Below are 51142 nucleotides of genomic sequence, written 5' to 3'. Positions count from 1 at the left end.
TCACTGATTCAATCATTCATCCATTCATTTAAATAACAGTTGTTTTCAATGAGGAGCACCTGGCTATAGGTCCAGATGATGCTCTTTCTTACAGATTTTTAATTATGTGCTGGTGTCACTTTATCTCTACGCTATTATTTCCCTCCTGTTTTCATTACTAATTCCAAAGGCTGATAAATCATTGAATAAAATGTATCATGTCCCTCGACATGACACGCAATTACAAAAGCATGCGCAAAAGTACATGCTCCACACATATATTTGCTGATAGACACATACATGCGTTCACATGACAGTGCATGCAAAGGCTCAGTCATGCAACCCTGCTGTGACATGCACACACACACACACACACACACACACATACACACATACTTGCCCGAGGCTATGTTGGTGGCTGCCATCAGCACAATCCATTCATAGGGATGCACAGAAAGGGCAGAGATAAAAATGTAACAATGAAAGTGTAAAAACCCTAAAATTGTATCAAAGTATTTTCTGTCAATAGAAATATAAACGTCCCATTTTTCATTTGAATCTACATATAAAGGTACATGCTGTGAGAGAAGCTTTTGAACGCTGTCTTTCCCCAACTCCCTATCCTGTTTTTACTTATTCATACCTACTGTAAACAAGTCTTACTCAGCTTACTGTGACTTCTGGGAATGTAGGGAATCTGAGGACCTTGCACTGGTCAGGTATTATGTACAGTACCACTAAACAGTAGCTGAATATTATTATTCAGGAAGATTTTGAATTATTACTATTTTTAATCTCCCTGTCTGTTATCTCTCTCATCCAATTGCGTCATCTCAACCGTAACTACTTGCACCAGGTGCCAATAATTACCCATCTGACCTCAGTGTGTTCTCGTGAGAGAGGGAGAAGGAGAGAAAGAGAGGGGAGAGAAATGTACCGTTAGTTGAATCTTTGAACTCTATGGATGCACGTCAGTGATTTGACTCACCGTTGGACCATCATGCTAAAAATATGTCTCATATTACTGCTCATGTTACTAGAAGAAGTCTTGGATAAATGGCATATGTTATGTTAAGCTGGCATTCTCAAACATTCTAAAGAAAATGGAAATAAAGATTTGCAAACAGCGTTGGTGAAGCTACTCAAAAACTGCTCTTTCACATAATATGAACACCATGAAAGAACTTTAATTACATTTTAACTAAAACAAAGTACATTGAAATTAAAATACCTTTTCATTAAATAAAGTGGAGATAAAAATAGAAAAATAAAGATGAGTGGACATAACACTGGAATTTTCCTTCAATGACCTTGATTGTAAGGAGAAAAACCTAAATATTTACTAAGTATTGATTGATTATATCTTAAGACACTGTTCTTGAACAGTAGTGATGGGCTTTAATGTTTAGCTCCAACGGATGTGCCCCTTGCACACACACACACACACACACACACAGGCAGACACACACACAAACACACGCACAGGCTTGAAAGAGTGACGTGAGTGGGTAATGAGATCAATAAGCAATTCCTGGTCAGGTCTGGTTTCACAGTGCATTGACAGGCCTCCTGATACACTGATTGGGAACAATTAGCATCAATGAGTACCGCTAACATGGTTTTGAGTGATGACGATGATGAGTGCGTGTCTGCGTACACGTGTGTGAGTGTGTGGGAGGGTGAGTCATCGTCCAACCCAGGAGTCCCATTTCTCCCTCCCTCTCTGTCTCTGTCTCTCTGTCTCTCTGTCTCTCTCTCTCTCTCTCTCTCTCTCTCTCTCTCTCTCACACACACACACACACACACACACACACACACAGAGGCAACCCATGCATACACAGGCAGCTTTGCCAAATCCATTAGCAAGCTAGCTGTGTTGTGTGGGGAAAGAAGGTGATTCTTCTGGTCACTACATTAACAAATTTATAGAGAAGAAGGTCTGTGCTGTCAGGAACTGTACAGGGAGCCCAATGGGCTGTAAGATGAGGTGAGGTGAGAAAAGGTGAGATAAAATTGGATAAGATGAGATGAGGTGAAGTGAGATGAGATGAGATGAGATGAGATGAGGCGAGGTGGTAAGATAAGATAAGATACGGTAAGATGCTGTATAAATTAGAACAGAGGAATGCGGCGCTTACATAAACATATTCAATATATTAAGTAGAAATGAATGAAAGTAGGAAAACAGTATGGATTACAGCATTAATGATACATCTTCTCACTTACTCTCACTTATCTCTTTCAATTCATTTTTAAACATATTTGCAGATATATACTTTTTCTAAGCTGTCCATCTTCCTGTTGTTCTCTCCATCTCAATTTGTTTATCATTTTGTTCATTTGGTTTATCACTCTCAGGCTGTCTGTCTCTCTCTCTCTCTCTCTCTCTCTCACTCTCTCTCTCTCTCTCTCTCTCTCTCTCTCTCTCTCTCCCTCCCCCCCTCTCTCTCTCTCTCTCAGCTGGGGGCTAGTAGGAACAGTTGCTGGCCAGTAGGGGTTTTGGTCTGGCTTGCTGGGATCTTCAGGACAGAATGAGTCGTGATGAATAGAGAGTGGTGTGTTTGTGTGTGTGTGTGTGTGTGTGTGTGTGTGCGTGTGTGTGTGTGTGCGCATGTGTGTGTGTCAGTCTCTGTAAGACAGACTTACAGACATTCATTCAGGCAGGTCCATTCCACACACTTGAACTCCTCTCTCCCTTTAGCCCTTACATGGCTCTGTCACTGTGCGTCATAACACACTTCACTTACACACACACGCCTATTATTTTGAATAATATGACTGCGTTAAAGACAGTCACACAATGTGTTTTGTGTGTGTAATGTCTGTATTGTAACTTGGGTGGAGTGCATGTACTTAAAGAGAAAGTATTCCTGCCATGAACTAGTTCATATCCTTATTTTAAGAACAAAAAGCACCGTGGCATAATAGATCTGATGTCAAATTATACACAGGTACTGTATGTTTCCAGGTTATACCCATGGTGGACTGAAGCAGTAAATTTCATATCTCAAAGCAAGAGTGTTACCTTTAAGCCTGAGGGGCTGCTATAGAAATCTCTATTTTTTTTTTTAAGTTTTAAGGCAGTTGGTTATTTACAGGAACTAAACATGTCACAATCTCTGAAATATGACAAGTCACATGGGTTTGAGGGTAATTATGGTCCTGAATGGTATTTGTCTTGTTATGACACTGAGATTAATGTATGAAATTCAGCACTACACTGCACTTGTGAGTAGCTATGATTACCGTGATACATGTATAATATGTATAAGAGACTGCTGTGTTTAATTTATCATTTGTCAAACATGACCCCCTACAACTTTTAAGTTTGAATGTTGTGTGCATTCAGAGAGAGAGTTTGTGTACTTTCAGGTGATGTATAACATTAATGCAAAAAAAAAATTATGATATGACTATATAACTGTAAAGCATGTTGGCTGTTCGAAACAATTCCAAGTGCACTCTTGAGGTGCCTATGATCAACAGCAAAACAGCTTTTTCCTGTTTTGGTTTTCCTATGGCAGGTTTTCCTATGGCCAAAGCAGTGGTGCCCACCTTGGCAGCAGCGCTACCCTTGGCAATACACAACACTCAAGTTTGCCACCCAACTGCTGCGCTCAAAGTTCAAATTATTTAAACTGCGCAGCGTTGGCTGCGTTTGCAGGTGACCTTTCAAAGCACCACCAATGAGACTGTAGCTATATGTGACATAAGCAGCAGGCGATGTGAAGACAGGAGGAGAAACTCATCCTGGGTGTTTCTGAGTACCCTGAACCTCACTGTTTATAACACTGAAAACATATCATGGTGAAAAGTATTGCATGGTGAAATGTCAGACTGGGTTTGTTTACCCGTGCTGTACTTTGCAGTGAGTGAAAGGCAGAACACTGATCATTCTCCATTTGAAAGTTTCATGTATGGAACTGTGTTTGTTTTGTTAAATGGATCAAATCAACACATACTTGTCCCTATGAAGAGATACAAGCCATATGTATATGTACCACAAAAACATCTCCAAGGCCACCAGTATCCACGTCAAGAAGAGAGCTCCACCTGCAGGTTGCAATGTGTTCTGCATGTGGTGGTTTTTCTGGCAGTATTAGTACTCTGGTGATGAAGAAAAAGTTGAATATGCAGTCAGAAAATCATCAAACAGAAAGGCATCTAATGCTCTAGGTTGAGACTGCTCCATATCGGCAGAGAGACAAGAGACAAAGAGAGAGAGAAAGAGTCTGTGTGTGTCAGAGAAGGTGAATCATCCCTATTGGCACTCGGCTGTGACATTTCAGATGGAAATGTCTAACACAATTTTTTTTTGGCAGCGCAAAGACCTAAATTGATATGAAGCTATGATTATATTAGCATGGCTGAGGGCATCATAAAATTAGCATTAGGCTACTTAAGACTGAATGATGGAGCTGTCAAAGATTATCTGGCTCAGAAGTACATTAGGCCCCAGTGATTTCCCAGCCTCTTATAGACTTGACATGAGAAGTGTATTTGAGCCATAATGGAGGTCGTCAAGGGACGGCAGAGCAGAGTGGAGGATCTAAGGGATTGGGTGAATGATGGAAGCTGAAAAGTGTGTGAGAAAGAGAAAAAGGGCTCATTCTGTATTCTCAGGACGTCTCATCCAAGCCTCATTTGTGTCATGGTGCAATAGCACCTTGTTTATCTCAACCTCAGACTTCCCAGCAAGCCTGGCTATTGAGCAAGTATCATCAACAAAAGGAATGGTAACACAGAGACACATGGCATTTCAGAGCGATCATGCATGTTTCACATTTTGAAAAAGTTCAGTGTGATTCAGCATTTCGGACTTTTCGTTCTTCCAAACAACCCCCTCCCCCATCCCGAGGGGCTCAGATAAAATGTGGATCCACTGTATTAGGCAGATTATCTCATCTGCCATTCAAGATGCCAAGTCATCTCCAGTGGGTGACAGTTGCTCTATCATGTCAACTCATTGTATGACATCAGCCTACTGAACTATGACAGAGCTAGGGCAGTCCACAGACTCAACACACACATACACACACAAAATTGCACACACAATTGCACACACATGCACAGCTTTCCTCTCTTGCAGTCGTCCTCCCTTGCTTACCGCTTGGTCTCTCTCACTGGTTCATCAGTGGTTCATTCTTTCCTGTCCTCTCACTAAAAACTACGACACTTTCATTGGCTTTCTTGTTCAATTGCAGTGATTAATCCAATTCTTTAACATCACAAAGTCAAAGAAGCTGAAGTCACATGTCAGTGATTATTGCACCAACCTTGTTTATTAGTGGAAGTGAAAGTCCCTGTAAGCCAAGGAACAGAAATAAGTACATGCAGTGAAATTTAAAGCTGCACTAGGCAATATTTTTTATGTGAAAAATACACCTGTCTTATCAGCCTAAATCACAAAATGAGGCTGCATTGAGAAGAGCATCCCATCTGATCTAATTGAGATGCCATAGATTCACCCTATTTACCCAAATCAAATTTTAGTGTCAGGTATGATCAGTGGCAGGAAATCTTCTCTGTGCACACAAAGTGACAAATCAAAACTTAAGAGCAAAATGTAAAACTTGCTCCTATAGCAACAAGCGAGTTCTCCATCCAGAGAAAGCTGGACTGGAATGGCTGAACCTCTTCTCCATCTCCACCCCACCAACCACTTAGAAGAAGAAATGAAGGTCCAAGAAGTATGCAGTTTCTGTTTTGAAGTCTTCAAAACTCAAACAACTACCTCTTGCTGCCATTTGGGGCCACCAATGCCAAAGTTGCCTAGTGCAGCTTTAAACGCATAGGCTACCATGCAGGATTTCCCTCATGCTAAATGTTGGTTTGCCTCTGTGTTCATTCAAATTGTCGCTGTCTCCCCGCGCCCTCCCACCACCAGTGTGAAGGACACGCCTCTGCAGGGATCAGTTGCAGTGGCATAATTGTGCCTAAAACATTGGGGGGGACCAACTGAAGGTCAGGGGGCTGGGAAAATTTTACTAATATTAAATGCATTTCCTGCAATTCTACATACTTTGGCATCACTGTTGAGCTTTCTTGAATACAGGAAAAGATAGACTAAATCACCTTCACCAAAAAAGGAAATTGCTAAGTGACAAACTATTGATATATGTAGGCCTAAGTTTTAATACCATCCTTTTCTCTATTGGTTATATATTTTTTTCTTTTACAGTGTAATGTGTCTACTTGGAAAAAAGGGTAACTACATAAATCTTAACAATGGAGTAAAGATCAACACAACCAACTATTCTACATTAAACGTGCATGACTGCACACATATTACATTCTTTTGTTTAAAGACCACTAACATTGTATTGTGGATCTGTAATGTTGGCAGTAACTTACATTTTCACATCTACCAAGTCACATGAGACCAACCTAATGTAAAAGCACATTACAATATAATCCAGAAGATAATTAATGAGAACTTGAGACTGATACAATTCAAATGTGTGTGTGTGTACATGTTAATGAAGTTATTAGACAGCTACTAGACAGCAGAGCTGTTTTTATGTATTTTGGTGCAAGTCCAAGTCAAGTGTGAATCAAGGCGTGTGGCGTGTTTATGCTTCAAGGCTGTTAGACAACATTTAGGCCTCTATCACTCACACACACCCACACACACCCACACACACACACGCACACACACACACATACCTAAGAAGCACATGACATCCAACTATATATCATTTCAAATAATCCAAACTCATTTTTGGCATTCAATCAGCAGCTTGGCCCGCTGTTTCTCCTCCACCAATCAGAACACGGCTTCGCTTCGCCATTCTAACCGATTATGACATCATTGGATGGAGCTGGACTCTGCTCTACCAATCAGAGCCTGTCTGAGCTGCACTGATGACATCACAATCAGAATTCTGACTGTTTGGTCACAGCTGCTCAGGGGATAAAAAGCCCCGCTTGAGGTCTTCAGCTTCACACCTTACCACACGGTAAGGTATACTCCCCCTGGGTGCTGGTACAGCTGTTGCTTGGACCGCAGCAAGAGGCTTTCTTTGGGAACCTTTTTACATGGTGCTCATTTCAGACCAGCAGAGAGAAATTAGGACCCTGTGAAAACACACCTTCAAATGATCCCAACCCTGTCAAACCGGCACCAGAGAGATGGAGCAGGGACAACAGATTGGTGGAGTCTCTCACGTCTCTCATACCGGCCTTTTTTTTTTAGTTTTTAGGGTTTTTTTCTAGCGAATTTGGATAGTTTGGACCAGGTAGCACGGCGGCTAGTGAGCATGGTTCATTGAAGAGCTGGTGGTTGGTACCAAGACGCGTGGTTTGCGTCCCGCTGAAACCAACCTGCCAGCCACTCCAAGGTATGGTCTGACGGTTAGCGATGGCGGTTCGTTGAAGAGCTGGTGGTTGGTACGAAGAGACGCGGTTCGCCTTAAGCCTGCCAGCCAGTCCAAATGGTGGTCTGGCGGTCGCGGTTGAGGCAAAATGCTAATTTAAGATATCTTTTATTACATTATGACTTGTCAAAATGTATCAAACATAAGGCAGAGTCCAGTTTGGGATGAGGTTGGGATATGATTGGTGTGCTTGGTGATTGATGACATATGTGGTTTCGATAGTGAATGTCCCGTGTCACAAACACACTGAATGAATGACGACATGGCGTATGGATACTGTGCGTCGGCCGTATAGGATTTAGCAAAAATACAAGAGTACGGAGAATATCACCGATCCTGGACCTGCGTTTGGATGGTGAGCGATTCAAGGCTTATTTCAGGCTGTCAGGCTATGTGACATGCGGATTTTCATCAAGCGCACACAAGTCTTTTTCTTGCCTGTACCGGTTTTGTATTTTGGTGACTCGCCGTGAACTTGACTGCGCCAAAGGGGGAGAAGGTTCACACTAGGGGGTGTGTTATAATGATCAAGCAGCGCAGTGCAATTTTGGTGTCTAGGATTACCTGGATTTGCACTTGTGCTGCCTGCCTGCTCAGTGCTCCGTGGCGCAGAGTGCACTACATTTAAAGATTGGTGATTGATGATAATGATTGGTCATGATCAGGGTTCCGCGTCCTGGAAAACCTGGAAAACCTGAAAATTTAGAGACTATAGTTTTCCAGTCATGGAAACACCTGGAAATTGATTAAAATGACCAAATATCCTGGAAATAATCTATGTTGTCCTGGAAAAGTTTAATTGTATTTTAGCCCCTCACTCAGATCGCCTACAAACTCGACTGTTGGTAGGATAAGCTGTGCGGTATGACCTAGTTTAATACATCCATGGGTATGACAGGTATGCCCTCTCCTGGCACGCAATGTCTCCACCTAGTGGTGGCTGTATTTTTAAACCCATTGGGTAGTTTTGACCCTTTGAGGTTGCTGTAGCTGGTCAGTGTGGAGTGTTGAAGCCGCAGCAGATTGTGTTAGCAATGTGAAGTCAGCAGCTATTAGTTTGTTTCCACAGAGCAAAAGAAATATATGCCTGTAAGTATGAGCACATGTCGTTTTATATTAAGCATGTGAAGTAAAATGGATAGTTTGTTAAGATAATAGTATCGCGATCGCGATGCTAATTTCCGTTAGCGCATAACGAACTGACTTAAAATTACTTGAGGACATTATTCTAATGTCAGCTAGCTGGTAGCACAAGTTTGAGTTTCAGCCTTCTCAACTCCAGTCTAGGCTCCCAGAGCTGTCAAAGGCGTAATCGAGTCCTGCACGCGATATAAGATTGCTGCCTTGAGACACTTTCTAATCAACTGAATGACGATAAAAAAGTATGACACTTGAATATTACAATCTTTTTTATAAATTTAAATTGTAGACCTATGAAAAGGTCTGCTGTATGAAACACTTTAATTTCAGTAAAGCTTACCAGTCAAATTTTAACTCTTGAGTTGTGCTGTTTTTTTGTTGTTGTGTGTCAGTGGTTATCTGTTTGACAAAAGTAAATTTAACTTCAACTGAAATTAAGATTTTATTCATCTACATCAATACAGCTATAGGCTACTAGGGGTGCATGTAACAACCCATTACAATACCACCTGTTAAATAATGCTTTGACAATAACACACACCTTACAGTGTACATTGTGGTGTGATTTACTACTTTATTACATTTTGAAATTGTTACAGAGGTAGAACATAGTCAATTTCTGTCCAAGTTTGAAGCTCATATGAGGGACCTGGAATACAGTATATGCCAGTGTTTGGAGTGAGTATTGTAACTGCCACAATTCAAGTAAGTGTAACACAGAACATGTTGGTGTTTGTTTGTTGAGGAGAGCTTTGTAAGTAAAAAAAAACAAAACAAACAGTGCTGATCACGTCTAACAAAAAGAGGACCTTATTGTACAGTTAGCAGTGATGGGTGTAGCCGTCACCTTTAATGAACCTGAGACTCTTCATCATGAACCCTACATCATTAAAAAAGGAGGAATAAAACTGGGGTTAAATGTGTCAATACTAGGCCTACCGGTAAATTATATGACCGTTTGGGAGCAAGTGCTGTCCTGTATTGTCAAGAAAAACTCCTGGAAAATGTCCTGGAAAGGTCCTGGAAAATGATTTCTTAAAAAGAGTGGGAACCCTGATGATGATGCCAGCTCCTACCACACATTCCTCCTAATCCCACCCTGTTTCCAACTGCGCCATCTCTGGCCACGAAAATACCAAACATCAGTCCTGTGCGCCAGTGACTGCGCCATGTGTCATTGATTCACGAAAACAGTCCCATGTATGGAAACATTGGAACTGTAGTGCATGATGCTTAGTCTGGAAGTCCACAGTAGTAGTGTCCAGTCACTTCACTTAGGCACGGACTACAGTTACAGTGAGTGACTCCAACCTTTCCACTAATGTAGCATATCCATTCAACCATTAATGGAGTGAGAGAGAGAGGGAGAGAGGATAGGAGACAGAGAGAGAGGGAGAAATAGAGAGAGAAAGAAGAGAGAGAGAAAGAGAGACAAAGTTACCCTCTCAGAAATTGATGAGTTGAATAAATAAATGAAGAATCTTCCAGTGACGACCTCCTTCCCCCTGTTTCTTCTCCCCATTGAAAAGCTGAAGCGTTGAAATAATCCTATCCCACTTTGCAACTCAATCGGAAACAATCAGGGGAGCCAGCCAAGAGTTTTACGTAATGTTGCGTAATGTGTCAGAGACAGAGTCACTCAATGTAGCGCTTGGTCTCAAAAAGTGATTTTGCATGCATAATAGCTCATATCCTGGTTACAGTTTTATGGATGATTAGCTGTTAATGTGCATCTTCATATCCCAAGCACAGATATTTTTTTGTATATATGAAATAAAAAGATTATTGCAACTGCAACTGAGACAACATAGACTGCAAGAACCCAACAGTAAACAGGACCAGGTGTATACACGCCTCAATATCCCAAGTACTGATGGTAGACCCCAGCTATCTTATTAAGGTTTTGTCATAATTGGCATTAGAGCTTATACAGTTTATTGAAAATGGTGCAATGAGTAATATTTTTACTGTCCCATAGCACAAACTGATCATAATATACCTGCAGGGTTTGATAGGGTTGTTGATAAGTACCAATGCATCAACTATTACATTGCCAGGGATTTTTGCCTTACAAAACTCACTTTTCCGCCTATACTCTGGTTTGGAACGAAAGCTTCATGTCCACTGGAATCTCAACACAGTCCTTGCGGTGTCAACAAAGCTTGGTGCTGCCAGCTTCCTCTCTTACTTTTTTCCTGCTCGCTTTCATCCTGCCTCTTACCCTCATCACCCTCTCCAAGCCTTGTCTTATACAGTTACGGAGTAAACCAAGCCCCAGTGGTGCCTAGGGGGGCTCTCTCTCCACCGTCTCCTAATTAGAACCCATGAAGTTGGAGCAGGGGTAAAGCCATTAGGCAGCGCGTGGAGGGCACTCGCAAACTCGCGGCCCAACTGTGAAATTGAATTACAGCTTTCCCTTGTTGAACAAAAATGGAAAATCAGTGCAGCGAGGGCAGAGATAGACGGGGATGGTGGTGGTGGCGGTGGGGGAGGTTTACTGTATGTAGATCAGCCCTCCAGCGTTGAGGGTGATGTGCTCTTTTCTTTTCCTTCATCAGCAGCGCCTGCTTTTCTTTTATTTTTAGATGGGTTGGAGGAGAGAGTTAGAGGGACAGGAGGAGGAAGTAAAGGAGGTACAGCAGAAGAGAAAAGCGCCTCTGTGCTCGGGTAGTTTAGTGGTTATTGTAGTGTCACGGAGTGGACTAGTCTCACAGTAGCTTCTGTTTGCATGCTTCTGTCTCCAGATGATGTGCCAGGCAGAATGGGACTACAAGAGAGCTACCAGTGGATCCCAGGTCAGTGCAGTGCAGAGGGCAACAGGAGAAAGGATGTGTGTATGTTTGGCATCATTTTTGCTGCAGCTTGAAAACCTATTTGACTGCAATGGCTATGGAACAATTGTGCCTGACTCATTGCTCTGAAAGATTTGTAAGCAACATATTGTAAGTAGTTTGAGTGCCCAGCAGGGTTCAGATTTGAAGATTGTTTTGCTGAATACCTATGGCAAAATTATCTACCCAGAAGTTTGATTTTTGTGGTAGTGATGTCAAGCTGACTGTCTGTACCTGAAGCTCCTCATATTCAGTAGCTGTATTCTCTCAAAGACGTTTTGGTACTATTAGGATATGATAGTGAAGCTAATAAGTAATGTTGGAACCAGGCCACAGGATTAGCTCCTGAGGATGTACATATCACCTCATAGGGAAAATACAGTTATTTGCAATTTAGTAGCAGTTTCAAGGTTTAGCCAGATTTTGGTTTACTAATAGCTATTTTGGACAGAGATTTTTCAGGCCCAAGTCAACCTCTACCCCAGAGAGGTCAGAGCGCTATGCAGGGTTTCAATCTCTGGCTTGATTAAACATTTTGGTGAAGATGGATACTAGCTGTCACAGTGATTGAACTTGTGATCTTCCAGTCACAGAGCATGCTCCCTAACCAAAGTCAGAGGATATAGAGTCTTTATAGAGTCCAAGAACTGACATGATATGATGTACACAGAGTCTAGCCTCTCAAGGAGGGTCTATTAGGATTTTTTCTAAGTGACATGCAAAAGCTTCATGGTGCTGTTCACAGTACAGCATGGGCGCATGCACACACACACACACACACACACACACACACACGCATACGCACACACACACACGCACACACACACACACCTGTACACATAGTGGTCAGTCTACCATGGAAAGCTATGCTAGGGTGCATAGCTTTCATAACTGGCTCAAGGACCACTTCTCCATTGGGGTCAACAATGTTAATATCTTGACCTGTTTTGGTCAAGACCCATCCTTCTCAAGTGAGATAGCCTCCATCCAAAGAGGATTGGGACCCAGTTGGTCTCGACTTTGTTATAGACTCAGTTGTTAGCCCCTCTTCTAGTCAATTTTAACATACTTCAATGTACTAATATACCTACATCCAAAACAAAGTGAAGGATGTAAATCTCCAGATCGCACCCTCTGGTAGGGCCCTGTCTGTCACTGCTGGTAATTCTGCTATGATGAACTGTTTCAATTCGTTCAGTTTGTTCAGCAGTTCAGTTGCTAGTCTACGGGTTAGTAGTTCAGTTGCTGAATCGACATCTTTCTTTTGGACTGAACCAACCATTTAGTTGCTGTATCAGACTGAGTGAACAGACGTGAGTGATTCATTTGTTCAGTTGGTTCAGCATGGGGGAGTGTAGTGAACCCATCCTGAATCGATTCACTAGGAATTGGTCTTTCCACCATTACTCTCTGGCCACTGTTTTTTGCTTCTAGTGATAAACATGCAGTGATTCAACCTCTTCAAGAAACGTAGTCTTGACCCTTTGACCCTTTGACTCCCAAGTCTCAACCCAACTGATATATTTTATGACTCAAAATAATATCTTTGAGTAATTCTAATCTTTACAACACTTCTTAGCACTGAGACTGATCAATGACGTTTTTCTAGCAGCAGATACTGTGGAATGTTTGATTTTAAATCATCTAGACTGATGCTACTAGACCATGCCATTTTATTAAATCACTTGAGAAAATGGGTTGGTCTCAGGGACTAACTCCCCACTGGTTCAACTCCTACCTTTCCAACAGAACATTTTAAGTCACCATAGGCAAGTTATCCACATCATCAGGAGACATTACATGTGGGGTTCCACAGGGTTCAATCCTGGGTCCCATCTTATTCTACATCTACATGTTTCCACCCTGGGCATAATTATACACAAACATAACATACATTTTCACTGTTATGCCAACAACACAGAATTAGGCTTGCCTATAACACTCACAGACACTAATAGTCTAGCAACTCTCATAAATAACCACACAGATATAAACTGCTGAATGTCACAGAATTTTCTACTACTTTTCTACTACTTTCTACAACTTAATGAAAAAAAAAATCAGAACTCCATTAAAATGATTAATCAAGAATTAGTTACTGTGTCTGCCAGTGTAAAGCCAGTATCTAGAAATCTTGTTTCTCTGAATTTAGGAATATTTTCAAAATTAAGCAGATTCTAACCTTTAGTGATCTGGACAAAGTCATCCATGCCTTTATCTCTTCTCACTTAGACTACTGCAGCTCCTTGCATTATTGCTTCAGCCAAAAGTCTCATCACCAGCTTGTACAAAATGCAGCAGCAAGGATTCTTAGTGGAACAAAAAGACAAGACCACATCACCCCAAATGTAGCATCTTTACATGGATTATCTGTTAGTTTAAGAATTTATTTTGAACTTTTACTGATCACTTTTGTTGAAGGCATAGATGGGGCCGGATCTGAGCCGGATTGTAGCCTGATATCCTCGGGCAGTTCACTATTGACTGTTCCAAAGTGTAGAAAGTGTAAAAACAAGAGATGATTGGACTTTTGCCATCAGGGCTCCTAGACTTTCCAATTGCCTGCCCAACGAGCTTAGGCTGGCTAAATCAATATCATCTTTTAAATCACCTCTTATAACTCATTTTTATTGACTTAAATTTATGTAATGACCATTCATTATTCTTTTTTACTTCACTGTCATGGTTTACTTTTGTGTTTCTTCCCTTGCTGTTATATTCTCACCTTGTTTTCCACCTTGCTTTTGTGAAGTTTTGTGGAGTTTGTTTTTTGTTTTCATTTTTTTACTGTTATGTGCTTTGTAACTGCGTACTAGTGCCATATAAAGCTCATTATTGTTGTATCTGGAACAGCACCTCTGTTAACATTTGAAAGATGTAATACATTGCAGCTATTGGTCCTTTAGCCAACAACAAAACCTGCATCTGCGTTGTACAATAGACTTTTAATGAATCAATAAGTACCTCAGTTTCCTGATGTGGAAAGCAATGTTCTGATAATGCACATTACTCGATGCTTGGTTGTCATGCATCAACAGCCATCACAGGAAACACTTGACAAGTAGTGGGCGTAGTATTACTCTGGCCAACTGAGCCCCGAACAACTATTTTATGGTCCATAGACGAGTCACTTTGATCTTTGCCCTGATGTATCCTAGCAACCAGGTAACTTCAATACAACTGATTCCTGTATACTGTAGGTCATCCCATCCCTGAAGCACCTGTGATTATTCGCAATTGGCAGATGCAGAAGCAGGGGCGGGTGAGAGGGCAGGGGGAGGTTCGTGGTGGTGACTGTGCGTTTGTAGCCTGTGAGGCAGAAGAGAAGAGAAGAGAAGAGCAGAGGAGAGAAGAGGGTGAGGAAGCGTTTGTGTGCAACACTACTGAAATGTCAGCCTGCTTTGGAGAGAGACTCAACTCTTACAACAAAAGTGACGTTTGAAGTAGGGTTAAAAGAAGGGAAGAGATTGCAAGGCTGTTGTGTCATCCACAGGAATCTAGATAGAAAGGTTGGGATTGACCGATTTGGTTCAGATTGGACACAAATAATGCAGAGGAGGCACTCAGCAACTATCATGGGACGCCATCAGGACACTGCACATCCTCCCAAACAGGTTCAGTATTGGCTTTATTGAACTCTCTCCCCTCTCTCCCCTCTGTGTGTCCCGGTGTGTATGCCTGTGCCTGAATGTGCATGTCTGCATGGGTGTGTGTGCCCATCCATGTGTGCAGAAAAAAGAGAAACAGCCATTTAATCAGTGATGACGTGATGATTAAAATGGGACAACTTGAAGCAATGTCTAAATTAAGCCTCTTGATACAGCCTGGTTTTTAGGGCAATTATGTGAGAGACTGCTGTTCATAAGTTGGAGAGTGAAGCTAGTGTTGAGAGATCTAATGTCAGTATTGTTCTCAAATGGTTATTTGTTGAAGGTGTCTTGAGGTGGGTAGCAAAGTGTTATCTCAAGATAGATCCCAGGACATCATCCAAAGATTGCATAGTTTCCTTATCTTCTCACACATAATGAACAATTGCATCAATATTTATTGATTTGGGGTTGACATTTACTTATTGTGAACATGTGAGAAAGGTAGACTCAATGAAAAATAACACGGTTACAAATACATGGTGGTCAAAGGAGTTCATGGACCTTCATTAATAACTCACAGATGCAACGAAAAAGTAACTCACAGTTCAGCTAGCCCACACTCCTTACACATCATAAATTGACAAATCAATGTGCATGTTTGTTTGGGATTATAGTATCCTTTATTGAAACAATTGAGCAACTACTGTGAATCTGAAATGTTCATGGGCTTGAAACTGAGAAGCTTCTATTCTACAATCCATTATCATTCTCCTGTATCCAGGACATCTTGGCCTCTGGCATGCATTGTTGGCTACTTCTGCAACTGAAATTAGCGACTAAAAGTGTCTATCTTCACTGATCTATAAGCTGTTGTTCAGTAGCAGGAGAACTGAAGTTCTGCATGAGAACTGCCCATTCATATTTTAATTTTTGAGAAATTGCACCGGAGATTCAAAAATGTTCTGAAATACCCCAAAGCTTCTTGACGTTCTTAGTTCACAATTTGAATGGTCTGGAACTTTATTCCAATTGCCCAATACTGTAGGTGTTATATTGATACCATATGAAGTCTGTTCTGTTTCAGACAGAGAGTCATTAGTTTGTGGACTAAACAGTATGGAAAATCCTTACTGAGTTCCCCATTAATTATATTCTTCAACAAGGGAATCGTATAGTTATACAGGTTTCCTTCACGTTTCTGTACTATTGTTGTTGTAGTAGTACAGAAACAATGGGTGGGTCAGAACTGTAGTGCTGTAGTATTTACAGTTGTTCTAGATTAGACTGTGGAGGAGCTCAGCTGGTCTGCTAGAGTGAGCTGTTCTCTTTTTCACTTGACTGGCCATGGCCTGCCTGTGGACTCAGCTCGACTCCTCCCTCTCTTGCTTCTAACTCTCTCTCTCTCTCTCTCTCTCTCTCTCTCTCTCTCTCTTTCTCTTTCTCTTTCTCTCTCTCTCATATTCTATCTCTCACTCTCTGTCTCGTTCTCTCTATCTCTCTCTTCTCTTCTCTCTCTCTCTCTCTCTCACCATCTGCCCAGTGCTTCCTTTATGCCTGATCTGCCTCCATATCTCTTAACTGTCTCTCAAGAGAGAGCTGGGGGGATGGGGGTAGAGAGAGAAATCTGAAACAGAGGGAAGTAGCGGATATGGAGGAAGAGGAGGAGGAACAGGAAATGGGAGGAAAGAGAGCAATCGTCATTGCCATTATTGTGTATTAGTCAATATCAGCAGTGAAAAACTGATATTGGTGGCATCGCTACTCCTCTGGAATGAGCTCTGAACTAGAGTTGGGCAGTAGCGTACACCCTCCTGTCAATCATTCGTCATTGCATATATTGCCGATCCCCTTTGTAATTGTCCATGCACACGCGGTGTGCACGGACAAATACATAACAAGAGCAGCTTACAGTTTTTCTTGATTGCTAAGACACATTTCTTGAAATTATGCTCCATTTCCCAAAACTCTAAACACAAATGCATAACTGCACACTCATCTTCACAAACTTCAAACTTCCATGTCAAAACCAAACTCTCCACTCAAAACCATGTAATCTTACATCTAAACCAAACTTTGCCTTCAGACATCACACAAAAGCCATCAAATACACATACACTACAAAGTAGCCATTACACACTGGTGAGATCAATTCAGAACACTACTGTAAAAACCTGTTACTGCAATGAATAATGGCACTTATGGTTTTCCCCCAGAACAAACTCTTTACATGATGAACACAATATAAAGACACAACACATGTATACATTTTCAATATATATTTTAGTATTTTAGTATATATTTTAGTAAAATAAACTGAAATTGAGTGAAAAAGTAAATGTACTGTAAAAATATGCAACTGATAAAGAACGTAGAATTCAGTAAAATAATTTCCATGTATTTACCAATATAAACCAATTAAAAAAAAAACAGTTTGTAGATAAAGAAAGAAATCACATTTATGCCTCAGCATCCCAATTTGAGAATCTCATCAGAAACTATTTGTCTCCTTGCCCTTGCCCTTCCTCTTCCACCTCCTCTCCTGTGTCCTCTTCTTCTACCTTCAGGTCTTTGTGGATCCATTGTTCCAAAACAAGTGAACTGACCCATGGCCCTTTTATCTATCTATCTATCTATCTATCTATCTATCTATCTATCTATCTATCTATCTATCTATCTATCTATCTATGTATTTATCCTGAGGTTCTGATTGGTGTGTGAACAATTTTGACTCTTAGTGTTTGCACCTGGGGAATTGTGTGTTAATTGGGTTTGAGCTGTGATGACTTGAGTTAATGATATTGAATGCCAGTGCTTTCTAAATGAGCACATGGTGCAGCCAGTGATATATGAAGGGATTTGTGTGTAGAGTTTTTCACAAAAAGTTCAACAAATGTGAATCATGTGTGAAAACAGGGGAATAGTGTTTCTAGTTTTGGCAAATGGGTTTGTCTTTTGGTAGATGGGGTCATGGTTTGGGATGTTTAGTTAATAGGCCCAGTTATAGTGTGTAAGCGATCGAGAAAAACTGTAAATTGAACTTTAATTGAAATGTAGTTTTTAAATGCTCAATGGTGGCTCTAAATAAATGAATAAATTAAATCAATTTGAGTGTATTTTTTGTCCCTGTGTGTGCTTCCCCCTTTGAGTTTCATGGACTATAGATTCAGTCCACTGCCCTCCCCTGTGTATTCGTCCGAATGCCAAACTTACTCTGAACTGACATCACTTTACCTCTTAAAGTTGATGATGATGTGTGACCTGACCAGTGATCCCAGATCAGTACTCCTATTCTTAGAAGCTTGATGTGTACCCGCCCAGATCTTATTTTGCTTATCTGTGTGCATCATCATAGGCAGTGTTTAATCTTGTGTTCCGTTACAGTGCACCGCATTTGGTGAGGGATTATGGCCCAGCTTTAGTGTGTGCAGCATGTATTACCCTGAAACTGTTCAATCAGTCGCACATTACTGTATTGACAGCCTGATCCCAAGGGTTTGTTCTGGTGCATGCCTGTGTGTGTGTGCATACATATGTGCCTGTGTCCATGCGTGTGTGTGTGTGTGTGTGTCGGGTGTCGATGTACTCATTGACCGTCTCTTCTCCCTGCTGTTTCCTATGGGCCTTTATGCTGGAAGGGATCGATAACCTTCTCCCTTGCCTTGCCTCTGCTCTCTCTCTCTCTACTAGAACAGCTCTTTGTAGCACTTGATCGGCTCAAATGCTTTTGCACACATCACACTGAATGTGCTCGCAAATACACACACATACATTTTTTTAAATCAATTTTAACACCTGAGGTAGCATACTAAAATACCTGGGAAATTCAGTATGTGAATTCTAACAGAGAAAATTCTGTCCATAAAATCATAAAAACAGTTGCAGTACACACACACATGCACACACACACACACGCACGCCCATACACACACACACACACACACACACACACACACACACGTGCGCACAAACGAACACACACACATGCACCCACACATGCACACACGCTCCCTGTCCCTCTCTCTCTCTCTCTCTCTCTCTCTGACATTAGCTGAACAGAGTCCATTACTGCCAGGTAATGGGTGAATGTCACAATAGCAGGATGTCATAAAGCTCTGGAGTGGCCTAATGGGTTTTGTTCAGGTTGAGGTGACACATGCACACTCACCCATACACACGCATGCATGCACACACATACACATCCGATCAGAGCGCTCTTCCAGGAAACTCTCTTCCTATGTGGTTGATGCGTTTGCTCATCTCATCACAGCCCTGACATGTTTGAGGAGCTAATACAATGTGTTTAAGGAAGCAAATTATGAGAATCATCTGTCACTTTGTTTGCATACAGTAGGGTGGTTCTGCTGTTTTTGCTTTTTTTCTATTTCGCCCCTCATCCGTCCCTGTCTTTCTCACTTCCTATCTTAGATTCAGCTCTACCCCACACAATAGCTATGAGTAAGAGATAAAATGAAATAACAAAATGAAAACATGACACATAACACTTTCTGTCAGAATGGAGTTGAGTTGAATGACAGGTTGAAGTAAGAGAGAGAGAGTGAGTCAGGGAAATGAAAGCTGTTTAGATGGCCATTCTCCCATGCTATCGCTTCATTATTTCATTATTATTATTATTATTCCATTGTGTGTATACAGAAACAATTTCCTTGTCCCTCTGTTGCCTTCATGTTGATATATACAATATTTAGTTGTTTATTTTGTTTGTATGGTAAAAAAAAAACAAAAAAGAAATCAGGGAAAATGTACAATCGTAAACAAGAAGGATTGAGCTCATGTCGTAACTTGGCATAATTATCTAAAAATAGAGTGGAAGGATCTGATGATTTCCATGCTAAATTGCTTTATGATCCCTTGCTAGAATAGAATAGAATAGAATAGCATGTAAAATACGGTATGGCAAGTTTAATATTTCATAGTGGGAGTAATCTTTGTAGGACAGACAACTCTCAGGAGATGAAAAAACATGCAATGAAACCACAACTGAGTGAAAAAGTTAAGAAAAGAGAAACAGCGTGGCAAAAGTATAGGTTGTTGTCAGCCGTCAAGCGTAGTAGCCGCAGGGGGCAGGCAGATGGGAGAGCGAGGGCTTATGGGTGGAGCGATCATGTGAGCTCATTTGCTTAGTGAGTTGGCACAGTGGGATGGAGGAGCAGAGCAGGAGCAGAAGAGCAGAAAACATCACGGGGAGTTTGCATGTCTGGCTGCTCTTACACTAGCAAGTGGCTAATGTTCACTGAGCTCTGTTAGTATGTTCATCTCATACACTCCTCAAAGACGTGTGCACATACACCCACTCACACTCACACACACACACACACACACACACACACAGACACACCCCACCACCGCCACCATCCTTTCAAAAGGAAGTCTTTCAAATGACTGAAATACCTGGTGCAATACCAAGCCAAAGCTTATAAATAAATTGAATTATGCAGGCCCAAGCAGTCTAAAATTGTCTCGGAAATCATCTTTGTAGATATTCTTTCGATTGCTTACTCATGAGTACGAGTCCACCTTTTTTCACTGCTGCAGGATTTGTGAATTATGCCCAGATTCTACTTTATCTACCCCTTCTCTCTTTTATTCACCAGCTTTCTCTAGCTTCTTCTGATTCTATTATATGGATTGAGTTCACTGCATAAAACATACATACTGTATATGCATGTGCATACGCATACACATACATGTGTGTGTCTCTGCGTGTGCATGGAGTGTGAGGAAATGGATTATCAGCTGAGGAGGAACTGATTAGCACATGTTGACAGTGACAGGTGGGATCCATTATAAATATTCTGACACCACATGATTGACCTTTGACATGAATGAGCCTTTGGGCTGATCAGTCAATAGGGTTAGGGCTCTACCTGCCTCAGCGTTACAGTTAAGGTGGTCTAGCATGGACAGCCAAATATAGAAAGAAAAAATGTATTCTACTCCTTTGGCCAAGCAGCCAAGACACACCTCGCTAAACTAAATCAAATCTGATATTCATCCATTCAACTCAAGATGCCAAGAATATTCAGTGGAACTTGTCATGTGATACAGGGATGCAAACACCTGATTTTTCTTAAGTCCTGAGTTCAATCTAGATAATGGACAACAGTTTTGTTAAACTTTGTTGTTTTAACCCTCTGATCCATAATTGTAGTGTTGCACATTCTATTGAACCACTGTCATCCCACTACTGGCTTTGTTTTTGTTTCAGTTAATTAGTTAGATCACATTTTCAGACTTTCAAATCGACAGACTGAGCTATATACAGTACAACAACTGACAGGATGTAACAGCTAATCATTTTTTGGGACTGTGAAAGGTTTGTTCACTTTGTAAAAAGACACACACACACCACACACATACACACGTTGTCCTCAATACACACACAAACACACTCTCTCAGGTGTAGCGATAAAGGAGCTACGTGCGTCAGTGTGGTGTGACGTCTGTTCACTGCATCATCATTGCTTTATGGCAGAAAAGATGAGTAAAGAATGACAATCTTTCTTTCTCTTTCTCTCCTCTCCATTATTCTCTCTCTCTCTGTCCTTCTCCCTCCCTCCTCTTTGTTTCCTTTCCCGCGTCACTCCCTTCCTGCGTCTCGGTCTCCCTCTCCTCCTTTCTGTCTTCCTCTCTCTGTCTCTCTCTCTCTGTCTATAGTCTTCGGGCACCAGTGTGACCGTGGACATTGCGGTGATGGGTGAGGCCCATGGGCTGATCTCAGACCTGCTGGCGGACCCCTCGCTGCCCCCTAACACCTGCAGCTCTCTGAAGGCCGTCAGCAACCTCCTCAGCACCCAGATCAGCCTCCAGCCGCTGCACCGGCCTCGCATCCCTGCAGACACACACACCTGCTCCGACTCCGAGGAGGGGCCCGAAAAAGCAGAGAAGCTGGCCATTCCAAAGGTAGGTGTTCTGAAAAAGTTCTTGTGTCCGTCTTGATGGGTTTGATGTAATATACAATGACTGGTTTACAATTTCAAAACAAAAGAATGCTGAGGACTGAGGACAATGCACACACGCACACACACACACACACACACTCACTGACAAATACACTCATATTATCCAGAGAGCAAATACTTGGATTGAAATCAAGTGCAAGGGGTTTGATAAACACATGTGCACACACACACACACACACACACACACACACACACACAGACAGACAGACAGACAGACAGACACACACACACACACACAGGTGTACCTCACCCTGCATACATCATCCCCATTTCACCCCTCGATGCTGGCGTGGCACGGGGCCCTAATGTAGCTGACAATGACGCACAGGCTTCCAGAGGGCTTTTTAATGTTTTACAAGGCCAGTGCTTCAAAATGTATGCAGGCACTTAAGACGGCAGGGAAACTAAATAAAGCGTGTGATGCTATGCAGGATAGCCTACCAGGAAAGTGACTAGCAGCTTAAACACTGCCTGAGCACACTCCACTGCTCAGCCCATCTAGTGGAACTCAATGAGATGCTGCCTCATTCTAGCTCATTGGGGGATTTGTGGGTCTGTGTGTGGCAATTTAAAGTTGGTGATTTGGCTCAATTGTGCCGTCGTACAGCATTTGTGCTGCTCTGACATAAGGACAGAAACAGCAGTTAAATAATGGTAATCATAAATATGATTACCATTGATTGAAGTGAATTTGTTTGTCACCTTTTGACCAACTTTACTGGAGAGTAAAATACTTTGGCTCTTCTTGGTAAAGTCCAGTTTAAAATTTTAACTTTAGTTTTTAGTTTGGTTTTACTGTTATTTTTACTTTTGCCCATGGTTTTAGTAATTTGCTTTTTATTCAACAAAGACATTCGGAGAGCTTTCATTTGATGTACAAAACAAATTTTTGCCCACAGTGCAACTGCAGCCATTCTGGGTCCTGGTTGGCATTCTAACTCTCTGTCTAGTCTTTAGCAGCATTCCCAGACATTGAACACTCTTCTGTTGCATAGATTTATCCAATAGTTCACCCAAAAAACATTTTGTCATTATTTACTCACCCAGGAGTTAGTTAGCACAGCTCCGTGTCAGCCTTCTCCAAATAACCGACATGACCGGGAATTGGTTCTTTAGAGTTCCAAAAAGGGCAAACAACTGTAGGTTCCTTTTCTCTATCGAAGTCGGACATTTTTATTTCTTTGTTTGAAAGTCAGGTAAGTAAGCGGTTATAAGTCACTTGGAGAAGAGCTTTTTCTGTTTGTGTGATGTAGACCTCTGCGGAGGAGTGTACACAGGGAAATGGGGAAGGGTCGTATGTTCACGTTGAGTAGAACGCAATTCTGAAATCAACAGTTTTAGTGAAGACTCATGCTAAATACTTGTCTAAATAAAGGTCTTTTGGATTCACATTGCAATTGTTTGGCTTCAGAACACTTGGCTTATGCTTGAGCTATTCAGAGTAATTTTATGGTTATTTTTTTCCCTTTTTGGAACTCTACAGAACCGATTCCTGTTCACTTCAATTATTTTGGAAAAGGCTGACCTGTGAACTGTGCTAGCACTCACACCGCTGATCACACCACATTACTGGGATATTAGACTGTCATTCTCTTTTGATCACTGAATTTCTCTGTCTCTCTCTCTCTGTCTCTCTCAGACACACACAGTATTGTAGATCTTTTCATCAGATTTCCTCCCTCACCAAAGGAGAGAAGTATAGCATAGAAGTGTTGTGTGCGTGTGCATGGCAAATATGTAGATGTCTGTATTAATGTGTGTGGTTGTCTGCCTAAGAAGTGAACAGGCAGAGAGGAATGGACATGATTTTCCTCAATAGCATGAGACATTTGATACTCTGCTGCCCTCTATATCCCACTCTCACCCCATGAGCTTCACACAGCACACTCAACGGCCTGTCAGGCTGCATCTCTGTTTATGTGCTTGTGTACGTCAGAATCTGTGTGTGTGTGTCTGTGTGTGTGTGTGTGTGTGTGTGTGTGTGTGTGTTGTTTTTGTGCATGTGACCCTGATAGAATAACAAACCAACTGCAATAAAATACCAACCGACAAATAACTGGGTTTAGCTCATGGCTTTACAACAAAATCTACAACACTGGATAGACTGACACCACAGGGGATACTAGCAAGTCTCCCTTCTGCTTACCATTCTATCTCTCATATGCTTCTGAAAAATACAGGAATGGGCAGAGAGAATAAATATGGCAACCTCCTATATTGATGTCATTATTGTTTTTTTCAATGCTCCCAAAAAGTTACATTTGTTGAAGTAAAACTGTGACAATAACGTTTTAACCAAACATGGTCTTGGTCACCTACAGCGAGTGGACAATCCTCTTTTCTTCATTTGATTGCTGTTTTTGTTTGCTCCTATGTAGAGCATTTTGGATGTGCGTAAAACCTTTCAAATTTTCCATTACTTTTTTCCATGCCCATACCTGTTTAAGTGTAAGTGTAAAGCGTCATCTACTCTTGTCAGCTTGTAGTGCCCAGAAGGAATCTAGGAATCTAGACAGTCACCATCTTTTTCAACAAAGTGTAAAAGTGTTAAACCTTTCCCCTGGCTTTCTGTCAATCACGCCTGTCATCTCATTTTCTGAACAACCACCATGCTTACATACACCTGTAGATAGTCAGGCCTGAACTGCAGGATTGATATCTTTCTCGTGACATTGTTTTAAAGGAATAGTTCACCCAAAAATGAAAATTCTGTCATCATCTACTCACCCTCATGCCAAATGAAACACAGGTGAAATTTGTTAGTCCATATAACACACAGGGAGGCTGCCAGCACAACTTGGTAGCAGCCTTCTCCAAAACAACTGAAGTCAATGGGGACCTGTTCTTTAGAGTTCCAAAACAAAAACAGCCAAACAATCACACTGTGAATAGAAAGACCTATACACCATTATTTGTTGCAAATCAATCAGCTGTAGTTAAGATTTGCACTAAATTATGGTGTAAATATACTGTAGGTCTTTTTGGAACTCTGAAGAACTGGTCCCCACTGACTTCAGTAGTTTTGGAGAAGACTGCTATGGAGTTGTGATGGCAACCTCCCTGTGTGTGATATGGACAAACTTCACCTGTGTTTCAACTGGCATGAGGGTGAGTAGATGATGACAGAATTTTCATTTTTGGGTGAACTATTCCTTTAACTCTTCAGTCCCTAATAACATACCGGCATTTTTCTGTCACGTTCAAACAGTATAAGAACTATCATGGCTAAAGTTATATAGTGAAGACATATGAACAGTACAAGCAATGCTACATAGATTGGATCTTATATGTTGTTGATTTCAAAACCAGTTGTTCATATTAGACATGTTTGAAAGAATTTATAGTTTTATTTGAAGAAATATCCAATAAGATGCAGCTTTTGGTGGCCTACAAATCCACTTGCTTGTTACATTCTTTCTAAGGCCTAGGCACTCTGTTTGGTCGTATTTGCCTCATCTACTCCGTGTGAAACTACTGTGTGTGTGCATATATGTGTTTGCAGCGTCTCAGGCGGAGCTTGCCCCCAGGTCTGTTGAGGAGGATCTCGTCAACTTGGACCACCACCACCTCGGCCACAGGGCTGCCCACCATCGAGCCAGGGCCGGTACGCCGAGACCGCTCAGCCAGCATCAAACACACCACAGACAGGTAATGTTCAATAGGTCAATAGTTGGAACTGAACTGGAACTGAATTCAATAACGTGCTTCGTTTTGAGCTTGTATACAACTGGGATTGAACATTTGACAAAAGAGGTCTGTGAGACATTTTTATTTATCTCATTGTCTGTTTCATTATGTTGAACCAGTGAATCATGGAACAATTCTGTGATGCTGACCATCTCTAAGAGCCGCTCCATGTCTGCTTCCTGTGCCGCCTCTGCCACCTCCAACCACCTCTACAACAAACCACTGGGAAGACCAGGTGTGTGTGTGTGAGTGTGTGTGTAGGTGTGTGTGTGTGTGTGTGTGTGTCTGTGTGTCTGTGTGCGGGCGCACGTGTGAATGAACATGTGACAGAAAGGCTTGAGTACAGGTAAAATTACTTGTATAAAAATCTACGTAGGTAAAAGTAAAAAAAATAGCTTATTTAAAATGTGTTAAGTACAAGTTACTGATTTATTTTTTAATAAAAGAGAACATTGTTACACGTGATCGTTTCTATGCAATGCTAAAAGGCCGAGAGGACACTTCAAACTACATTCTTTTAACTGGGAAAAAATAAGTTATATAAAAGTAAACCCAGATTAATTTACTCTTCTTGGCTGATGGACCGTTCACTGCAAATGGCTCCACATTTTGCCAATTTACAACTGGCCAGTTTCTGATGCAAAACAAAGTGGACTCTGTACTGGATGTTATTCAAAATGTAGCAAAGTACAATACTTAAGTCAACACATACTTCAAAGTTAAACTACAGATTCAAAAAGTACTCAAAAAGGATATATTTACACAAAAAGCTACTCAATTACAGTAATGAGAGTAATTGTAATTAATTACTTTCACTGTCATTGAACACTCAGTTCCTTAAAAAAATCTTATTTGAAGCATCCAGAACATCAGAGCCAGTCATTTCCATAGAGCAACAGTGTCCCTCTCTTTTCCAGGTTTCCCCCCCTCCAACATATCACCTCTAGGCTCTCCATGCCCGTCTCCTCCCACCCAGGGGACCCCGGTGTCCAGCCCCACCGTCAAGACGTTTTCAGTGCAGCTGCCGGAGCCCACCGGGCCCCTGACAGAGCGGGCCCCCGGCTCTGTGGCCCCCAGGAGCCACCACAGAGCCTTAACTCACAGCCAGAGCGCCCCGAGCTCCACCACCCCCCACTGGAGGCCTCCAACGCTCTGCAGCAGGTAACGTACGTGCCAACACACACACACACACACACACACACACACAGACACTCACACATACTACATACATGCTGAAACTTTATTTATTACTTCTATTTTGATTTATTTAATCAATACTACACTGGTTGCCCTTATGGATTGATTCAAAGCAATGCCTGAAATTTATTTTTCAAAATGGGGGGGAATTCCCCCCTTAAATGCTTCACATAGGGGGGATCTATACACTTTGGGAGCTTAACTACAGGTCTTACATTGTCCTATTATATATAAGGCGCAGCACCATACATTTTACAAATCGAGCAGTTCATTTCACCGTTAAGTTCGAGCCACGGATATATTCTGAGTTACCCTGAAACTTGTCTTTGGACTGCTGCTTCTTAGTAACGTTACCGTTACCTGTCTGAGGATCCGGAGGATTAACCTTGTTAACGTTGACATCACTGGTACTGCCGTTTGCGCTAGTCCTTTCGGGGTCTGGTGTTTTTTTCTGAGCGGGTTCCCCTTTTTTTCATTCTGAATGAAATCATTCCGAAAGAAGATTGCCACGCAAGTGTTTACATGAGCGCTAAATATAACGATCGCATTAAGATGTGCGTTTACATGCTCCACAGTATGTAATCAGAATAAAAGTTTCTGACATGCGCAAAACACCGAATCCAGCACTCTAACATGGGCTTAGGTTTTTAAAAGATGGACCTGCATCAGTTATTTCTTTACTGCTGTTCTTTTTGATGAAGCAACAGTTTTATCAAAATATAGCCTACGATGATTGGGTCCATTTGTAATTTTCGTTGGCTGAACATTATTGGACATCGCTGTAAATGTGTGCGGGAATTTCCTGCATTATAAGTGCTAGATTTGCGGGAATTGATGAAATTATTCGCAATACCCGCAATCCCGCACTGAAATTCAGCCCCTGCAAAGGTTACATGTTGATAGGCGATTCCACATAAGATATGTTTTTATTTAATTTTATTTTATTTTATTTTAGTATTTCCCTGGGTTTCAGTGGAGAGGTTTAGTTTTGGCATGAAAAAGTTCAGATTTAAAGATAATGAATATCTGTGCAAAATATCAGCAATTGAAAAGTTCAATCAAAGATGATCAGCATCAGCTTTCAAAAACCCATATTGGCCCAACCATAACACATACCACAAACATACATAGGGAGTTTGGAGTGACTTGATGGAGCTTAGCTATAAACTAAAAAGTGTTGCTGAATGAGACAGGAGATATTAGTGTCTCATACGTGTGTGCATGTGTGCGCTCCTTTGTGTGTGTGTCGATTCATCAGTCTCTTACCAAAGAACAGGAACAACCTCCAGTTATCAACAGAGAGAGAAGAGGAGATAGAGGGAGAGACGTGGGTCAGGATGTATCAGCATGTCTCTTCTGAATGTGTCGGTGTTCGTCTGCTCTTTCTCTGTTAGCTGCGGCAGGCCATTCAACAATCGGCTAAACCATGGGGTAGAATCCGTCGATAAAGGAGACAGAATACCCCACCCAGGTAAGCAGCATGCTACGGCCTGCAGGCATTTACAGCCGCTGTTGGATTTCATGCTTATGTATCCATTGCGACCGAATAGGCTGCTCCTGTTACTGTAAGAACTGTCTTTGACTGGGCAAGGGAGTGTTACCCAGTAAGAGCAATGAGGCAAGCTGCAATATCTTCACTACCACTAAGCTGTCCATCCATGACCAAGCTAACTATGTGACAGGTTAATCTGCCAGGATAACAGTAATGCAGAAGCAATGAAAGGACAGTCAGACAGTCAGTTGTATTTTTGAAAACAACAGTGCAAAGAGTGAATTGTTCATGCATTTGTCAGTCTAGCACATTGGTAATCAAGAAATAAAATAAAATAAAACAGGGCAATGAAGCAGCAACTTCTGGTTTGATAGAAAAATAAGTGAATCCTACAGTAATGGAGGAACTGAACAAAAAAGAAAGCCTTCCGTATCGCTTCCAATCTATTAACAAAGCTCCAGAATTTAACCTCATTGATTATCATTGTCTTGTCTCTTTACAGTAGCTTGTGGTTTCTAGGTTGATTATGATTACTCAATTCACAGATACTGACCTTCCCCACTTTGGAAAAGGGTATCAGCAAACAGGTTACAGTAAATTTTGTAACATTTATAATTATAATCTCTGTTGTTTCCCCCAGATGAGCGAGCAGTAGCTTCATCAGACTACGACAGCACCTATGACAGCACCTATGAGACCAACCACAGTGACAGCAGTGACTTTGCACAGAATGAGGAGGAGGGAGAAGGAGGCAAGAAGCCCCCTGAAGCTCGGGAAGGGTGCAGGGAGTACCAGGCGGAGGGCATCGTTCTTCACCCCCTCCTACCCTCCCCAGAGGTACGCAGACAGAGAAGCTTCACTGTGGTAATGAGCGCAATAGGCTGTGGTGGAAGTTTTCTGTAATAAAAGAGACTTGGAGAGTAGAGTTGTCTTTCTGTCACCTTTATTGCCTGCAGACAAGGCACGATGCATTCACACCAGGTGTGATCAGCAAAGGGCCCCACCTCTGATTTGTCCACCCGTCTTATAATCAAGAAGTAGTCTGACACATTCTTATACTTGAAACATTATGCGATCAGGATGCACCTGTGCATAACAAAATCCAGTTCCAACCAGACACTCAAGGCCATCTCTGGTCAGAACCTTTGTTTATCTCAAACCGGTGGAGAATGGAAAATTACTGAAGACAAGGACAGCATTCAACTGAGAAATGTATCATGCTTGATACATGATGAACAGAGTGGCCAGGTTCCAGAGATAAAAGATTTAACAGCAGTTTGTACATTTCCACACAGAGATGAGTTCTCATAATAACACAAAGAGAGTACAGTACTGTACAGATATTAAAGAAATAAAAGACATAGAATAGTATAATACTGTAATTTCCTCCACATAGGCTCCATGAAATATTGGCTGCCACTTTAAGGTAGTGGGTAGCTCAAGAAGAATAGAAGTTCAGTTTCTATTGTTGTCCCTGATCTTTTGTTTTATTCTATCCCATGCTACTGTGAAACATACTATTATGTGCTTTTAATATGCTGTATATTACTGTAAGTACAATGAATACAGATTCTGTACAACTCCACAGCACATTTGTGGTTTTGCAAGTTACAGCTTGTAAAACTGCATTGCAACACATTGTAGTGCAAATATCAGCCATGATCCATGTCAGACAGGGTTGTGTATTGTCGTGAAAAGTCCTACCTTTTGGTAAAAAATAGATGTTGATATGAGTAGTCAAAGAGTAGTTCTTCATGAATACAAGAATAAGATTATGGAGGTTATGTGAAAATTACAGCGTGAATATTCATAGTTGAGGTTACATTTTCACAATGATAGAACTTTGATTCACTTTCATTAAGTAGATATTACTCAATAAACAACATGTTGAAAATGATTTCTCAAGTGCTGAAAACCGTGAAGTCTGATAATATACATGTATGGAGGAGTCGGTGTCTGATGTCTGACTGACCTAAATTTGCCGTGGTGACTGTGCTGTGGGGAAATGTATAAAGGATGAAAATGATCTCTCTACTGTACCTTCGTCTTTAATCCACAGGACAAGCCAATCTTGGCCCTGGAGACTCTGGTGATGTCAGAGCTGGAGCCTCTGATGACTCAACTCAACAGCTGGAATTTCCCCATTTTCAGTCTAATGGAGAAGACTCATGGCAAGACAGGCTGCATCCTTAGCCAGGTAATAACATTAATTAGCAAGGAGATGTGGCTACCCGTGTGACATTTGTTTTATGAGAGCCTATCAATATTGATTCAGTTAAAAGGAATTGATATTGATATGTGCATTTCCAAATATATCTAATTAGAAACAAAAGCACTAGCTATCAACCCAGACAGTAGGAAGAGAGAATTTATATCTTTAGCTTGCTGGAGACAATGCATGAAAAGCTAGCTATAAAAAAAAGCTATAAAAAAAACCTCTATAGCAAAGACTATGTGTCTAAGTTTGTGGATATTGTAACGGTACAGGGGAATCATTTGGGGATATGAGTGCATTTTCTGGTTCAGAACTTATGGCACTATATAAAATAAAGCATGTAAATGCACAAATACCAAACACCCTATTGAGTCCACAAAATCTGTCTCTCTTGTATTCTCAATGGAGCCAGTCCAGAAAGTGTGGTTTCTTTTGAAGACAGTTGTTATCAATTGAACTGTATTCGATCATAGGAGTATTAAAGGATGATCATAGATCATACATTAATTCAGATTTTGTGTGGATTTATCCTGTCTCCATTTCTCTGTCAGGTTAGTTAGATCCATAAGAGGTAGACTGCTGGAAGAGTAGTGGGAAGGAGATGTTGTGGAGAAAACACACAGCAAGACAAGTTGCTTCCACAAACGGGATGCTTCCACAAGCAACTGTAACTGAACAAACAAACACTGAACAAAAGGCTCTGAGATTACTAATGTTGGGCTTAGTTTGCCATCTACTGGCAAAAATGAAGCAGTAAGACTGCTAATTCATAAATTAGCATCCCAGTTGTGCTTTCCACCAGTCATACTGTACACACTGACATTTGTAGATCAATAGGGCCATTTGGTGATATAATTGAGCAGTGCAGGAATGACAGAAATTTCAGGAATGACAAAATATTTTTACATGGAGGGTCAAGACCCAAAATGTAACATGTGGTGGACAGTGATTATGTAGAAATGTAACAAATAGTTAGGCTTAATGTCATCCTTGTATTTGTTACTATATCTGATAACAAGCAAAGAATCTCAGAATCACTCCTCAGATGTAATGAAATCTCATCATGACAGACCAAATATCTTATCTCTCTTGAACCCTTTGGAGGACCAACAAGAATATTGTGTAATGACACTTGACCTGGCCCTGGTGTGAATAATACCATACCTCAATGCTAATATTAATTATGAATAGGTTAGGATTGTTATATTTTGTTTTTTCTTTTATCAATTATGATTATACATCTAAACCTCAACTGGGATTATTAATACTACTGATGATGTTTTTCTAGGTTTCCTACAGGCTATTTGAGGACACAGGTCTTTTTGAGACTTTCAAGATTCCTGTCCGAGAGTTCATGAACTACTTCCATGCTTTGGAGAACGGATACAGGGACATCCCCTGTGAGTAGAAGGTCCATGAGTTTATGAAACTGTTCAAGTGAAAAATTGCATCCATGATTACCTTTATCTGCCACAAGGTGGATGTATTGCTTTGTCAGTGAAATACTCTCAATAATAGGCCAACCTCCTGCCTTAGCAATTATTGGTGTCTGTTTGAATGCTCATATTGTCTATCACTTAGCAAACTACTGAGTATTCTATTTTGGGACATTTTGATGTTTAATTTCAGCAATAAATAAGAATTTCATATTTGATTTACATAGGTGTTTATATTGATTCATGTATTGACAGTGTGTATTCCCACTACCCTTATAAACTGCTCAGTAGGTAGCATGAGTTTTCAGAGGGGTTCAACAGCATCTGAAATGCTTCATGAAGGAATACACCAAGGTTTTGGGAGACTGGCTCGTTGGTCAACTTACCAGCTAAGTAATGAGAACATAGACACCAAAATCATCCATGTGTCCCCAGTAGATCATTCGCTCCAGTGCCCCTTGCTAACACTATGAATGATAGTATATGACTAGCATTATCCAAAGTATGAAGACTTACTTTTTAGTAATAGTGTTTATTATATGGCCTGTAGATTCATACATTTATTATATGGCCTGTAGATTCATACATTTTTAAAAATGAAGTATCATTAACTCGATATAGCTGATGTAGACAGGTTTACTTCAGGTAAGCACCCACATGTGCTGTGCAGTGATTTTTAGCTGAACACTGTCTCCCATTTCCCACCACAATCACTTCCTATGTAAAAGAAATATGATAAAAAAAAATAAAAAAAAATCAGTGCACTGTTTGAACTACCACCACTTTCCCTGGTGGTTCAAACAGCAAATTGATTTTTTATCATATTTCATACAAATTGCTGGGACCAATCTCCAACCCAAAACGGACAGATTTCTTTTTTCTCAATTTCTCATTTTTTTGAGATAATGACAGTCACCTGCTATCACTCAACACACAGTGTATGCTAAAGTGTTAACATGAAGCACTGGACTGAACAACCTACCAAGGAAACATTGATGATTTAGATATCTATGTTCTCATCACATAACAGGGAAGTTAACCAACAGGCCAACCTCCTAAAAACTTGGTGTATTCCTTTAAAACTCAAACTGCATACTAATTATAAAATAGTACGCAGTGTATTAAAAAACATCAATACATTAATCTCAAGCTGTAATAAGATACTGTAAGATTAAAGTTTAATGATCCCTGTAGGGAAATTGGATATGTAGCATGTAGCAACAAATAATAAGAATATAGAGAAGAATAAAAATATGCATTATGCAACGACATCTGTTGCCCTGTATAGTACGCTCTACAATGGGTTCATTCATATTTTTTCATATATTCATATTTTTGTTCCTTTCTCTTTCCTTCCTTTCCTTTATTTTTTGCCAATTTACTAGTATCAAACTTCAGAATGTTCTAAGCTAGTATACTCAAAGGCCAACCGAGTAGCAGCCAGTATGAGATTTCATCAGTGCAGTCTTACCACCCTCCAGTGGTTTGACTTGGTATTTTGTCTTTATCTCCCCAGACCACAACCGGATCCATGCCACTGACGTGCTGCACGCTGTCTGGTACCTCACCACTCAGCCTGTGCCGGGCCTGCCCACCTTGCTGACCGAGAACGGTACACACACTGGTGAGGACCTATGATACATGTAGCAAGGCAGTCACATGATCACATACACACGCACTCTCACTCTCTTTCACACACACACATGCAAACACATTTAAGCATGGCAGACAGTCAGGCACCCGGCCAGGCAGACAGACAAACACAGACAGGCGAGCAAAACAAGCAGTAGGCACACAAACAGAAAAGGGGAAAGAAACAGGCATTTTCATTGGCTCAGCCCAAGTCTTGGTAGAACTAAAATATAATCAGTTTAGAGAAGCTAGTCCGTTCCATGCACGTTTAACATGAATAATAACCTACCCACTTATTGAATGTAATTGGTAGTTTTTCACCTCAAAACACAAAAATCGAGATATGTCAACTACAAAAAATATTTATTTATTATTTTCTGTGTTATTCAGGGGATTTTCAGCTGTACAGAAGAAAATAAGAGGTTTCAGCAGGCAAAGAGCTGCTTTAACAGCTTTCCCTAAACGACGATGCATCTCTTTTCAGCAATGTGGGTTAGAGTTAGGGTTAGGGTTAGTTAGTTAGTTACATTCATAGTATTCATAGTCAGAAGTGGGATGTTTCCCATCACCAAGTCAGAAAAATACAGCTTGAACTGCCACTGAACTCAGGAATACTGAATGGGAAAGTCAGGATTTTTTGCAATATCCCCAAGACATAGAATTTGAGTAATGTCAAATTAATCCATGTTCCTGCTTCACAGGTGTAAAGCATGACACCTCAGTTGGTGTGTGTAGCATTTGGTCAAACAAAATAGTGTATCTTGAAACGAAATGATGAATGTCTTAACCATGTTTTTACAGGTCATATATAGCTTACATAAGCCTCTCTCAGGCTTGTAGAGTTTGTTCTCTGACCTATTTTCTCCTGCCGGACTCCTTCCACGTTTTCTTTGATGCAAGTTCATCAAGTAAATTCCAGACCTGTAGCCACTTTCAGAATGCAAGAGGTGCTTGCCAGACAGGATCTGTGGGACCGGTTCATGGATAACATTGTTCACATAAATAGGTGCTTCCGAACAGGATCAGCACCCTGGTGGTCTGAAGGTGGAGCTGAAGGCACGGAGCCTTCACTACACTGATTCATACAGTTCTACTGGCCTTCATTCTGGGACACGCTCCACATCAACTGCAAATGCATTTGTACAAATTCCAAATTAAATTTCGGAGCCTCAGGGTCAGCTAATGTCCAACTCAATTCTACTGTTAGTGTCTTCCATTTGTCCATTTGTGGACATATCCAGCTCTCTGGAAAGTAGTGATGGTGAGCATGTTTAACTACTAACTTAACAAGTAAGCAGATTAAATTAAGCAAAGTTTTCCTGCCGTTTGGTTTGGAAGGTTTTCATTATGGTGTATAAAACCTAGAAGGGTATGTGGACCAAGATTTCTCACGGGCCACATCTATGTGATCTGTGTGATCTGTTAGTTTGGGGACTAGCCTCAGTGCAAGCTAGTGGCCACCAATCATAATCTACACCATGTGTTCACTCAAAGCAGCGAGTACATGCAGATCAAGAATGAACACTTCGCTTTGTATCGCTTCGCTCCCTCACAGGCTCGGCCTTTTGGGGATTTGCAGTAATCTGATTGAATAACCAATATATTTTTTTGAGGTCTTTATTGTACAGACAGGCCAGAGTAAACACAGCTGTCCTGACAAATTTTGCACAGACTGTCTAGCAGGGGGCCAAGTTGTGCGTGCCAGTGTGTGTGTGTGTGTGTGTGTGTGTGTGAGTGAATATGTACCTTATGGAGGTACACACACACACACACACACACACACCTCTTGTACTGTGTAATCTCCCTTACAGTCTGTCTATGTGCTTCTCTGCCTGTCTTTTTGCATATCTGTTTCCGAAACTGCATTGGCCGCCACAGGAAACATAAATGGATATTTTCAGACACACAGACATGTGGTCTCTCTTTCTTGTTCTCTCTTTATTGTCTAACTGTCTTTATAGTTTAGCTCTGTACTCGCTCTTCTTTTTATCGTCTACTTGCTCTTTTGAGTTCTGACTCCATCTTGCTTTTTGATCATTTAAACTCTAAAGCTGTGAGCCAACTTATCTGAGCAACAAATCTTCTGAAACCTCTTTCCTATTCCTTACCCTTTTCCCCAGGGGGTTACGCAACATCTTTCAAAATTAGATATTCACTATTCAGATACACATTCAGCACTCATTACTACAATATATGCCATTTAACCCACATACTCTGAGAATGCTTTAGAATAACCATTTTAGATAACTGTTACTCAGACTATCTTATGTTACTTAGCAAAGCTTTTGTAGTATAACATACAGTAACTTTTAGAATGCCATTTGATAGTGATTTATCCACAATAATTAAGGGTTGCATTTACTTTTCCCATGGCCTGTTTATGGGTCCTAAACCAGAGTTTGATTTACATACACCATCATTTACATACACCATTGTTTATATACAGTACATACACCATTGTTTATATACAGTATATCTTACAATGTCACAGTGTGATAGCAACCCGTAGGCCTTGCAAGTTGTCCTCTGTCATCACAAGTCATTATTTCTCTTCTCTCCTGTTGTTGATTGATGTTGTTGTGTCACTTATGATTCATTGGTAAACTGTCAACAACATCCTGGTGCACCGATGAAATGAGAGAAAATGTGGACTGTCCCTTCCTGAATAAAAAATCCTACAGCACCTTAGTAGGATAGTTAGTAGTAGGATAGCCCCAGGCAAAAATGTATTTGATTGTAGAATATTTTAATTAATCAATTTATGAAATCAGTAATGAGGCAACAGTAATGAGGCAACAGTATTTCAACAGCGACCACCATCACTGAATGGTGCTTGACATGTTTTCTCACTGTGCCCGTAGACTCAGAGAATGGCATCACTCCTGGCGCCACAGGCTTCCTGGTATCCAAGATTTGCTCTGTGCTGGAGGCGGGCTATGCCTCCCTGGCTGGTCTTATCCCTGCACTGGAGCTCATGGCCCTGTATGTAGCTGCTGCCATGCACGACTATGACCACCCCGGAAGAACTAACGCCTTTCTGGTAGCCACCAGTGCACCACAGGTAAATATAGGACTGCTCCAGTGGCCCTGGAACTATTATACTCAATCAATGATGGATCGACGGACAGATGGACAGATATATAGACTGATGCATAATGAAGATAATCTAAGTGTCATGAGAAACAAGGGCTGCTCCGATTGGGATGTATTTATTTCTAATCAATACAATCATCATTTTGTTTTGGGGGTTTTTCAATAAGAAAATGATGAATAAAGTCAATATACTTGTCAGTATAACCAACACAATTCAATTTTTAACTGTCAGGAAAGAGATGCCTAACACATTAATTTGGCTTTGTGCATGAGGATGAATTAGTCAGTTGCAAATGTATTATTTAGTAGGCACAAGTTGGGGCAGCTGGAGGAAGGAGCCTAGGGACTGGAAAATGCAAGCAGACCTACCCCAGCAACATACAGTCTCAACAGAGACAGGTCTCTTTACTTTGTAGAGCTTAATGTGCCACAGGAAGATGTGGTAGAAGATGCATATGACAGGAAGCTCAGATATATTGAACTAGGTTGAATGGCGAGGCTGGAAAGCCAGCATTTGCTCTGTGGAGGCTGGGTGCCATGGATTTGTAGCCACATCCATTATCAGTTTATTCAGGGAGTTAGAGATTCGTGGTCAGGGTTTATGTCAGAAACCAGACCAGAAGCAGCCGAAAAGAGTAGGCAGTAGCTGAACAGAAATGACACCAGACAAGACAGGCATTTATGTATCATGTGATGGCACAGATATGGTAACAGAAATTGGTCACGAAACACCATTCTCAGCTCCTGGTGTAACTGATTTACATACTTAAGTCTATTGTACAATTTTTTATTGATAAAATTTGGTTCCTGAACTGCTGAGCGGGTAAAATTGAAGTCAGCATGGTTAGTTATCCCCTTAGTCTATTCTTGTTGACATGGATAGTAAGGTTGGAAATTATTGAATGAGATGTTGTGGGCTACGCATAAATCTAAGTATATACAGTATTGAATAGACGAGTACATGTCTGATCAGTGTTGAGAGCAGGTGTGGAGCTGTCTAGCTCTTGGACACCATAATGTCTTCTGAAGGTGTCATTGACCTAATTCAACAGAACCTTTGTGATAGTAGGTGCCCACTTTATAACCCCAATTATATAGCTCTCACCACCGCCTTTCCTCTGACATCTAAAATAGGTGCTCACCCTAAGTGGCACAAATTCTGGTTACATCATCAGGCCTCGTGGTCCCTAGGGTGCTCACCCGAAAGGAGAGTGCCTTAGGGAGAGGGCCTAAGAAGCACAAGGGCTGGTTACATCAGATGCTATGTGTTGGTACCTGTTCTTGCTCCTGTACCTGTATGGAGGCGTGTGTGCTGAGAAATTAAAATGCTCTACCAAAGTGGAATATATCTTTAGGTTTATCTTTAGTTTATCTCTTTGACTTGAACATTAGTTTCATATTCTCCTCTCTGTTTTCCTCTGCAGGCCGTTCTCTATAATGACCGTTCGGTCCTGGAAAACCACCATGCAGCTTCAGCATGGAACTTATTCATGTCTCGACCCGAGTATAACTTCCTGGCTAACCTTGAACATGTAGAGTTCAAACGCTTCCGCTTCCTAGTCATCGAAGCCATCCTGGCCACCGACCTCAAGAAACACTTTGACTTCCTGGCAGAGTTCAATGCAAAGGTAAACAAAGTCATATATTATCTCTTCTGATGAGTCTTGCTTTGTTAAATTTTGCTTAACTCTTGTGTAATGTAAAGTCCTGGTCCTGTAATAAAAAAGATCTTTTCCCCAAAACCATCTCACCAGATTGTCCCAGATGTAAGTCAGTGATTAGATAACCAATCAGTAGGGAATTCTTTACAACGCATAATTGCAGTTCTCCTTTCTTCACAAATCCCTCTTGTGCTGTCTCCCCAGGTGGGTGATGAGGGAGTGTCAGGTATTGATTGGACCAACGAGAACGACCGACTGCTGGTGTGCCAGATGTGCATTAAGCTGGCGGATATTAACGGACCATTGAAGTGTAAGGAGCTGCACCTGCAGTGGACGGAGGGGATCGTCAACGAGTTCTATGAACAAGTATGGTTAAGAACCACCGTGATCCAACTGGCCGCAGTGGTCTTAGGGTGGGCTTGGGTTCAGGTTTGGCTTAGGATAAAAATATACAGTTTTTGTCAAAATTATTAGCACTCTTTGAGTCTGTAGAAAGAATCCAAAAGCATATCAACAGCCCACCACTCTGGACTACTTTGCAGCATGTACATGTGTTTAGAGTGCTGAGTTATGAATGTTTGTTTAGGTGGATGCTTGCTGACACAGGAGCTTCATCCCAGGTCGTCCTGTTGAGGGACAGGTTCCCTACTCACTGCCCCACCCTGCCTCCCCATAACACAAAAATACAGAATACAAAATATTCAGCGACATTATGCCTTACACACACCATTTGCATCACTCATTCTCTCTCAACCTATTCATGATCCAAATTGGCTAAATGATTTTTCTACTGGATATTGTGAGGAATAGGAACGTCAGGAACAGGGTTCAAGATTAATTTGGTATATCCTGTAAGTCTCAAGGATTCAAGATTCAAGATTCAAGAGATTTATTTGTCACATGCATAATGGTACATGTACAACAGCAGTAAAATGGGGTTGACAACTGTGCAACTAGCGAACGTAATAACAGGATATCGATATAATAATATAAAGCTATATACAGGGAAAAATGAGTATCATAAAAGCTATATGTACATGGAAATTTGTGTGGACCATGTCAGGTCCTCAGAGATGTGAACTCCAAGGTACCTGTAGCTGCTCACTTTCTCTACCGGGGTCCCGTTGATCCTAAGTGATGTGTAGTGGATCCTCTGCTTCTCCCTCCTGAAGTCCACCACTATCTCCTTGGTCTTGGAGGCATTCAGGTCCAAGTTGTTGTCCTTACACCATAATGACAGCACCTCCACCTCATCCAGATAGGCTGTCTCGTTGTTATTGGAGATCAGACCTACCACCACTGTGTCATCTGCGAATTTCACAATGATGTTGGAGTTGTGTGTGGCTATGCAATCATAGGTGTAAAGAGAGTAGAGCAGTGGACTCAGGACGCAGCCTTGGGGGGGCACCGGTGTTGAGGGTTCGGGAATTGGAGGTGCAGTTTCCAATCTTCACCAGCTGCGATCTGTCAGTCAGGAAGCTCTGGACCCAGGAGCATAGTGAGGAGCTTAGCCCCAGGTCCCTGAGCTTGGTGATCAGTCTGAAGGGAACTATAGTGTTGAACGCCGAACTGTAATCAATGAACAGCAGGTAGTTCCCCTTTCTTATGTCCAGGTGGGAGAGGGTGGAGTGGAGGACATGGGAGATGGCGTCATCAGTACTCCTATTGGGGCGATAGGCAGAGATGAGCAGATGAAGTCTTTAATGAGTCTCTCAAAGCACTTCATCACCACAGAGGTCAGTGCTACAGGGCGATAGTCATTTAAGCAGGCCGGGTTGGTCTTCTTGGGAACAGGGATAGTGGTGGACACTTTGAAGCATGTGGGGATGACAGAGGGCCAGGGATAGGTTGAAAATAGAGGTAAACACTGGGGCTAGCTGGTCAACACATGATTTTAGCACCCGCCCAGGGATGCCATCTGGGCCAGCTGCTTAGGGGGGCTGCTTAGTGATCAATTCTCCCTCATTGTGTAATTGAATTTGCGTTTCCCCTGTGCAGAAATAGAACAGTCAGAACACTTACCTACTCCTTCATGAACCTGCTCTCTACTATGTTGGAAGTTAGACAGATGCCTGGCAACAGACCCCACTTTTAACTAACGATCCCTCTGATTCGTCAGTTCCACTGGGTGCCAAGCAACTCAGGAAGATAAAATCTGATTAGCCAGAGAGATATGATTACATCCCTAGCAACGGTATGTTTTAAGCAGAACAGGACTACTGTATTTAAGATGTCTAAGCCATAATTTACGCTATTTTATATAGTAAGAAAACAGAAATCAGATGACAAGGAGGCAGCATTTCAGGTCAACATCCATTCTATGCATTCTTCTCAAAATAAAAATATTTCCACTTGTTTACAGATAGGCAGCAAGACATTATTGCAAGTTACGCAAACGGAAAACCCATTATCAGCATATGTTCTGAATATTTAGTCCATTTTAATGAAGGGAAAATACGTACCCAGGATATGAGTACACTATGTCACAGCAAAAAATCTCTAATCAAGGCTGTGCTGATTGTTGGCGAAAACGTCCTCCGTCCTCTGGCCTCGTTCTGACACTTAGTATTCTATTTCACACAAACCCTCTGTTCAAATGTCATTATAGCTTTGAGAATCATGTGTGTCCTTTGAGCAAGAGGGGGTGGGGGGGCGGGTGAGAGAGGGAGAGAGACAGAGGGTGTGCGTATGTTTTTCTCTTCAGAGGGGAGACAGATGAACTAAATGTGTCATCCCAGACAGCATTCATTCACAGTCACACAGAAGCAGATCACAGGGATGGAACTGAGGCACTGAGCCAACGCACATGCACACACACATACACATACACACACACATAGACACACATGCATACACACACACACATATATGCATTCATGTTCTGCATTGCAACAGTCTAGTGCTCAAGATGGTAGTCAAGGTAGGACTGAAAATTTACACATCCTCAAATAGTAGAACATTGTCTGTCTTTGCTCTTCCATGCAAATCACCACATCTTAAATGACAAGTTTACTTTGACCGATTTAAATTAGTCGAGTACCTCACATCTGAGCCTCTTGGGAATGAAACGAAACATTCAGAATATTGAATGTTTTACAGTTACATAGTATATAAGAAATATACTCGGAAATTCCACAGTAGAGCACAATCAATTTGTAACATGATCCATTGTGACATCCACTCCTCCTTTTATCTGTAGTCTGTGTAGATCAGTCAGTTGATAAACAATTCTATCTCTCTCCTCTCTCTCTTTCTGTCTATTAGTTGATTTTCGATTTTATAGATTATGTTCTATATACCTGCCTCACCTACACACACACTCTGCCTCTTTCTGCCTCTCTCACACAAACTGCTAGTGCAGTCTACTGACGCCATCCAGGTTTCAGGTTGCCATAGCAATGGGAGCCCTTGTCCCTCCATCCTTTTAAAGCCTTGACATCAGAAAACACAGTAAAGCACGCAAAAAAAAAAAAAAAAGTATTACATCAAACATTGTGCAGCATGTTTGACACATTAGACACATTTTAATATCTGGTAACATAACAATTCTGAGTGATCAGCACCATCCCATGATTCATTTGTTTTCTGTTGCAAGCAATGTCTTTTGCTAGAATAGACATTGAACCAAAAAATATTTATTTTTTTAAAATGAAAACAGCTGTAGATGGCACTCAATAGAGTGCATACCTCTTCCAACGCTATGCAGTTGTCAAGATATACCAGTTCCACATGATGGATTTTCACCAAAAGTTAATCGTTTCTTCCATGCCCCATTACCAATTTGTTTCACATCAGGAAATGCACACACTTTCATGACTGGACCTGAAATGGGACATGAAATCTGCCTGTTCAAAGTCTATCCATTTTAAGCATTTTAACTGATTATCACAACACATGGCCAATCAGCTCTATATGTTTAGTTTCCATTAGTGCTGCCCTTCTACAACTGGACCAAGTTTTGGAAAAATTGGCCAGGCAGATATGTCTAAACTGGAAATGAGCTCTCTAGTGCCTCCATGTTGTTTGATTGGGCCAATAATGGAGAGTTTGCCTCTTCTTATGTCTGCTGATATATCGGCACACAAAGTTTGATGATGTTAGGTGAATCTGTTATCAATTATATGCCTTTTTGTTGGCCAGTTGGTATAAAGTTAATCAGTTCTTCCTTGCCCCATTACCAATCTTTCCAATAAGTTTTGTACAAATCCACTCATAGGTTTTTGAGATATCCTGCTAACAGACAAACAAAACAGACAGATTGGGGCAAAAAAATAAGGAGGTAATTATGTCCCCAATAATGGAGGTAAATATGGCGGATGTGGCTTCAATTTGTATAAACATGAGCAGTGCCACTGGGAACTGCTCAGAAGAATCAGCCAGAGAAGACATCCCAGTCATCCTGGTCGTGTTATATATACATTTTGCTTGGTTTCTTTATCATTGTAGATGTACATGAGAAGGCAAATAATCCTGCACCCTTGACCCAAGGATGAGGAAAGGAGCAACTTGGCTCAACTGTTATGCAACTGACTCCTCAAGTATAGGATTAAATACATCTGATAGGTTGAGGGGAGCCAGAGTTGGGTTTTTTCCCTGGCCTATATTGGATAATCACTTTGAATAATCATGTTAGTTCACATCCTGTGATGGACTGGAAGCCTGTGTTTCCGTGCCTTCCGCCCAATGCATGCTGGGATAGGCTGCAGCCCTGTGACCATGAATAGGAATAAGCCGGTATGGAAAATTAATGAATGAATGAAAGTTATTAGCGCTGACCTTGCCATCTCCAGGAGATGAGTGAACCAACACCGTGACAGAAAACGCCCTGACACGTTACATAGCCACCGCCACTGAGGGAAGAGTCTGCTGGTGTTCCCATTGTTTTGATTAAAACCTACAGATTAGCCGTAGTTTGAGAGGATATTATTCTATTTGTGGTCGTCTTGACCCACTTTCAAGAGACTGTTCCCAGAGGCAGCGTGTATCTGGAACTCTTTCTGCTTGCCAGTGTAGCTGTGCCAAGGATCTAAATCTTGTACCATTTTATATGCGAAACAGAGCATGTATGAAAAGCATGTATGAAAATAAGGTCTTTTCAAGACAATAAAAGAAATTGTAAAAATGTTACTCCTTTCAGCCTGCTCAGGTGGCTCTTTGCCCAAGGAAAAATAATACTTCTGCATTTCAAATTATCATTTTAAATAAATCAACATGAATCAGGGCTTATCTATGATAAAAAACAAAAACAATATTTGTAAATCTGCTTTTGATGAGTAAACATGCTCAGAATAATTCTGCATAAACTAGGCACAGTGTTATTCAATTTTTAAATTAATTCATGTGCCTATTTTTAATGCTTTTATTTTGTAAACAACATAATAATTTTGGTATGCAATCCAGCAACAAAGCAAACAGAATCTAGTAACCTAATTTGGAGCTTTTCTTGCATTGGGTTTGCATGGGGAAACACCCTATCATTTATCATCTATCACTTTACTCTATCATCCATAAAGTCTAATGCATTTTCCTTCCTTACTTTAAGAAACTTTTCCTTAATATATTGTCAAATCAGATCAAAAACTTTGCCAAGTTTGAGGTCAAATATCTCACAGATTTTAAGAATTGATATTCAGCAGACTGAAATCTGCTTACAGATTTTGCGTTGGTGGTGAGCCATTTCTCATGATTTTTTTTTTTTTTTTTTGTCCTGGAGCTATAAAAAATATGGGGCAGTGGCATACAATGTTATCTCTCTGTTATAATATCAATCTCATCAACATATAATAAAGTTGCTCTGTTTTCCAGGACATTGATATTTTATCTTTTTTCGTGTATTTGACATTGCATTTGCCATGTTTGTCCTACCCACGATGCACCTTTCTAGGGAGACGAAGAGGCAAGCCTTGGCCTTCCCATCAGCCCATTCATGGACCGCTCGGCGCCGCAGCTGGCTAAGCTACAGGAGTCCTTCATCACTCACATTGTGGGACCTCTCTGCTCCTCCTACGACTCTGCTGCACTCATGCCTGGATGCTGGGTTGACCCTCCTGAGGGAGAGACAGAGGGAGAGGAGGTGGAGGGAGGACAAGACACAGAGGAGGAAGAGGAAGATATGCCGGAGGAAGATGCATCAACAAGTTCTGAGACCTCCCGTATGTCAACCTCATAAATATTCATACTTCAGAAAATCTCTCATTCTTTGAGTTTCTGGTAAATGATTTTTTTGTTATGTGTTGTCTCTAATCATATCTACCTCAGTGGGTATGGATTCAGATCGCATCACCTAATGCAGTAGGGAAGGAAGATAAGTACTACATTTTGACGAAATTGTGACATTTATGCTCTTTCTTGGTGGGACCTGATGAGATTTGACTGAACTTGAAGGTTTTGGTCTTGCGGGGAAGGATTTTTCACCTAATCACTTGGGTTCAGATCAAGTTACAATTAAAAAAACAAAAACAAAAAAAAACTATTTGTGAAATTTTGTTAGGTTGGGGCTCAGCAAAGCCAATTAATCATTGGGTTTGGTGTGAGTTAAGGTAGAATTTTGGGTGATTTGGGTTCGGCCAAGCTCTGTCCTGAGTTAATAACTATCCTGTACCACTTCTCTTGTCCTATCTTCACTGTGTGGCACTAAATGAAACACTCAAGAAGATGCAATAGGGTGGTATTGTTTTTCAATATGAAGCGGTGGTTCAAAAGTATTGTGCAAGAGAGCACAGTATAATCATAAAGTATTTGCATCCTGTGGTACTTGTCTAACTTGTCTAACTTTCTCCTTCCCTGTCTTTGTCCTTTCCTGGCTTGGTGTCTCACAGAGCAGCAAAAAACAAAGGAGGAGAGCAGGAGGAAAGTGTTTTGCCAGATCACACAGCACCTTCTGGAGAATCATGAAATGTGGAAAAGAGTCATCGCTACAGAAACCCAGGAGCAGGCCCCGAGAGAAGACCCTAACTGCATCAGCGGCCCCAACGATCCAATCACAGCCATTCACGAAGAAGAGGAGGAGCCAGCAAGCAAAGAGGAGGGGCCAATTAATGGCCAAGAGGAAGGGGAAGAGGTGCAGGCTATAGAGGAAGAGGAAGCCTTTCCCCATTCAGAGACTTCAGGGGAAAAAGAGGAGGAGCCAGAGTGATATGATAAACTTTGACTTTCTCTTGAACCAGGAATCCTGAACACTGTCTAAAAAAAAATGTTTGTTTCTTTCCAAACTAAACTCTTGATACGGTAGCCAGCACATCACTTTGACACAACACTGTAGAAGATGTTTTGGGTAATATGTGCCTAACAAAAACAGGGTTAGAGGATAGGGATGATGTGTGCCGAGTGTGTCTAATAAGGGGAGGTGGGATGAGCAAGGGATGGAGTGAAGAAGGAGTAAGGAGGAAGAAGAGGAAGAGGATGAACGTGGAGTGTACGTCTGGTGTTTGTTTTATTCTGGATCAGGTGCCCTGTCTATTGCCCTGCCCTCACCCAGGCTGTCCATCCTGCAGTATGGGCCAAGTGAACAGATTCACTCAACCGGTGAATAACAAACTATCACAAGCCCCCACTGTCTCGTTGCTCCCATGCTCTCAGCACACTGTGGAGTCACCCGGCTGGTCCTGGATGTGCAACAAGCTCCTTCTCCTTCAAGACAATGGGATGAAAGCCAGGGAAAAAGCTGTCTCCGCTGGGGCTCAGCCTTGTGGATTTCAGAGGGAGACAGAAAAAAGGGCCAGTTTTAGTACATTGTGTATACAGACACACGTACACACAGACACACACACACACACAGGCACCACACACACAAGCACACACACACACACACACACACACACACACACAAAGCTACAGTAGAAACACATTCCATGCTCGGAACAGAATAGGAAGTTTAACAAAGAACCCTGTTGCTCTAAAAAGCTTTATTCTTGCTCAAGGAAAAACATACAAAACAATGTTTTGTTCATGTCACACAATGTTTGTTCTCAGTCCCATGTTTCTCCCCCTCTGCTCCCTTTGTGTCTAAAAGTCAGTCCAGCACACCTACACAGTTCCAGGCCACTCAGCTCAACTCAGGAAGACAGAAACCCGTAGAGTGAGAGAGAGACAGACCAGATTTGTAGAACTTGCAGTGTCCTTGTCCTTTTACATGGCATCGCTCAAACAGAAAGGTTTTTTTTCTGTACTGTTTGTTTTAATGCTATTGATTTGTTTCTGTCCCTAGAGACAAGACAGTACTTTTTTATTTACGTTAAAGGATTTTTTTTCATTGCTTTTCTTTTCAATATCCCCTGGTTCCCTAGGGAACCACAAACGGAAAACATATATATATTGATCAGCATCGTCCTTATATGTCAGAATACTATTGCAGGGTCTTTCAGTGCCAGTGTCCCTCTAACTACTAAAGCAGATCCCTCTCACCATATATTACACTAAAACAAAGTAACCATGTAATCAGGTAATTGTCTTCTTAAAGTAAATGTTCTTTGTGTCGGATCAGATCAGATAACAAAGCTCTCATTATCTTGGTTTGACCTGTTAGTCAACCACAGAGGCAAATAAAGTAATGTAGAGAAATTAATATTAGCCAGTTCTGGGCCATGAAAAACAGTAGTGAGAACATCAAAAGACAGAAGAATAATGCAAATACAGAATCTTGGTAATTAGCAACAAAATTGTTCAAATTGACCCCACTGAATGGCAGCACTCTCTCATAATTTATTTTAAGCTTACGGCGTTCAGGCTAAAAGGCTACAGAGTAGGAGTCTGGACACATTTTTTCTTCATTTCTAGTCTGTTGAGGCGGCTTATGACCTGACAGGTTCTGTCAGTGCTTTGCTTTGATGTCCTTAGAGATTCAGATTGGTGGTGATAGAGGAGAGTGTGGAGAAGGAGGAGAACAGCCTGAATAAGATGTCAGAGGAAGCAGGAGAAGCATTTTAGCTTGACTTTTAGCTTCTTAGGAAGGATCAGATGGGTCTGAGATATTTTTCAGATTTCAGCAGATGGAACTAGATGGAACTCTTTGAAGACAACCCAGTAGAGTTGGATTCAAAAGCATGTGATGATCTACATTTCCAAGTTTGAAAACTATGTTAAAGGGAGATTTCTCTGGGCTGACGGTGGCACTTTCTGTACTAAGATCTGAGATTTGAGGATGCTTTCACTGGGTCGTGTTTCAAGATTTTAAGATTTCACTTTCCAATTTGTATCAACTATGTCTCAAAATTGCAAATGGAACTTGTGGTAAAGAAACAAAAGTCTTATGAAATTCCTCATCAAAATATTTTTAATTTCCCTCTCTCCTACACTCACTTTCTGTATCTCACTCACTCACATTTGCTTAGCATGGCACTCTGACACCTGGCTTTCTATTCCATTGTGTTCTCAGCCATGTCCCACAACAAATAGTATTAATAAGTGTTAAGTCCTATGACGTAAAGACTTTTCTGTAGCTGCTGCACTTACATTTTGGCCCTCCTGTGTGGGCATTTGGGGACTGGCTGCCTGAGACTTAGGGCAGGTTCAACAGGTGGAGTGGACCTGGATAACTGGTCAGAGAAAGTTCCCTCTGAGGTACAGTAGAAAGTTTGAGGTTGTGTCAGTATTCTATACAGACAGTCTTGCTGTCAAATGCATCTAGGTGGCATTACTCTGTGATTTTACTCCAGTTCTGTAGCCAGTGGATAGCTTTACCCACGCATCTCCTTGCCTCTCAGTCCGATGTAGGTTCAAAAGCATTCAAAGGCTAGCTGAGGAGCACACAAGATGACGCCCCTTCAATTTTTGTCCTGGAATTTTGGGATTGATTGAATCGGCACAAACATTCACTGGATGTCTTTTCGGCCATTATTACATAGAAATGCACACATCTTCCAAGGATAAAAAACACTATGCAATCAGTCCAGTAGATTTAGACACATCATACACAACAAGACTAAGAGTCTAACAGCCCCATGACATTGAATTTTGTGGAAGCGTCCCTTCCGGGAACTCAGATCTCCCGATTGAGAGCCTGCAATCTAACTCCCTGAGGCACACTTTCATCCACGTGACCAAAAGTGGTGAACAGAGTGACCGACCGACATCTCGATCCATAGAGCCCCTGTTGTCGCAGGGCTAAAAATAGGAGACTAACCAGGCTAGTAAATAGGCAGGACAGACGCAGGACAGGCTGTGCTGCTTCCAGACAGTGTCTAAGCTTGGTTGAAGCTGCCCAAGTGTGACCCAATTTCTTAACTCAATGAGAGTTTTTCTACTATTGCCATGTCTAAATACCATGTCTAAATCCTAAACTATATCCATTGCACTAAGTTATCAAAATGTCCATTGTGCAAAGGAGGGCTTAAGCTTAACTGTGCAACATAATGCCCACGGCTGCTTATTCCCAGTACTTACAATAGGGAGCAGTGGTTGAGGTTGGTTTTAATGCTATGAAAAATTGCATTTAGATCTCTGAAAGCTGGTGCTAACCAAAGTCTGAGCTGAATACTCATGTTTCAGTTCAAGTTGGCGATGAAAGCATGAAGTGGAAGTGTTTTTGTAAGATATTTTAGACATTCATAGAATAGAAGGAGCTTTTTTAAAAACCCATTGGACCAAAAGTATTCCACTTGACTAACACAATATATCAACTTGATTTGAGTCAGAGGAAGCCCTGGGCTGAAAGTAATTCCAAATCCAAAAAGCTCAAAAAAAAAAATAGAAGGCAAACTAAACCAAGTATCTGACCCCTGAAACAATGTGTTGCTTACCTGCAATGTGTTGCCTACCTGCCTTACCTCCCTGGACATGTGTCCCAGTAGCTTCCCCTACATCAGCTTGTTATGATAAGTCTACCTGTAGCAATACAGTTGATTTGTAAACGCCAACTGCTATGGACTGTTCTACGCAGGCATTGCGTGGGTTTCCAAGGTGGAAGAGAAGGGGAGGTGACTTGAGAGAGGGGTAGATGAAGAAAGAAGGGTAAGGGGACAGAATGGGAAAGACAGGTAATTGATTAGTACAAATTCATAGTGATGCTGAAGAAATCTCACTCTTTGTCTGCAGTGCAAGTCAAGAGGTGTCTCATCTTAGGCAATGACCAGGGGCCCAATTTGTCTGTCTTATTTTGTCTGCCACTTGATCATCTTTCAAGTTCTGCAAACATCTGTGTGTGCAAACATCTCTGATTATACAAATAACCAAGACTGGATAAAGCTGTGCAGGCGCCTCCTCTAAACAACACATGCTTCAGGGATTTGAGTGCACATGAAGAAGCTTGAGTTCCTCGCACTCTAAATATCCTAAACTAATCATCATCTATCGATGCCTAATTTGCAATATAGTGTGCTATACAGAAATGACAGTAGACCTTTTCTCATATTACATCATGCTTGCACCATTCCACGATGATCCATCTCCATGTTATACACTTTCTCACATTTTCCCTTGGATGTCCCTTTACTTTCCTCGAATAATTTCCACTGCAACTTCTAAATGATCAAAGAAATCAGGGCAAGACTCCTACTCAAGTTAGACAAAATAGACCCTTTCCTGTCCTCCTCTAATCTCCCCCTCTCAGCTCTGTCTCGTTAATTTTGTACACTACAGTAGAGCAATCTAAGAGACTTAAAGCTGTGATAGTTGGGATCACTATCTTTCTCACAAACAATCTCGAACATTTAAGCGTGTGTGTGTGTGTGTCTAGCCATTGGTGTTGGTGTCATCATTATGCGTAAGCCATATGGTGTGTAGGACTGGTCAAGTGCCCTCCAATCTGATAAAAAGAGGTTTCTATTCTTGCTGCATTCATGAGTTCATTAGATTCTACTGTAGGTCCCAGTAAGTACGCTCATCTATTTGGTAGCACTCAACTGCTGAAGTTGGAAAAAAATGTTTGTAATTAAATTAATCAAACAAAAAAAAAATGTCCAAAATATATTAGTTATGATTTATGGGCTGCCACTGTATAAAAAAAATCATGTGATCTATGTCCATTTTTGGTCTTTTGGTGACTACACTGGCCAATGGTTTGTACCAGCTAATCACATGATGTACACAACAACTGTACTATCCCAACTTTGTCTTTCTTTACAACATTTTATATACAAGCTGGAGCAGAAAACAACAAATGAGCAGGGGTTCTACATATTTTCCCTGGCTACTTTAACATAAACAGAACCAAAGCCAGTATCAGTGGCTTCTTTAAAGAATTAGAAGAAGGAGAATGCTGCACACCGGATTAACTTGTGCAAACCAAAGAAACTTTTTGAACTCTGTGGTTTTTTGTGATTTGCACAAAATAAACCTTAAAAGGAGCAGTGTTCTTGTGCGCATCTTCTTTCTGTCAGTGTTATCCAGAACCTGGTGAAGATGTATGGATATGCATATCTTTTGTAACAGTTCTCATATGAAGACAGGGCAGATAAAGAGAAAATAAAAAGAATTATCTTCACATGCATCTAACAGGCCTAATCTCACATTCTTGTCCATGTTTTTACTGTCCATATTTTTTTATTCACTGCCATGTCAATGGGCGGCAATAGCACTACAATGGAATTGACCTAAAAGGGCGACTGTTGTTAGACCTGAGCCCTCGCAGTTCCTTTTGACGGTTTGAACCAAAAACATTATTTTTTGTATTGTTTGTTGTTTCAACCATTTGAAGGGAGCTATGCTCCTGTGCCATACCATATTCACTTGTATGTGTACATTGTCTGAATGCTATAATCATCAGCTTTCATTGTTTGTCACAAAGGGAACCAAAACAAACTTTATACACCACCTTTAAGCAAGACAAGACTTGTATGTTTTTATCTATTATAGCGGGCGCTTCACAGACTTAATTATTTTCTTCTCTCTAGTATCTT

At 41.2% G+C, this 51142-nt stretch overlaps 1 protein-coding gene across 1 annotated transcript; it reads left to right on the top strand.

Moving 5' to 3' along the window:
• The first annotated feature begins 12670 nt into the window (after nt 1-12670).
• On the top strand, nt 12671-45444 carry LOC139655162 (cGMP-inhibited 3',5'-cyclic phosphodiesterase 3A-like). The gene is made up of 15 exons (XM_071532498.1): nt 12671-12739; nt 21592-21837; nt 25399-25544; nt 25703-25818; nt 26501-26744; nt 28175-28251; nt 28913-29109; nt 30332-30469; nt 31776-31887; nt 33440-33547; nt 36417-36616; nt 38073-38276; nt 38514-38675; nt 44194-44461; nt 45128-45444. Exons 1-15 carry the CDS (start codon nt 12671-12673, stop codon nt 45442-45444), a joined length of 2604 nt encoding a protein of 867 aa, XP_071388599.1.
• The last annotated feature ends 5698 nt before the right edge of the window (nt 45445-51142 follow it).

The sequence above is a fragment of the Centroberyx affinis genome, unplaced genomic scaffold (assembly GCF_046629955.1).
Source record: "Centroberyx affinis isolate AG114_WGS23_722 - 3 ecotype Tasmania unplaced genomic scaffold, CSIRO-AGI_Caff_v1 ptg002193l_1, whole genome shotgun sequence".
Classification (NCBI taxonomy): Eukaryota; Metazoa; Chordata; class Actinopteri; order Beryciformes; family Berycidae; genus Centroberyx; species Centroberyx affinis.
Note: the sequence above shows the minus strand (reverse complement) of the source record. Positions and strands in the feature narration are given on the sequence as shown.

Coding starts and splice junctions, on each gene's coding strand:
- LOC139655162 (XM_071532498.1), top strand. CDS start 12,671: ATGGGGGAGTGTAGTGAACCCATCCTGAATCGATTCACTAGGAATTGG. Junction 26,745..28,174: donor CCTCCAACGCTCTGCAGCAG/GTAACGTACGTG, acceptor TTTCTCTGTTAG/CTGCGGCAGGCCATTCAACA. Junction 29,110..30,331: donor CCCTCCTACCCTCCCCAGAG/GTACGCAGACAG, acceptor TTTAATCCACAG/GACAAGCCAATCTTGGCCCT.